This window comes from Opisthocomus hoazin, chromosome 9 (genome assembly GCF_030867145.1).
Source record: "Opisthocomus hoazin isolate bOpiHoa1 chromosome 9, bOpiHoa1.hap1, whole genome shotgun sequence".
Taxonomy (NCBI): domain Eukaryota; kingdom Metazoa; phylum Chordata; class Aves; order Opisthocomiformes; family Opisthocomidae; genus Opisthocomus; species Opisthocomus hoazin.
The window spans coordinates 585,995-641,863 of NC_134422.1; the positions used below are offsets into that span (position 1 = coordinate 585,995).

General features: G+C 40.0%; 1 protein-coding gene across 1 annotated transcript; it reads left to right on the top strand.

Moving 5' to 3' along the window:
- Positions 1-527: 527 nt before the first annotated feature.
- CCDC148 (coiled-coil domain containing 148) lies at positions 528-53,693 on the top strand. Its single transcript, XM_009932187.2, has 14 exons — positions 528-593; positions 3,368-3,489; positions 9,089-9,192; positions 9,818-9,900; positions 10,053-10,216; positions 10,471-10,566; positions 10,660-10,841; positions 18,374-18,512; positions 20,653-20,859; positions 38,073-38,213; positions 41,286-41,404; positions 47,613-47,730; positions 51,151-51,291; positions 53,257-53,693. The coding sequence occupies exons 1-14, from the start codon at positions 539-541 to the stop codon at positions 53,455-53,457; spliced, it is 1,872 nt and encodes a 623-aa protein (XP_009930489.2). The 5' UTR covers positions 528-538; the 3' UTR covers positions 53,458-53,693.
- The last annotated feature ends 2,176 nt before the right edge of the window (positions 53,694-55,869 follow it).

Genomic DNA, 55,869 nt, shown 5'->3' on the forward strand with positions numbered 1-55,869 from the left:
AGATGATGTGAATACTTGGTACATGGTGCCTGTTGTTGTTGCTCAACAGGAACTAAGCCACTGTTGCTGAGAGAGCTGACTTGGGTGGACAGGTGTTAACAGAGACTCTTAAAGGGGGTGTATTGGGGTCTGTGCATAAACCACAGTCTCTAAATACAAGGAGAGATCTCCTCAGGCTTAATTTCTAAAGCAAGGAACACCTCAAAAACTTGCCTTACATTTGGGTCAATAGGATTGTTGTATTATGAAAAAGCACAAAGCCAAGAATAGGTGATCTATGTGACAGCTTTACAGATTCATTAAGAAATAATATTTTGTTTTCTTTTTCTTAGCTGCTCAGTGATATGAGGCACATGAAATACTGCTTAAAATGAAAGGTGAACATGTGGAATTTTTGTCTAATTACTTTTTTAATGAGGTGTGTCCCCTCTCCTCAGGAAACAACGTGTGTTTTTTTGAATGTGTTTTTAGCTTGCTTCCACAATGTTGGCATTCTCAAAATACCTGTTTGTTTCTCAACAGATACAAAAAAATAAAAATGAGTGAACCGAACCATGGAACATTCTTTACAACTCATAGGATTAGTGATGTAGGTATGTGTGTGATTGTGTTCAAATCTAATTGTTTTATCACAATCTAGAATAAAAGTTCTTATGAAATGCTCTGCAATTAATAGCTGCATATGGAAGCCGCTATAGCATTCTGATAATAGAATCACAGGCTAGTTTGGGTTGGAAGGGACCTTACAGATCACCCAGTTCCACCCAAATTGTGCAAAAGCATTTTTAAATCTAAAAGTTTAATATTTTATATTTTTATTAATGTGTATATAAATGTGTATATATTTGTGAGTTTATACATGCATATAAAATATACAAAATTTATTTTCTTTGTAAAATACAAGACACATCTAATACATTACCTATTAAATACAAAGGTTGCATCCTATATGCCAAGACCCTGATTTTGGAGTTAATATCACGTGGATAGACTTCAGAAAATTCCTCAAAGTCCTCAATAGAAGAAGAAACAGATAAAGATTAATAGCAAGGATTCATAAGGTTCAGATATACAGGCTAAAGGAAAAAGCATATCGAAAGCAAAGATCAAATTAAATTATTTGGGGTTAACGGTTTGGAAGTTGAACCTGTCTTTCACTCCTCATTCTTTACTTAGGTGCGAGGGACATTAAGTTGGTGGAGATGAGTTACCTGAGGAAGTACCTCGGGTACCTACTTTCTCTTACATTAGTTCTGTATGTAGCTATGTATATTTGTGTTATATAAAACTTAGAGTGTAGAATGTTGCTAAATTGAACTTGGGACTTTCAGAGACAAGGCTAAGGTTTCCAAACGTTGCTTCAAGCTCTTTTTGTTCAGAAACCCAACATAGTAACAGCTTTTTTTTTAATCTAGGTACCACCAAATTTAACCTTTTTAAGTAAATGGATTCCCTCTGCTTATTCACTGCTCTGATACATTTTTCTGTGGTTAGAACAGATGAAGACAACCTGACCAAAGAAAAACAGTGCTTCTCCCTGTTGTGTTGCAGCGTTCCTTGTGTCCTCCATCTGTTCGTTCAGTGGGATGGTTCATTCGCCCTTCCTAGTTTTCTGCACTGTATTCGTTGTTGCTTCCTATACATCAGTATACACTTTTACGTTTTTCGTCCTGTTTTTCCATGCTTTTTGTTGTCAACCCTCTTCTCTAATTTTCTACTGTGAGAAAGGGTGCAAAAAAGATTACATGAATTTTTTCTTTGATCATGTCTCTTATCCTTACTACACTGTGCTGAGGAATAAAGCTGGCATAGAGAAAGCAGGGTTTCGGAAGCCAGTGGTGAGAGCGAGCTGTCAAACAGGGACAGCAAACTGTAATTTCATTGAGTACTTAAAGGAGATGACAATGCTGACAGGCCAAAGAAAATTGGTCAGCATATTGCAGTTGTGAGTGCCATACCCAGACAGGGGTCCTGGCCCTGGATAGCTATACCACAATTCAGAACAAGCACTGTGAGAGATCCACGCTAATGAAATGGTTTAGGAGTAACTTCCAGTTCTTGATCCAAAGGAGGAGTGGCAAAGCTACAAGCTGACTGTAGTGTGAGGACTTTGTCAGTGTGTGCGTTGACATGCATGTAGGGTGCATGGAGACCATGTCCAAAACCACTGATGCTAGGTGCTCACAGAGGACTCTGCAATGGGTGCTGCAGGGAGAGATTTAGATCGTTATCCCCTCAGGAAGATGACAGTGTCCCACCTTTGTTCTGACACTTGCCTGCATCACAGTATGCAATCCTGAGATTAACTGAGGATCTCTGATGCTGGAACATCACACTATCAGGCTTTTCAAAGATCATGAGATTCACAGGCGCTATACCAACGAGTTGTGCTTAATGACTTCTAGCAGTAGTTAATGTCACTAGTAGCACTAGCAACAGTTGCTGGTTCTTTTCTACTGACTGTGACAGGATACATCTGCTGACTTCCCTCCCAGGTGCTCCCAGGCCTTTGCTTGCAGGGAGCCTGAATTAGAAATGTTGTGGCACAGCCCTGAAGCTGCTGCCATGCCCTGCTGCTCATGTGTGTGGGCACTGATGTCGCTGCCCGGAAGGACTGCTGGCAGACCAGAAGTGGCTGTAAGCCTTTGGGAGCAGTGATGAAGGAGTAATAGACTTAGGAGGAGGAACTGAATGAGTAGCTTTGCAGAGGGTTTGGTAACTGAACTTTTGCTTCTTTGAACATGGAATGGTGTTCCAGAATCTCTGCTCGACACTATTGTAAGAAGTCTCAGACAGAAGGAAAAAAAATCTTGACGTGAAATCTTGCTAGCTTAGGGTTGAGAACTTTAAATTTGGATTGATGATAAAAGCCTGCAGATGAACAAAGCTACCTAAAGGCCTAAACACTGTGAGAAAGGAGATTATTTATACTAAGCTTATAGAAGGGATAAAATGGAAGAAATTAGTGGATCAAACTACTGAACATTTCTTGTGTAAGGTATATAGAGAATAATATATCTCTGCATGTCCTCTAGAATGCATATACTTATGTATTTTTGTATTAGACCTTACTAATATTCCAGTAAACCAAGTTTAAAGTGAATTATTCTTTAAGTTCACATATAAAAGAAACTTAAAATAAACTCTTTGTAAACAGACAAATGGGTAATGTTTCTTATATAACTTCTGCTAGCTTATGTTTGTTTCAAATTCTTACTCACCAGCTAACAATCTCTTTATTGTGGAAACTTTTAATATTTACAATATACTGTTTCTAATTGCTATCTATAATGCTTTCATTTTGTGACTCAAGTTTAAAATATATCAAGAATTTGAAATGACTGTATGTGTTTTATGTGATAACTAGAAAATCTGGTTGTTCCTGTGAGAAATGGTCTTTGCAGCCAGAAGTATAAACCTGTTGACTACAAACATCTATATGAACTTGCTGCGGTAGAAAAAATGGCATCTGCAAAAACTCAATTAAAGGTATTATTTTTATATTATATGTAACATGAATGATTTAAAAATTCAGTTATCATATTTCTTTTCACTGCCCCAAAGAATCTGAGAATGAATAGGGATAACAAATTGCTGTGACAGTGTTCAGCAAAAGAGGGCAAAAGATGAGAGTTATCACAGTTAGTGCTGTTGTGACTTGGACACATGGATGTCGGTGTGGAATTTCTTTGAATCAGAGATGTAAAATTCTGCTTCCCAAAAAGGCAGAAAAAGTTTGTATTCGAGTGCTTTGAGGAAATTAATTCAGACTCACTACATAAACTACTCAAAATACTGGGAGTAGTGAAGAACTTACAGGAATAAATGGGAAGGGGAGGTTGATCCAGAATAAAGAAAACTAAACAAAAAGATATGAAGTGAGGATTTCCAAAGTCAAGTTGAAGTAGATCTTGAAAGGAAAATTAAAAGGTTTTTGTAGCCATAAAATGTAAATGTAGAGCTTGACAGTTAGACAGATATAAATAGCTGCAGTATGGTGCAAATGGTAAATAAGAAGGTAGTCTGTTTAATACTAGTAAAGTTTAACAAAAGTTTTACCTCTACTTTTATTAAGAATGATGATTTATAATGTGTGGACAAAGCGGGGTCAATAGCAGAACTAAAGAAGAAACAGAAGTCAAGCTGGAAAGAAGACTAAGTACTATATTTTCTCTGTCCACTAATGCAATTTCACATACTTGTATTTTCTGTAAGTCTGACCTTAGAGACATTTAATAAACCTGTGTAACAGTGGATGGTACTGTACGAGTTGAAAATAGCAAAGCAATTTAGTATATTCGGAAAGGAGATACAGTTTTGGAAGCGTTTTTGGCAATGATACACCCGAATTCTTCAATAATGTGCAAGTTAATTAGAGTACAAGGTGAAGAGAAGAATTTGTAAACCCAAGAAAGAAAATGGAAAGTGGGGACCAGTCTCTAAATATGGGGGAGGACAGGGTGAACACTTGTAGCTCTCCAGACCGCCTCATTTCATCCTTTATGTTTGGCATATGCCAGACATTATGCCAGAGTTTCACCTTTGTAGAAGAAGGACCAAATATTAGAGAAAATGTAAAGAGTGAACTGGAAAGATACATAGCTCTGACACAGCTAATTGTAGAATACTGCATATGACCTTCATCACTATAGTACGTACACACCTCACCCCCTGAATAATAAAGGAAAAAACCTCGTAGAAAACTGAAAGGAGTTAAAATTTTTGAAGTAATTTGAGTAATGGTATTGATGATACTTACTGGTGTTAATACAAGTCTGTGTAACAGGTAAATGAAATTTGACAACTTGATACTAGAACTAACTGCAGATAAACCACTCATGTATGAATCTATTCCAATTTGCTTAGCTTTAGACTATCTTTAGGCACGCAAATGCAAGGATGCAGGCTGGCTTTCGTTTTTTTCTTCTGCCAAAAACCTATCCAGGTCTTTGGAGCGTCATCGTATTCTCTTTCTTATTCCTGTCCTTCAAAAATTTTCCCATCTTTATTTTAACCTAATACTAAAATCAATAATGTATATCATGGCTTTAAAAAAAAAAAAGACTTTCTAACAATGACATTCTATTCTTGCAAAGCTTTATTGGTTTTACACTTGCAGGAAAGAAAGTGTACTTTTTCCACAATGTCAAGGAAGGTTTTACTTTAAACACAGAGGATTCTAGCCTGCTGATCAAGGTGTCTCTTCTTTGGGTCACTGCTGATGAATTTTTTTAATTTTTTTTTTTAATATTTCGTGCCATTCTGGGGGAGTGGTTCTGATTGCTCCCAACATTACCTACAAACCTACAGGGAAAACTTGGAACACTTTTGTGAGCAAGCTCCTAAAACAGCAAACCCAAATCTGAGAAGACTGTGGCTCAGCTTAGCTCTCCTCCAGCTGTATGCTAAGTAGTTCGTTCCTGATTTTACAGTGGGCAGAAAATAACATTTTAATCTCAATGTGTTTGTCTTGAAGACAAATTCTTTGAAACCTACTTAGGAATGTAGGTGGATTTTTGGGGTGGGTTTTTTTTTTTTTTTTTCAAAGCCACAACAGAATTTGAGGTGTTGCACTCCTTGTTTTTAATGACACAGACGAGACATGGATGTTTTTACACTGGATTGTGCAGAACTACTTGTCTGTTGCCACTGGCTGGGGCAGGGCTGGAGGGTGAAGGTGGTTAGGAATAAACAAGTTTTGGTTTTAGCTGTGGATGTACAGTAACATTCCTTGAGTTTGTATTTTTGAGAGCTTCCCTTTAAAAATTGTGCTTTCTTTGAAGGAGATTGCATGTCAAACTGCCAGAAATGCGGGTGTCCAAGAAGTCTCCCACCTCTGGAGTATGCATTGCTGGCTCTGTATGCTCTCCTTTTGGAGTTGTGTGGAAATAGTGTAAAACGTTGATCCAGAAACACTGCAGAGTTATCACTTGTGAGAGTGGAATTGCTTTCAGTGTATAACTCTTTTCACTGTTGAGTGTTACATGACTAGAAAAAATAAAATTTCACAGAAAGAAGTGATTTCTGAAGAAATTGACAGTGATACACATTCTGCTGAAATGGTTCCTCTAGAGTGAGAAACAAAATAGAAGAGGAAGAAAAATTACCTATTTGAAATAGAGCCCTCTAGTAGTGATGTTATTTGAATGGTTTTTCAGAAAACTGGAAATCCAGCGTAAGGATAACACAATTTTGTATGCTTAACCTGTGCTGACATAGCAATTTATTGTCTCTCCAATCCTTGGACATTCCTCTGAACACTTGCAATTTTGTGGATGGCCTTTTGAGTGCAAGACTATGCTGAAGAGTATAGAAACTATGCAAAATGCAGTGACTAAAGTTTTCTTGTGTAGATGACTAAGGGACCTGATCATCTGATGTCTTTGGCATGTATAAAATATAATTCAGAGTCTTCATGCAGATGGGATTGCACAGTTCAAAGAGAAATTTGCTGAAGAAATGTGGGATTATGGTAAAGTTCTAAAATAAGAAAAAATCCTTTAAATTCATGTCTAAAACGTATTTAGAAGTTCTTTGAACAGAAGTTGTTAAATGAAATACATTGGTTAGCAACATAACCATATACTTTTTTGTTCTGATGCCGTTTCTTAAATCTTAGTAAATGGAATACATACAGTGCCAAGAAGCATAATTTATTAGTTCACAGTACTATTCTGAAGGCCTTGCAACAAAAAGGGGGTTGTTCATGCAGCTCCCCTGTTTGTATCTTGAATAAAAAAGGGTGACAGTGAATGAGAAAAAAACCACATAGTTTCTTTATAGTATTGCTTCCTTTAATGCATGTAAGTGTAATATATCAAAAGCACTAGCACCTATTTCTTCGTGGATCGGCAGTACAAGATTCTACTGAATTCATTCAAGCTTTAAACTAATTTTCCATCAGATGATGATCAGAAATCAGATGTCTTTTGGTATTTCACCTTTTCAAGTGTTTTCCAACTGAGTTGGTAATAAAATATATATGCTGAAAGCTCCACAGAGAGCAAAATGTGCTCCCACCTACTACTTTTTCTGTTGCCGATTCAGGCTATCCAAATCTTGAAGTGCTGGGTTACTCCTCCATTGAGGCAGAACCAGAGAAGCAAATGGTAAATCAGTTGTTGACCATCTAAGAAAGAAAAATACAGCATGTACAGAAAAAAGCTAATATTGCAGCAGTTATACATAAATGTCATTGCTGTCGCTGTAAAATAATTTCAAGAGCATATTAAACTTTATGTACAGATCTACTTCAGCTTTTGTTTCACTTTACTTTTAGAATTGATTCAAAGATGTATGTATTTGCAAATTACTTTAAATACAGTATTCTGAAGTTGGGTTTTAAACACCTAATGGTAATCAAGAGGAAGCTATAGGTAACTTTTTTTAACATGAAAAAGTATAAGCAATAAAAATAGGAGGCATTATCTTTGATTCAAAAACATTGTAACATACTGATTGAAAGCGTAAAATAGATGTTTTCAGGCTCTCCTATAGTACCGTCACATATGCAGCTTCCTATAAACACCTTGCTTTGCGTTCAGTCACAGAATCTCTCCATAGCACCTATTGCAACTTCTTACCCAAACAATACCACTAAAGGAGGTTTGCTGCAAAAGCACAATGGATAAACCACGTTCTAGTTGTGGTTCTTCCTTGTGTGGCCATCTAGAAACCAGATGTATTCAACTAGAGATAGTAAACTCAGATTCATTTGAGAGGTGTGAATGCTTCTAGTGTGAAAATATTAGGTGTTTTGTTTTAAAGTAAGATTTTAGCTTTGGTGGTGGGTGAATGAGAGGCTGTGATTCGAGAAGTGGTGGGATTCTTGCTTGCCTGTGCATGAGTGCTGCACAGAAATGTTCTGCTGGCATCCCTTGCCCAGCGGTGGAGGGGCCGGAGAACACACTGGTAGGGATTTGCTCTCCGTGTTCGTGTGAATACAGAGCGGGTCATGTGTGGGTTTGTCCAGCTTTCACCAGGCAGGAAAGCTGACTAAGCGTTTTAAGCAGATTACTTCCACCTGAGCCAAGTGGGAAACCAGCATTTTTGACTCAGAAGGTCATTTCTTTCGTGAAGGAGGTGTGTAGTGAGATGATCATTATTAATTTCTCCCTGTTACAAAGACAAGAGCTTCCAAATTTTTTTTTTCTTGTCTTGTTACCGTTCTCCAGTAGAATAATGCATCTGCATGAAGGAAGGTCTGGAGAGGGAAAAAAAAATGGGGGGAGGGAGTGTGTGAATTGGGGGAGGCTCTGGAATCCGAAGAGGCTTTGCAACTGGAAGAAGTTGGCTGGGGCAGGGATGAGGTCAGGCGTTATGGAGGAAGGCAGTGGCAAGGTGGCAAAAAGAGAGGGAGCAGGAAAGGAGCCAATTCTGAATTGACATGCTGCTTTGTCCTGAGTGTCCACCAAGAGGCCAGAAGACAGTCACCATGGCGGGAGGAGAAGAGCAAACGACTTGTCTCAGGGGCTTCTGGCAGCTGCAGGCTGCTTCTGATCCTTCTTTCTTCGTTGTGGGTTGACCAGAGTCATCTGGCTACCACTTCGTCAGCCATTCCCTGACAGCTTTTCCTCTAGATTAAGCAATAACTCCATCTATCTCAAAAGTATTTCTCTTTTGTTTGAAGTCTGAAGCAACGTTTTTGTGAAGACCTCAGGCAGTTTCAGAGCCTCTTTAATTGGATAGATTTAGAAAAAACATTCTTTCTTAAGTAATCGGTTCTCAAAATTCTTCTTCTTGAAAGCCACTCTCTCATTTTCCCACCTGTAAGAAAGTGTATTTTTCTTTTTCCTGCTTGTCTTCCCCCTTCACCTCCTGGGAAATAGGCATGGGAAAGAAAAGGAGAAGGGAAAGAAGAAAATGGACTGTGTTTTTTTCACTTTCTCCTCTTATTTAATTGTGATTTGAAATGGAGTAATTTTTTCGTGCAAACTGGTTACATTTGAACCTATTGTTCTTTAGAAAAACACAGTTTTTTAAAAAGCTTTTAGGTTGACCATTCTGTAGTTATAAGTTCCATGTGAAGGCGTTTGATAAAGCTATTGAAGAGATTCAAAATACTTAGAAGCTTTAATTTTTCCTGCAGATTAAAAAAACAGAGCAAGTTTCAAAAATTAACAAAGAGCAAATGCTGCTGAAACAGCATCGGCAAGTGTGGTGGCAAGAGCATAAAAGACTGAGTGAAAATAGGTAAGAGCTGAGGAATATTAGTTAGCCATTGTTAAAGAAATAATTCAGTAGACTGAGATTTTGGTGTGCATACTTGATTCAAGGGACATTCAGAGGATAAGATAAAAATACCTGAACTGAAGATAGTTTCTTATGCGGGACATGAGAGTTTGGTCGGCATTGAAAGGGCTCTGTAGACGTGAAGAGCACACGCAAGGGGAGGGGAGAACAGAGTGGCTGTTGTGCTGTGTGCACCTCGCCATGACGACCTCATAGCTGTGTAGCTGACCTACCAACATCTGAAGAGCCTGTCTCTGTAAGAGTATCAGAAGTTTTCAGATACTTTTTATTTCCTTCAGAGTCTGCCTCTGGATGTGAGTTAGGAGTTCACACTTGGAAGGGAATGCTAATATTGTACCTGTCTAGTAGCTTGTGGATTGTGTATGCAGCAGGGCAATGAAAGCATTTTTTGCTCAGAGGAGGCTGGCTTCCCTACCACCTTCATGTCCAAGTCCTGCACTTCATAGCTTCCCAGGCAAAAAAGCCCCCTTTTTACTTAATTATTACAGTATTTGAGGCTTATTGTTCTTGAATACTTAATGAATAAGAAACTAAAGCTTCTGTGAAACTCATTCATACCTTTCAGGCAAAAAGCAGAAGCAGAAATAAAGACTTTTCTTGATGAAGAAAGCCATAAGTACAACTTTTTTTTGGAAATGAGGGACTTGGGTAAGAATTTTTTATTCATTTCTTGTAGTCAAAATTATCCTTACTATTTGTTTGAGTTTTTAAATCCCTGTCTTGACAGGTTTAGATTTAGAAAGCATAGTGCTGTGTAATATTTTGTGTGTTTGAGAAAGCTTTCTTTCATCTGGATATAGAGCATAACTTATCAAAGGAGCGGGATACATACCAAACAAATACTGTAGTTCCTGTCTGGCAACTACAAGAGAATTTGAAATTCAGGCTGTCTGAAATGCAATGTTACCTCTCAGAAGAATCTTATGTGAGACCCAAGATCAATCCAGTTGAGATGTTACAGCAGGTTGGTATTTTAACTTTATTTTTACAATTTATCATCACCATATTTTTAGCATTTTCATTTATTTTTATGTAATACTTTGAGACTATAAATCACATTCAGAGTATCCTCTGTGCTTGCTGTGGTGTAAATCATCTTCACTAAAATCTGTAAAAGCATAGCAGTGTAGAACTGGAAATCAGGCTCTTTGTTTCTAAATAAGTGCTTTCATATTATAACAAGATAAAGTAGTAACAGTAACATATTTGATGAAATAGATCAAATTTGTGAAGAAGCAACAGAAGGCAATCTTGGAATTCCTTGTCCTTGAAAGTCTGGCTTTGGAAAGAGAGCTTGAAGACTATAAAACAAAAGTAAGTTTTTACTTGGAAGTTTAATTAGCAACTTTTGAAGAGAGAAAATATAATGCAGAGTAGTCTGCTGAGTAGCATTTTTTTTCATCACAGGCATTAGCGCATTCTTTTGAAGAGAAAAAAGGACTTTTCCTTGAAGTTCCTTCAGCACTACTGTCTTTGAAATGCCCCTACCCTGATTTGAAGACCTTAGTTATCAATGAATACCGAAAGCTTGCAAGTGGGTACTGGTCTAAGCTTCAAGAGATTGATCAACAGTTAGAAATCTTATGTAGGTAAAGACATCTGTTTCTGGATTTCTTTTGTGGAGTATAAAATAAATAACTGTAATGTATTTTGTGATCTATAGATCTCACAGTTCTGTTCCGGTTCTATTTTATGCAGAGCAGAGAATAGTTGACGCACTGCCCAGCTCTCTGGGGTTAAGTAGTCCGTAACTGTTTGCACAGCTGAGGGAATTGAGGCAGTCCTTTCAAAAGCGCTCATCTGAAATAATAAGTGAAATGTTTTGTGGATTAAAGAACCAACAATCTGCTGTGCATTGAATGTCCTCTTCACGTGCTTTTGTAGGAATAGAAATGATGCTTTCTGTATGGTAATTACTCTATGAAATTTATGCCAGATAAGTACAGTCTTTCTGAGAGATTTGGAATGTATTTATCTATAAACCAGATAAATATGTCCAATCTTTTCACAAATTTTGGATCCCTGCAGTAATTTTCATCATAAAGAAATGTAAAAGAATGTATGTAGCTCTAGAATAAGTGAAAGGAGAAGAGCTCCTTCTGTAAGCAAAAAAAGTTAAGAGAAAGAACATAAATATTCATAATGATCTAGAAATATAACATACCTATATATTGATAGTACAAAGCTTAGCTTTTCTGCTGAGGCAGGAGATACTGAGTTGCAGATATTGGACCAGCCTTGACTTCTTTTTGCTGTCTACTGATATTCCTCTGGCTTACAATGGCATCAGGTTTTAAGAAGACTGGGACTAGGAAGGTCAGTGGAATTTTTTTTGAAGCCTGGGCAGAAGAAACTGGGGAGAACAGGAAAGTCTCTAAGTTTCTTTGGTAAGAGAATCACATGCTGCTTCTAAATCTTCCCTCTTTTTCTATGTACATCTACAGTGCAGCACCTGAATCTTCTGCCACTGCTGCTGAAGTGTTTGGGGGTGCTGAAACACGTTTAAGATGTTGGATCCAGTAGAATCTACTGCTCTTTTGTATGAATTGTACTATGTAGGTGGTTCTTCTGTTACCTGAAAACATATAATATTACTGTAATGTCCTAGCTATTATAACAAGATGCTTATTAAAATTGTTCTGATCTTCCCCATATTTATAGCATTTATTAAGCAGCAAGTGGCAAATTTACAGCAGTTCCTTTGCTGATATGTTGTTACAGTTGCTCTTATGGAAGAAGTGTTGATAACTTCTATGAGAAAATCTATGACAAAGTGGGTTTAGTTAAATTTGTGTTAAAGTTTATGATCAACACAATTTTGGTGAAAATACATCGATTTAAATCTCTTGATCCACACAGTGTGTGTGCTACTGAATAATAGACAAACATCGATATAAACAGCAAACTATGAAAATGGCTGAAAAATCTACCTTGGTATTTTCATTGATCATATGCCAGGTTTGAATTTCGGTCTTGAGCTAGCCAATTTTGCACTGATAATTAAGTAACATCAAGACTTAAAGATAAAATACCATATTTGTAGAGGAAAGAAATTCAGTTGTACATATGCGAACATATGCAATGGTACTTTGAAGGAATTAAGTTATGATATCTGGATGGGAGCAAAGAAACGGAAAAAGTACCTGGAAAAAGTGCAGGTGGTAGTGGCAGCAATCTGCTGGTGGTATGTACGGGTAGGTTGAGTAGTACCCAGTTTGGATCAGTGTATGCCTGTATTGTTAGCTGGGAATGTGTGAAATCATAAATGAACCACAGCAATTATCTTAGGCATTTTATTCAAAGCTAGATCTTGGTCTTTTTTCATTTGCCTTCTGGTCTGCAGACCTTTAATGTGTTGCGCATTTATGTTTCTATGATTTTTATCCACAACAATGTTACAAATGTGTTTTCAGTTAAAAAAGCAAGACTTTGTTCTTGTAGAATTGCTTACTTCCAAGATCTGGGTTTTATAAAAGACACAACACTCTCTGTCACTTCTTATATTGACTAACTTGCATGAAAATATTTGACGAGTTTGCAAAGATACAGCCTTGTGATTTAAGCATTCTGTAATTCAGCAAGCTAACTTTGATCCAACTAACACATAATGCTGTCAAAAATTGAGTGATGGATTTTTGACGTTGGTATGTATTCACTGTACTCTACTGATTAATACTGCCTTAATGAAGCCTTTGCAGTTATTGTCATTGCTCTATACCTGAAGATACGTAACATTCTCCTGCAATACATTTTTTTTCTCATTTTTGTAATTTGAGAAGTTGCTCAGTAGAACAGTTTGATTGTATAACATGATAACTTAGTCACTTCATCTGAGGATTAGGTCTCTGTCGTTCTTCCTCTCTCTCATCACATGCTTGAAGGTATGGTAAAGAAACCTTAAGTTATACTAGTCTTCTGGAATTACACATCTCATTGTTTAACTGTCTGGAACAGAAAATTTGAAAAATATGCATAGAATTTCCAAAGAAGAAAAATCAGAACAAGATAATATTCTGGTATGCTATATTCTTTTTGTGCTTTTCAGTCCCACTAGAAGGCACATTGCCGTGTTTATTGCTTTTAGAAACTGAAATATAGAATTATGATATCTTATAATCTAAAACACAAATTTTTGTGTTTGGGCGATACCCAAGTCCCGAGTTACCCACAAATTGTGGACTTGGAACTGATGTGGTTTTTTTATAGCTGATGATTCTCTAAGCACTATTATATTTTTGCCACAATTTCCAAGGATGTGTAAATTATTTAAATAACTGAAGGATGAATGGAGTATTGCATATTCAGCACTGTATACTCTGCAGCATCCGTTCAAATGAATGGGATATGGGGACTCAGTCAAGTAAATTTAGTTCCTCTTTTCAGACCTATTACCAGGATGTTTCTGGTCCAGCAATCGGCCGTGACACCGTTAATAGTCAGGGAGGTTAACGTCTCACTTGGCGGTATTGTTGCAGTCTGTCTGCAGATTCGAGACGACAGCAGTGCATGAAGTATACATTGCTATTGCAAGGGATATGTGGGGATTATGGGATGGAGAGGGTAGTTTCCCTTCAAAGTTGTTTGTTTTCTTCAGAATGCGTAAAGCCAGGGATTAATGCTGGGTAAGTCTGTTTCAAAGGACGCAGCTGCCACAGGGTTGTTGAATAGAAGACAATTGCATGTTTCAGTTCTGAAACAAAGGTTGTACTATTTTCTAGCAGAGTAATAAATACAAGAAAAGCAAGCACTACGTTTAAAATATGGGTTGTGCATTCAGCCTTGTAGAGGCTTGTCAATATCTTGCACTGAAGAGACCTGATAGTAGCTTAAATATTAACGTAAGATGTGTTGGCACTTTTCAACTCATTTTAGATGCAATCTTTCTTTCTGGAATTTTACAGAAGTTTAAGTGAGGTGACATCCTGAATTCAATCAGGCAGGATATTTTTAAATTCTCCATGCATTTAATGGTTGCGAATACACTGGGCTGGATCATGCTGCCGTTTTTTTTTTTCCCCCAGCTATTTGTCTATGAACAGCTGATGAAATCTCAGCACAGCTGACAAATTTTGGCACAGCTGACAAACCAAGGCATTGGCAGTCAGTTTGTCCCTGCTAACAGTAAACTACTTGTAGCTCTGGCTATGGCTGGTTGCTTCCCAGAGTATCCTTCACAAACATTAAATTCTCCATCTTGAGAATTCCCAAGTAGTACAGAGATTTGTTGTTACCTGGCCATTTGAGGAGTGTACGAGTCGGAGGGAACCCTGAGAGATGTGTGAGATGCAGGAGGCAGAAACTGATGCAGCAGCTGGTGCATCTGCCCTGGTGTGCTGGAGCAGAGGAGATCGCCAGGCTGGGTTTTGGACCACAGGATCTGTGGGTTCCCCTGCTCTCAAGTTCACGGTGGAATGTTTCCTGGCCAAGATGTATCTTACTCTGCCTCACTCTTCTCGTAGTCAAAAGACCTCTATTTGCTCACAAACATGTAGGGTCAGAAATATCTAAGGTAGACTGTTACAAAAAGAAATCTCGGCTCTTAGAACTGTCTCATTACTGTCACTAAAATAACATGTTCAATTGGCACCATACCGAGGTGCACCAGGACTCACAGAGGAGGATTACTGATTTGTTTCAGAAATAACAAGAGGTAGGTCAAAATCCAACCCATAAACTAGTAAATACGCTTATAGGATGGCTGGTACTCCCTCTGAGTAAAGGCTAGCTGGGTGTTATGGTGGTTCTTCTGATAATCAAATAAATAAAATATTTGGGATGGAAAGACAAGAATGCTAGGTGTTATCGTAAGAAAAACAATATTTTTGTACTCGTTTAGTTCAGCATCAGTAGCAGCAGTTGCACTGAAAGAGATTTAAATCATAGCAAAGAATTATTAATTTCTTCAGTAAAGTTATTCTTCAGGAAGCCTATACCTGAGAATATAAAATTATGACACGGATTCTAAAATTAATAAATGAACTGATTTCATAGAAAAGCTCCCTTTAGAGAAACGGGAGGAGTTTTAAATAATTTCTGAGGATCAGTTACAAGATGTTTTTCTGTGGCAGTAAATGTTGCAGAAATAGCACGTCTTTCCAATGCCACCTCTATGTCAAAGCTCAGGGTCTCTGGAGAACTGTTTGCTGTTCCAGACCTGCAGCTTGAAGGTGACAAGAGATTACTGCAACCGTTCCCTCTTTGAAGGATTTCTTAGCCTCATTTCACTTTCTGGGGCACTATTTCTGCTTTAGACTTGGCGTATGAAAAAAACCTCAGCTCAGACATCTATATTCGCTGTCTGTCATGGGAAATTTAAGCAATCACCTATAAAGAAACACTTTCATTGCTATTCTGCTTTTGCTAATGTAATTTCACTTTTTATGTTGTCTCCAACATTTGCTCAGTAGCTGTCAGTCACTGCAAATAAAGTTTTTATGGGAGCTAGATCTTTTCTCTCCCCCATTTCCAAGCCACCTCCATTTCTTTTCATGATGGCTGGATTAGATAGCAAACAGCTGGGTCCTAGAAATAGTTTGTCAGATATTTCACACAGTTTATAACAGGAGAAAGGAAAATAGGTGGAAGGTATGAATAATGTGTACCTATCTCATGTAAGCTTGTAGAGGGAAAGCTGTCTTCTTCCACAACTTTATTAATTTTAGCCTAACAATGAGTCTCCAAATCAGGGTTATTATTGTGGTATTCCTAGCCCTAAAGCTGTATCTGTACGAGTGGTGGGGAGCTTTTCTCTATGAGCTTGTGCTGCTGTACTGTAATACATCCCCACGCAGCAAGTGTTTGAAGTCAGCTGGGAAGTCAGTGGGCTGCAAGATAAGGTATGGCTTGGGGATGCTTTCTGTGCCACTGGCGCTGGGAGTGCCGCCTGCGCGTTGGCGGGCTGGCGTCTTTGCCGGAGAAGTTAGGTTGCTGTTGAATTCTGGGTGTTATTGGCTACCTTTTGTGAATTATTCTAGAGCTGTCAACAAATGCAGATTGCGAACCTTTCTGTTGCGTGGAAAAGCAGACTGAAGTGTCAGTGTATGCTACCTGTGGACACTTCAGTCTTTTCTACAGTTCATTTTCTGTGTGTCGCTTTTGTTTTACTCCATTGATAAGCTACTCAAAAGCACTATCACAGAGGGCCAGCTAAGAATTAGTGCTTCGTATTTTCCTGCAAGAAACCTTTCATGACTTGAATCTCTCTGTATAGAATACAAAGGTTACCACTGCAGAGCGCTCTGTTTTGATGTTTGTAGTGCCTATGGCCGTGATAGTGTTATTGGAGTTTATTGAAGGAGATAGGATGTGATTTCTCCTTACCTGGCTATCTGCATTGTGATGCTGTCTGCATAAAAGACAAGTAACTTTTAACTTGTATTCACAGAAAAACAAAATACAGAAGTAGTACACATAGAGTGCGAGAAACAAGGTGTTCATTACTAGGGAATAGTAATTTTAATGTTTCCTCATATGTGGTTATCATTAAGTTGCCACCATTCTGATCCTGGAATAAGGATTCTGTGCTGAAAATGTTGTAGTAAGCCAGGAATCATTTTTGTTTCATGAAGGTCAGAGGATGAAGAATTGAAGCGGGGAGGAAAGAACCTCTGATCACTAGCTGTCTCCAGAAAGAGGGGTGAAGGTTAAATCCCTCTTAAGACCCATAGGAGTAAAAATGAAGCCTATTAGTCTGCCTGAAGAAAACTGTAAAATAAATGCCTTTAGGTAGGTGGAGATAAGCGGACTTCTGTCCAAATTTGTGCCAACTACACAGCAAAGCATGCAGCAGCAGGAAGTGCCAGTAGAGAGGGAAAAAGACAAAATGTATGTCATCAAGAGATTGGGTTCCCTTGATGGACAGGATAGTACTGCGAAAACAGTCTGTTGAAATGGGGTATTGTGTCTTTGCATTCTTGAGGTATGTCTGTAGGTGAAGCTTTCATTCTCTTAAAACTAACAGGTCTAGGATTTTTTTCTTGTTTCCTCCTTCAATGTCGCAGAACATTGTACAGTGGTGATAATACACTGATTTTACTGTACAGTGCTTTTTAAAGAAAATTTGTGTCAAACTGGATTACGTAGAATTTTTTTTAAGACTTGTGTTCACTGTTCTCCCTTTATAGATAACAGTAGATCATATAGTAAAATCTAGTTTATATTAATTACGTATCAGCATCTCACAAAACCCCCTCCTTTTTGAATACCTGATATTTCTGCCCATTTAAGGACACGTCGTTCAAACATCTTACTGAATGCAGTGCCATTAAATACCAAGACACCACTGCTGGCTCAGGAAGTCTGAGAGCTGCAAGCGGCTGGGGGCTGCAGGGATTTGGTGGGGGTAGAGTCATAGGATTGCCACCTTTTGATTTTCCCGAGGCTTTTAGTCACTTTTGAAAACAGGTCACTGGGATAGAGAGACCTTTTGGTCTGACTCAGTGTTGCTGCTCGTGCGTTAATGCTGACAGTAAAAGCCTGTTGTTAATCCCTTCCAGGCCAGGAGTTCAGAATGAAGGTAAAGTCTAATCTACTAAATCCAAACCTGTGGTACTCTGTTTTAGTTTTACGTCGCTTCTTGCTACTCTAATTTTCTGAAATACATGAATGCATGCTGATTACTGCACCTCCTATTTTGACAAATTGTGAATCATGTGCCTTGCTGATGTTTATGGCTGTCAAGTTTGGGTTTTTTTTTTAAACTAGTTTCTCATTTAGCTTGCGTGCAGGTATTATCACTTCATTGCAGTTTGCTCGTTTATTTAATGCTCAGTGGTAGAGACTGAACATCTTCATTTTTCACATTGCATTTTCTGTGTGGAGTGACTCCTTAATGTAACGTATTTGAGAAAGACAGTATCATTCTCAGATAAAAAGCCAGGTTAGAAAAGGAGCAATTCACTCGAATGATGGCACAATAAATGGTCACATTAGAAAGGCAATATAGGTTTGCTTTGTTTCATTAAAGTCAATCTAAATTTCTCAGCTCTGATCCAACATCCAATTAACAGGTTCGGGATTGTGAGCCCACTGAAAAGTTAGGCCTTTAAAAATAAGCTAGAGCCAAACTCCTCCTTTTCAAATGTGAAGTCATACTGGGGCTGATTGTTTTGCATTTCCATAGGAGCATGGAATGGAAGGAAGAAGATCAGTGGGTTTTTCAGACTGTAATCAATCAGTATCCAAGTGATCTTCAGTGGAGGAGGACTTTGTACCTCGATGTGCTGCAGAGATACCTTCCTCACAAATCTAGGCGTGATCTGGTCAGTGTTGTTTTAAATATTAGATCAAGTGTATAAACTCTTACATAAATCATGTAGTGAACACTTGTATTAAAGAATGTTTATCAAAGTTTTTTATTTAAAAATTTCCTAATTATAAATTTTATTCTGCACAGTGAAGAAGGAATGTCCCTGTCTTCAAAAAGCATGAACTTGAAAACTTACTACCTCTTCAAGATAAATACTGTGGAGATTTTATAGTTCCACACGCTTACAGCCAAATTCACAAAATTAGTTTGTTACCATTGCTTTTGCTGTACAATTTTATAGTTATGTCATGCTATTCTGCTTCTTTTGGTATTTATTTTTGTATGATGATGTATAGCGTTGTTGCACTGTCTAGGAATACTTATTTTAATTGGTCTGTGGCACATATATAGCAGGAAGAGTGGAAAGTCATCTCCTGCTCTCAGGGAGAGGCTATTTTTATATGCATAATGCCTTTCAAATTGATTGCTGATTCCTCTTACACTCCACAGTGAATAAGCACATAGCAGCTAATAAAGAAACCCGTTTCAAGGCCAGGGCACTTCAGGATGTCATAAGTAAAGTAGGAGTCTTTTTTTTTTATCTCCATGTGTATTTTTAGAGCATCTACTTCCTTGTGTTTGAGGAGTGCCTTGTGCAAAAGGAGTGACAGTGAAGTGATACTGACAATGAGCATAGTTTCACCAAAGATAAAGTTCTTGTGGATTTCGGAACTTTTGCCTGTGAGAACCAGGCCAAATAGTTCTGTGCTTTGTACAATGTAGGCGTGTTTTAAGCATAGCCATTACTAATGGGTCTTCCTAAGTCTTTGAAGGTTCATTTAAAATTTAAAAATTCTAAATTTAAAAATCATATTTCTGCATTGAATTGGTATCTCTTAGTGTGTATATTAGTATGACAAATACAGAAATGTTAAAACAGTACTAAGAATCAGTTCTTAAAACATTTGTGTTACACTAGAATACTGAACTTGGAGCCTTCCATGCCTTCTTCCCTCTGAAGAAGAATGGATCAGTGGGCAAGCCGAGAGTGCTCATTCCAGTAGCAGCTCATCGAAGATGTCTGTTTTTAGAAGTGCATACTCTCCATCTTATTCCTTGTGTATGAGTGTTGGCTTTAGGTGCTTGCTAGCGAGGCTCACCTGAGTTTGTGGCAGCAGCAATGGCAATGTGAACTTCTGATGTGGTGGCCTGTGTGCATTTGACCAAAGAGAAGCTCCCAAGGTAGTGGTACCACTTTATCTTCATCCCGCTGTAAGCTGATAGGGATGTCTCTGAGCTAGGCGCCAGATGCATCACCATGCTCCTTTCCCCTGCCAAAAGCCTGGAAATTAGCAGCAGGAATGGTCATCTTGACACTTGTGAGCAGATAGCCATCCCTAGAATCTCATTCATCCCTGTAAGTTGTATTTTTTGGGTGTAAGACAGATCCAAGACTCTACTACTTCAGTCTGTGCAGCCTTTCCTGTTACTACTTCAGTAAAAGTCTTGAAGCTTGAATGTCCTCAGGAACCTCACTGAATAAGACCAAGGAAGGTATACTTAAGATTAAACACTCACAGTTTTTATTAGGTGGAGACATTGGTGGTGGCAGTATGCTGCTTGGCAAGCTAAAATTTATTTCCAAGTTTCCTGCTGGGAAAGAAAAAGTGAAGCTAATTCTTATCTATACTGCATTTGTACAATTGCTTTAGTTGGTGTTCTGTTTCCCTGTAGATCATAGTTTGCTACGAAGCGCCGCATCTAGCTAAAAGTGCTCAATATCTCTGAAGATGTATTGAAAGGACTTACTTGCGTGTTATGTACTTTAGGGCAGGAAAGAACCATTTCACTTAATTTATTCATATTGCAAAAGCATTGTTTGGAAAAGAGCAGTGGGACATCAGGATATTGAAGTGCCGTGTGGTACAGGCAAACAGGGAAAAGCTGGAGTGGTATCACTGTCTGCTGACACTGGGAGACTGCAACGTCCCTGGCATTGTGACAGAATACTTTTGGGCCCAAAATGGTGGATGCCACAGGAATATTGGTGATGTAATAATTAAATCAATTATATTCAGGGCTTGTAAAAATGCCTAGAATTATTTTATTAATGCATAGTTTTTACACCTTTCTGAAATGCTTTACTCTTGTAGGTTGTTCATGAGAAAGCTTGGGATCGTTACCATTTCATCAGGAGTCAGCGCAGAGTCTTGATGTTAAATTGGGCTCAAGCTAGGAAAGCCTTTTTACTGAAGGCAGGGATGACGATTGCTGAAGCCTCTGCTGCTCATGAGACAGAAGTAGTGTTGGCTAATACCAGACAAAAGCAACAGGAGATTTGTGCTGATCTGAAAGCAAAGGTAGGTTCAGTTATAAATCTACCACATGCCAATCTGTTGTTTACTGATTAATTCAAAATGAAGTTCCAGCGTTTAGGTGAAGAAAAGCTAACTGAAACTAATTGTCATAATCCTGTTTTTGCTGGCCTGATTGAATTGGTTTTGGCAGTTGGGGGGGAAAAAGGCAAGCTATAATCTGTTGGCGGAGATCAGTATGTTTGTGAAGCTTTACCTGCAAATGCTTCTGAAGATGCTCTGTTTCATTAAGAGTAAGGATCCTTGTCAGTGATTCAACCAGCTCTTGAACTTAGTTTGTCTTTTTTTGATTAAGAGTTTGATTACCTAGCACACTCTAGGCCTTACTAGGAGTTTCATACTGTGAGTATAATCTCTGTATAAACTGTGCTGACATTTATTTTGATGAATTTTGAGCACCATCGATGAGTTTGAACTGTGTTTCGGTATTTGAAGAACAAGATTTGTTCTGCAGTTTACAAGATGAGAGACTGTAAGCAAGCTACAGGAGTAAAGATCTGGCATCATATTCCTTGGGTTCCTTTATGACACTGGCAAATCACAAAATATTTATGTTTGTTTCTTCCTCAACAAAGTGGAATTGATATCTGTACTGTCTGAGGCTTAGTTCATAATTGCTTTTAACTCTAGAATCCTCAGAAGTAGAAGTGAAACATTCCATTCATCATCACTGCCACCAGTTTTTTAGATTAATGCTACTCTGTTTTCAGAGAAATAATGAATATCTGTCTTCCCTTCTGTTTATTTTTAAGAATGCTTTCTAAGACCTGAAAAAATAGATCCTGTAACTTGTTTGCCCTTTTTGTGGAGGCTTTGCAGTATTCTGAAAGGTGATTTACTGTATTAAAAGGTGAAAAAAAAGATGAAAATCCCTGGGGTGTTTTTGGTAAGAGAACAGAATAAAATGGGAGGAGCCTGGACACAAGAGGAGAGTGTTATGGTGTTGATGCCTAAGGTGTTTGTAAGCAGAATCACATTTCTGGGCATGAAAGGCATGTTAAGTTTTGTTTTAACTGCTCTTTGGTTTTCCACTTGTGCAGACATTAACATCTGAAAGCATACGTGGTGTATTATTCTCACTTTAGCAACACAATCTCCGTTGAACCCTTGCTTTTCAGCGAAATACTGAATACTTGATTTTGATTTTCTACAAGTAGGAAAACATGATAAAACCTGTACTATGATGAAGATTTTTTTTTTAATGTTGTTGCTAATTTTTCACTATTGTGATTATGCAAAAAACCTTCTGCCTGCTGCTCCTGGAGCCGTCTGTCGTGGGAAGGTTTGAATCTGAACACTGTAGGGTTAGGAACTATCTGGACTTGCCCGTGTGGGGAGTGCCCTGCTTTAACTCCTTTGGCAGGCTGTCCTGGGGCTGGGGGGAGCAAGGGGCAGTGCTCTGCAGCTGGGGGGGAGAGGGCTTGGGGTTTTTACCTAGGCCTCCCTTTCTGGAATTGCTGTGTCTCTTGTCTGCACAATTAGAGGTGGACGGGCCATTTCTTCCAGAACTGTGAATTTATGAGTTGGTCTTTTTTTTACCCTTTTTTCTTCTTTGTTTTTTCTTCCCCACAAAGAGTAACAAGCAAGTATTGGAGTGCTTACGTTGTCTCCATGTAGCTTAAGATTCTCACTGATGTATTGAACACTGTCTGAAAGTTTTTGGGATTCTGACCTCCTGTCTCCCGTAATGTGGAACCGTTTGAAACTTAAACATGTTAGGCCTACACTCTTCAAGGGCTGCTTTCAAAGGTGGCTTTGTTAAAATGTTGAACATTTGAACAAAAACAATTCACCTGTTTCCCAGAAGATAGGAATGAAAAAGGTACCTTTTTGTTAAAGGAGGATATCATTGTGACCTTGTTTTGATCAGCTCTACAGCTGAAAAGGCTAGAGGACGGAAGTTGAAATCGGGCAAGGAGCTCGCTGATTTTCCAAGAAATAATTCTGAACTTCCATGGTTTTTGTCTGGATTTGATAGGTGTATGTATTTAAAAACTCATACTTTACCCAGTTATAGTTCGTTTTACAGACTTGTCTTTCTACACTTCTGAAGTGTGCAACTAGAGAACGTCATACTGTGGAAAGCGTTGCTGGCAGCTATCCGGTAAAAAGTAGGTCTCAGTCCAGTGAGGGAATTTACGCGGATAAAAACCCATCCTGATGAGGATCCATAAGATGGGGTAAAAAGCGAACCTAAGTGAATGAGTGTAGAGCTGGAAATCAGGGATTAGGGCTGTTCTCCCACTTTTTTGGCTATTAATTGACTTAATTTTTTGCATTTCAGTAAGTTTAGCATGAGGAAATCTTACTCATATCACTTTGCTGGAGGGAAAATGTAGTTGCTGTAATGATTTGGCTGTATAGTAAACTCTAGGTATGCTTGTGAAGAGTTTGTATCCTGAATGTGAGAGATACAGATCTCCTTCATTACCCCAGCAGGCTTCAGACACAGTCACAGCATTTATATTCCTATTTACACCAGCTGTAAAACGAAGTTGGCACACACAGAGTGTAAGATATGTAAGCAGTTCTAGAAATGCAAAGGATCATTAGATCCACTTTGCAGACGGAATATGCAGAAATACATTAAAATCAAAATGGATTGTTTAAGCAGCTGTTAATGATAGAGTGGGAGAAGACTAGGCTCTGAATATGACACCTTTCATTTAACTTCCACTCAGTAAACCGTTTAGCCTGGTTTACTTCTTTGGTTTAAAAGGGATATCTTTTTGTAAATTTTGGAGTCTTTGAGTTTATGGGGGTTTTCAAAAGAGTGTTTCTTTCTCTGTGTGTGTGTGTATCAATTTGTTCCTAATTGTAGTATAGATTGAGCAATGCAAGAGAGAAAGAAAATATTCACATGACAGGCTATGCATTTTTTTGTTACTGTAATAGCCACATGATATGACCTAACTTGTATACAGTTCTTTTCATCTGTCAGCAACAAACCAAAGGTGTAACAAACAGACTAAGGAACGCATTGTTTAAAGCTGTTATAAATGCACTAGAAGCAACTTGTGCCATCAGTGAGACTCTAGGCCTTGTGACTGACAAGAGGTGATAACAATTAAGAAGTAAAGCAGCAGAGAAATTAAATTAATCTTCATAGCAGTTTTTACTTGGGGGAAGAAATGACTTTCAAATTCTTATTCAGTGTTCCGTCTCGCAGAAGATCAATGTGTGTCCTTAACAGAAATCAGAGTCTCTAAGGAGGAATTTTGAAACAACTCAAGAAGCTCAGGTGACAAAAATCACAAGGGCCGTACGGTAGACATCTGAATGAAATAGTGTGAAATGGATAACACTAGTGAGGATATACTGTACATTCTTAAAGAGGAAGTGCTTCTGGTACATATCTCTAGCACCCCTGCTTGCTGTGGGAAAACAGAACAAAAGCGTGGCAGGGGTTACACTTTCAATGAGCGATCAATAATCATTTGTGTTTGGTATGCTTTTTATATCTGTATGGATTTAACCACTTTCAGGGTTCTGTAGCAGATGCTGTGTAAAAAAAGATTTTCTATGTCAAGTTCCTCTTTCTAAACAACATAGAGAAGCAAATTGTTCTATGTCACAAGGTAGTTAAGTAATGAAGTGAAAGCGAGCAATCTTTTAAGAGTAGGGTGCTGCTTAACAGTTGATGTTTGAAGGATTGAAGTATTTGCTGGAATACATTTAGAAATTCGGTCAAGGCATCTGCATGCATTCAAAACATTATTTTTCTATTGAATTTATCTTAAAATATTTATAATCCAGTACTTTCCTTCCTCATATAAAACAATTTTAAAAGGACACTCAAGGGAAGACCTACAACAGTAGACAAAAGGACAGCTGAGTCTCCTGTGTCTGGATGCATAGGGTGGGCTTCTTCTTCCTTAGCATAAAGCTGTGTGCCTGCCTTGCTTTAAATCTTGTCTCTTTCCGTTTTTGTGTTCCAGGAATAATCCCCATTCCAGTACTAAAATCTCTTGCAACACATTGTGACTTTTGGGAGAGCAACTCTTTCTTTACTTATCCTGGCAGAAACTAAGACAAGTCAATTTCAAAAGGAAAAGATTTAGGTGGCATTAAATGTGGTATTGCGAATCATATAAAGCCTGTTGCAGATTGCCTTCCTTCTCCCTTCCTATATAATGAGAAGAAAGGATGTGTCAGTAAACCCAGGGGAAAAAAGTTGTATCTCCCTATTCAGCATATAGTCAAGTCACTTATTTGAGTGATTTGACTGACGTAAGAGATCACCATTGAAATATTACAATTGAATGTTAAAAAAAAGAGGTCTGGATAGATATCAATACTTTGAGTGTAATCTGATCATTTTGCAGGGAACTTTTAAAAAAATAAATATTTAAATATCTCCAAAATGGATATGAGCAAAAATGTAAGATTTTAAAATTCACCAAAGATGAGCCAATTCTGATGCAGTAGTATGTTTTTAATCCAGAGCTAATATGCCTGGATTTATTAGTGTGAGGTCAGCACAGCATTGATGAACTGCGTGGCTTTTGGGTCAGATGAAGCTCATACGCAGTAAGCTTGAAGCACAGGCAGAGATTGTCTCTGCAATTTTTCCTTGGTTTTCCTTTCACTTCTCCTTTTTTCCCCTGTTTTCCTATACCACGTGTGTTCTGTCGCATGATGTTGTTATTTCTGAACCTATCATCCTCTCTGAAATCTTCTCACAATATGTATTACCGATATTTTGTCGGAGGACATGGCAGATCTAAGGGTTTACCATCGCAAATGTTTTTTCTTACCTCCTCATGCAGTTCACAGCTCGTTGTTAGGGTGATGCAACTGTAAGGCCACAATAAAAAGGTGGAAATGTTCTTCCTTCTTCTTTCAATAGGCACACAACAGAAGCAGTTGATAAACCAATTTATGAAGTGCGTAAAAAGCAGACATTCTCTGCATTTTAAGCTACAAATGAAAAAAAATTGTCCTTTTTGTGAATTAAGAAAAAGTCATTAGCAGAATGCAAAGATAAATAATCAGATGCTCATTATATTATCCAGATCCTTACATTGTATTTCAGAGCAGTTTAGTAAATACTAATCAGAGAGAAATAGAAGTTCAGACTTTAGGTATTGGCTGTCTCATAAATTGTGTTTGTAGTGTAATTTATAACCACACGTTCTTTCCAATTCCAGTGATGTAGTTATGTCGTTAGTTACACAGCTTTTTTTAACGTGCTTTCAGCCCCAGGGAACTAAAACTGGTCCTGCATTGGATCACAAGTTTTATAGGTACCAATCCTAGACCTAGTGGCTGAGTTTCTGAACTGAAAGCAATGTATCTTTTTATTCTTCAGGTTATGACTGAGGTTATGCTCAAATGCTTTTCTCTCCTACCCCCTTTTCAGACTTAAATGCTTTCCTCACTGAGGAAAATGTCCACGGTTCTGTTAATGATCAAAACAGTAACTTTTAACCATTTTCTGATTCTCAAATTTTTTCTAGAGGTGGATATGGATTTCTTTTTATGTAGCAAAGTTAATCCTAGTGCCGGTAGCCTTGCTTTGCTCCATTATTTCTTGCAGATGTCTTAGAGGTAGCCTGTGGAGCACAAGCTGCTCAAGAGTAACAGTCAAAAATCTACTAGGGATGTGAACTTCCATTGTTTTACTAATTGCAGCCAGAATGAGTTTATCTTCTGAAGTAAACAAATTTTTAAGTGTATTATTTCTTAATTATCCCATTGCCAAATGCTCTAATACTGGACTTCTCGTAGGTCTTGTGGAAGTCAGTCAGAAGCAGAATGCTGTTACCTTGTACCATTTGGTGTTTGGTCGTTTGAGACCCTGTGGAGTCTGGGCATGATTCCACGTGCTGCTCAGAAGTTTTCAGTGTAGAGGAATCGCTGGTCTAGAGAAGGAGGAACAGGTTTCTACAGCTGAAAGTTATTGGAGACTTAACCATGAGCCAGCAGTGTGCCCTGGTTGCCAAGCAGGCCAGTGGGATCCTGGGGTGCATTAAGAAGTGTGTGGCCAGCAGGTTGAGGGAGGTTCTCCTCCCCCTCTGCTCTGCCCTGGTGAGGCCCCATCAGGAGTACTGTGTCCGGTTCTGGGCTCCCCAGTTCAAGAAAGATGAGCAGCTACTGGATAGAGTCCAGCGCAGGGCTACAAGGATGGTGAGGGGACTGGAGCATCTCTCCTCGAGGAGAGGCTGAGGGAGCTGGGCTTGTTCAGCCTGAAGAAGGCTGAGAGGGGACCTTATAAATGCTTATAAATATCTGCAGGGTGGGTGTCAGGAGGACGGGTCCAGACTCTTTCCAGTGGTGCCCAGCAACAGGACAAGGGGCATAAAGTGAAGCAGAGGAAGTTCCGTCTGAACATGAGGAAGAACTTCTTCCCTCTGAGGGTGACAGAGCCCAGGGAGGTTGTGGAGTCTCCTTCTCTGGAGATATTCCAGACCCGCCTGGACAGGGTCCTGTGCAGCCTGCTCTGGGTGACCCTGTTTTGGCAGGGGGGTTGGACCAGATGACCCACAGAGGTCCCTTCCAACCCTGACCATTCTGCGATTCTTCTGCGATTCTTCTGCTAATACCACAACAGTTTATGTTGTTGACGTACCTGTTGATATCAATACCTGTTAATGTCCTGAGGAACTTCATGTGTTAACTGTGTGGTCTTGGGAGGGGCTACACTCTTTATAAACATAATACAGCCGAGTTCTTCACCATGGCAGTAGAGCTAAGTCTTGTCCCCAAGAAAAGTGGGTGTCATTTCTCGCTGCTGGACTGCCAAGTGACCTGCTGTTTCAGAGCATTTGCTGCCCCATAACCCCTGTTGCTCGGGGTGGGGGGGTGTTAGGTTTTTGTATTTAGGCTTAGGTGTTAGCATGGATTTGGAAGCTGATGGCCAGCAGAAGTGCAAGCATTGTGCCATAGAGCACAGAGAGCAGGGTGCCTGGCCGGCGTGTTGCTTACCTGCTGCAGGAGACGGGAAGTCATCACTGCAGCTCTCTGGGCTCCTACCACCAGCACATGGTGGTCAGAAGCAATGATTCTTGCAGTGTTGCAAGTGGAGCAATGATTCTTGCAATTCAGCAATGATTCTTGCTGAATATTTGAACTCAATTGTGATGTTTAATATGGAGCCTCCTGAACTCTCTTCCACAGTAAACTAGTAATTGACACATTTTCTATTTCAAATGTTCATGTCAGTTTATAACGTTACTAACACACAAGAAAAGGAAAACAATAGGTATGATGTTTATAAAAAAGGACTTTTTAGGACTTCCCAAGTTTAAAAAACATTGGCTTTTTCACATTGTTTTGACAAACTCCCCCGTCTGTAATATTTTAGACTCCAGAGAACTGTTCTTAATGTACATTTTAGTTTTTTCCCTTTTATAAGCTCTAGTACTCACACCCTGAGGCACCTGTCTCTTTGTCTTTCCATTTAGGAATATATACATACACTTTCTATTCTCATTTTATCTTGAAGAATAACACTTAATATTTTATATTTTCAGTGTGTGGTGAGTTTGATTAGTGCAAGTTGTTTTTTCACTTTCAGTTGATACAATTATACATCAGTAGCAGGTCTACTATATCCCAGTTTCCTTTGAGATGTCAGCTTTGTCAGGGCGAAATTTGCCTGTGGCTTCCAAAGTCTTGGCGAAGAAGTCATTCACTGGGAATCTAAAAATGCAGGAGATGCCCACTGCGCAAGTGTTTGAGTAGTCGAGGTAGGGTTTCTAAAGAGAAATTTTGTGTGAATGCAAGTAAGTTTGAAAACACATTTTTTTAAATGAAATGCATAATTTTTTAGTAGTCAATGAATAGACATTTTTGTATAATTACTGACTTAAAATTGGTTTAGTTTTGTAACACGGACTTCTATTGTCCTGTTCCATTTATAAAATATTTGTCTGAGGGGTTGATCAAAATATTTAAGTCTAAGGGATTGACTATCCCATTGACCCAAGTGATATTTGTGCTTAACTTCTGATAACCTTAATAGAAATTATCTGGGTAAATCATTGTTCTTCTGTGGGAGACTAGGTCTTTAGTTTTTTATTTTCCTCTACATTTCCTTCCCCTCTTTCTTAAAATTCTTTCCTTTTTCCACCTTGGAATGGGAGTTGTTCAGGCAAGAGACAGATCAGCATGCACTACTCTTATCTGACATATTAATGACTAAGCTATATTGCAGGTGGAGAGGCTACACTGCTGGTAATGAAAGTAACCTTTTAATGAGTTTTCCATGTTAATCTTCTAGTGATCTCAGCTTGACTGTGCTCTTTGGCCAGTTCTATAGTAGGTAAAAAGTAATGACCGTCTCTTGTGTGGGGAAATAAGAAGTTTGCCAAATTCAATAAATCATCTTCATTGATTGGATGATGTGTCCATGAAGAACTGAACTGAGAAGAATATCCTTACTGAAGATCTAATGTTGCAATGTTGTAATTCCTTTAGTCCATAGCTTTTCATCACTTAATCACCTTTTACATCTGTTTTGCTTAATTCTGTTTTTCAGCACACACTAGAAATGCATAGCTCTAAAATGGCTGTAAACAGAATTCCTCAGGTCACCAGCTTGTTCTGAGGCTACAGTCCTTATCTTAAAAATGTGAAGGAAAAATGTCATGATTGATATGGTTTGAATCCAAACATGCAATTAAGAGGCATTTTGTTTCCCTCTGTGCCTTGTGGCTTCCATCTGGGAAAATAGAGGTATCTCTGATTTACCATAAATAAGATAAATGAGATCATGATAAATGATTCAGTGAGAAGCAGGGCAGAAAAGCTGGGCAGAGAAGATGGCAGTGACGCAATGAAGTTGGGAAGGAGGGTAGGAAAGGAGAGGAGCTAGTCCTGGCAGTAGAAGTAGATCAGTCTGGTTATCTGAACTGCGGGCATTTCTTGCTGTGCTTTCGGACTCGGATTCCAAGCTTCCTGTTTCTGTTGAGCTTCATATAAGTGCAGTGTGAGTAGCTGTGGGAAAGCCTTAGATGACCTAGGAGACCATAGCCTGAATAATCCCATGGAAAGGGAGCGGATGCAGGTTCCCATGCAATGTGGCACTCATCCTTTCTAGAACTTACTTCGTTGTTCTGAATGAGGACTTGGGCTCTATCTGGACAAGCCAAAATGCTGCTGAACTGGTTCTCTGTTTTCAAGGGTACCTTCAGTAGCCTAACATGGAGCTTTGCCACACAGTAGTACAAGTATTGCTACTTGTACTGATTTTTGGCACAGATGACGTGCACAGCGTAACACCGAGCTCAGGTAGTCTGTGCTGCCCCGACTGTGATAGATGAAATAACACTTCATGGCTATAACTTGCTGGGATTTCCTACCCGCTTTGCAGAGTGACCAGTGAGAACTGTGGGATAAATGTATGTAAATGCATTCTGCAGTTCCTTGTTTTATGCTTAGGATTTTTTTTATATTGAATTCCTTTAAACAGTACTCGAATCTCTAGCTGTCTTGTCATCACATTCTGACATTTGACCATGCAGCCCTGGTCGCTGCAGCTGCTATTGCCTGTAGTTGCATGGTGACGCCACCATGGAAATGCTCATTCTTTCCCCAGTGCTGGAACAGCATTCTGTTGCATGCTTTCTCAACTTACTCCTGCAAATTTTGCGGTACCTTTTTTGCTATATAGCATCTTCATTTGATTTATTCTTTTTGAGGAGACCCTCTAAATTCTTTTTTTCCCCAGGTATTCTTAGAATCAGTTGTGAACAGTTTGAAGACGAAAAAAACCTGCAAACCATTATAAAAATAAGGAAAGAGGTGCAGAAATGTTTCAGAGGTTAATGAAGCTCTGGGAGATTCTGAAAGTGTATCAGGATTGGGTCATTTTATAAGGTTGAAAGAGTGAGCTAGAGAGAATCAGGGTGAGGGTATCGGAGGATTTTCTTTTTTATGCCTTTAGTTACGACAAACAGTACTGTCTTTATCACACAATTATTGGAATGCTTGCTTGGAATTTGAATTTTAGCAGCTTAATATATCTGTGTAGCACAGTGTAGCCTGTGAGAATACTCATCTGGAGCTCTGTGTAGGCATTTTGTGACACTGTTCCTCCTGGTCATTTTCTGTCCTTTCGATTTGTAATGTATTTTTGCCTCAGTTTGCAAAGGCTGGATTTGCTCCTTGCGTGGCCTTTGCCGTGCAGACCTCCTCTACGCCAATCAGTTGTCCTCTGTTCCTATTTACCTAGCTATGCAGTTTAGCTGCTAGAAGGAGCTTGATGCTGACTCTCTTATGTCACCCTAGGCAGCTTCAGGATCTGTTTATAATGTAAGTCAGTGCTGCGTAAAGAGAAAACCTTACATGGTGCTGTGTTACCGTGTGCCAGTGTAATGGGAGTTCCCAAGGAAAGTCTCTCAAAAATTGTTTTGTCATTAAAAGAGATGTATCTGTAGCATTAAGTACATGGTAAATGCATTATTACTATTCAGATGTTAGAGTGAAAGAAAGAATTTATTACTTTAATTAGTTTGTAGTGTACTTTACATTATTGTAATACGCAATATTGAAATAGTAAACTGAAAATGGGTATGTACACATTCTGTTCAGTGCAGCAATTTAGTAATTCACTTGGCAAAAGCTCCTCTAATAATACATGAACTGTGAAATGTACTTGAAATGCTGGTTGTAATTAAAAACTTTCAGAACTTAATGTTGGCAGTGCTTGTACTGCTAAAACGTAAGATGCTTTGTGAAACAGGCACTTGGGGATCCAGCTTTCAGTGTGTTTTCAATATTAGTTTAACTACTAGGACTTCTTCAATATTTAAACAGAACATTGACTGTTGACACAGTAAACTCTACCCTTGTGATTTTGCACTCATAGGAATGAAAGAATGCAATCAAGAACACATTAATTTTTTTATGCATTCTGTGGTCCCAGATTACTGCCTTAGTGAATCAGACTTGCTGTTCGGGGGGGAGGGGGGGGGTTGTTATTCATACCTGCACGATACTACCTCTGGAGGAAAAACCTGATGAATACAGTGGGTTTTCTTGGAAAGTTTAAATTGTATGAATGCTGGCAATTCAGCATCAGGTAGTCACTTTTAAACAGCAAAATATTAGAAGTATGGAAATGCACGTCACAGATTCCTCAACTATTGTGCTCCATTTCACTGCCTTCCCCTTGTTGCTGCTGTTTCTTTTGCAGCAGTGCCCAGAGGCTCTCAGATAGGATTGGGTTCCCACGGTGCCATGTGTTGTACAAACTCATGCTAAATTGCAGTTTGCAAGGTAAATCATAGAATGGCAGACTGGTTTGGGTTAGACAGGACCTTACAGATCACCCAGTTCCACCCCCCTGCCCTGGGCAGGGACCCCTTCCACCAGCCCAGGCTGCTCCAAGCCCCGTCCAACCTGGCCTTGAACCCTGCCAGGGAGGGGGCAGCCACAGCTTCTCTGGGCAGCCTGGGCCAGGGCCTCACCACCCCCATGGGGAAGAATTCCTTCCTTGGATCTGATCTAAATCTCCCCCCTTATAGTTTGAAGCCATCACCCCTTGTCCTGTCACCCCATGCCCTTATCACCAGCCCCTCTCCAGCTCTCTCGCAGCCCCTCCAGGCACTGGCAGCTGCTCTAAGGTCTCCCCGCAGCCTTCTCTTCCCCAGGCTGAGCAGCTCCAGCTCTCCCAGCCTTTCCTCCCAGCAGAGGGGTTCCAGCTCTTGGATCATTGCTGGGGCCTCCTCTGGCCCCGCTCCCACAGCTCCAGGACAGTGTCTAATGCATTGCTCAAGTCCAGCTAGACGACATCAGCTGCTCTTCCCTTATCCACCAAGGCTGTAACCCCTTTGTGGAAGGCCACCAAATTTGTCAGGCGCAATTTGCCCTTACTGAAGCCATGCTGGCTGTCACCAGTCACCTCCTCATTTTCCATGTGCCTTGGCACAGTTGCCAGGAGGATCTGCTCCATGACCTTGCCGGGCACAGAGGTGAGACTGATTGGTCTGTAGATCCCTGGGTCTTCCTTTTCACCCCTTCCTAAGAATGGGGGTTACATTTCCCCTTTTCCAGTCAGTGGGAACTTCACCAAACTGCGATGACTCTTTTTTTCTTGCACAGTTTTACTGTTATCTCATTTCAGTTCAGAAAATCTCAATGATGTTATTGCAGGAGTTTAAAGTTGCTTTGAATGCTTCTGCAGTTTATTCTAGCTCCTGTCTGAGTAGACTTTTAGCACGTTTCATTCTTTTTTTGTTTGTTAGATTTTAAAGCTTAATGTGTATGTTTTTGCTTCAGTCTGTTTCGAAAGTGAGGTAGAAATGATTGTGTGTTCTTCCACATTGATTTTCAAAACATTCCTTTTAAAGTTTTAGTGTAGCAAGTGAAGGGTAACTTAAACAATTTAGCATTTTATTTTAGATTCTTAAACTGCTAAAATGCATAAGCAAACTGCTGTCAAAATTGCTAAATAAAAATTTCTGTTTAGACAAAGACCTTGTAACAGAAGTTTCACAGTGTGGGGCATGTTTCATTCAGGTATTACAGCTAAGCTCCAGAAGATAGTGTCTTAGGAAAACTGGTATCTTCCCTCTAGAAGTCTCTTAGGTGCTAGTGTGGTCATCTCATGTAATCCTTGTTCTATTTTTATTATTGTTCCATATTTCTGTTTAGATGGATGGTTTGAAATTGTAATTGGCCATTTTCATTTGGAGTGATACAGATTCTGCTGACACTTCCCCTGGAGCTTACTTGCTTTAGGATGTGGAGCTGCTATAGATTTCTTTGCCCATTTGATGGTATTCTTCTTGTATGGCTTAGAACCAATCGGTTTGTCATTCCCTCTGCATGAGACAGGCCCAAACCCACTGGCTTCCTCTGCAGAATCCGTCTAATGAACCTCTGCTATGAGCAATTTTTTGCCAAAGTCCTCGTTTATCTATTCTCATTCTTGCCAAGCTAAGCAAGCTGTTCAGACCCTGTCTAGTGCTGAATTCGTTATCAGTGTCAGAACTATAGAAAACCCTGAAATAAAGGTCTAAACACATCTTGTGCCTTATGCTTGGCTGTTCCTCACCTGCAGTGGCCCTCTCCAGAACTTGGGAGAGTTCAGACAACTCTCCCGAGAGCGTGTTGGATCCTCTTACCTTCTTCTTTGCTGCCGTTTTGGTAGTGCCCCTACACTGAACTACATCACAAGAATTTTTGCTTTGCATATTCCTCAAGAAAATGCATTTCTGTTATGTCTAAAAACATAGCTAAGTGCCTGATTATTTTTCTTGGCACTTGCTTAAATCTTACAGCATCTGCTTGTCTACATGATCTTTTTAACTTATGGACAAACTCACAGAAATAAGATCTCAGATTCTAGGAGAGAAAGACTTGAGTCACAGAACTGAGTATGGGAACTGGTGTGGGAAAATGATATGAAGACTGAACTGTAGAGAAAATGCGTTCCTCTCTACAGTAAAGTAATTCTTTGACATTAAAAAAAAAAGATGGTGAACAGCAGAGAAGAGATTCCCATGTGAATGTCTGGACACTAGAAGAGAGCACTCTCCTGCTTCTTGATGATTTTCAGCTGGAACAGCTACAGTGTCAGGGAATGAGAAGACCCTGGTTCAAGCTGGTCTAGAAATGAGGATGTTCTTTTTAATTTTGAGGACAGCTGGATACAGGTCCTGGCCTCAAAAAGTGTTTCATTATTTCTTTCTTACTGAACCGAGTCCAGCAAAAGAACATTAAGATGAAGGGTCTGGAGCACCTCTCCTACGAGGAAAGGCAGAGACAGCTGGGACTGCTCAGCCTGGAGAAGAGTAGGCTCGGGAGGATCTCGTCAATGTGTATGGATACTGGGGGGCAGGGTGCGGAGAGGACGGAGCCAGGCTCTTTTCAGAGGTGCCCAGTGACAGGACAAGAAGCAAGGGTTGCAAACTGAAACACTTGAAATTCCATTCTATCCATCACTCTTCAACTGAGAGGGGGGACGAATGCTAGAGCATGTTGGCCAGAGATGTTGTGGAGCCTCCACCCTTTGGAGATACTTAAACCTTGATTCGATGTGGTCCTAGGTAACCAGCTGTAGCTGGCCCTGCGTGAGAAGGGGATTGGCCTAGATGGTCTTGAAAGGTGCCTTCCAACCTCAGCTGCTTTGATTCTGTTTTCTGCAGCCTCGAATCATTTTAACCATAAACATGACTTCATGTTCCTTTTTACAGAATAAGGAATTGAATGTGGTTCTCCCACAGTCTGGGTAAGAGGGCTCAAGGTATTTGTGCTGTGGTATAATTGAGCAACCTGGTCTAGTGGTAGGTGTCCCTGCCCATGGCAGGGGGTTGGAATTAGGTGAGCTTTAAGGTCCCTTCCAACCCAAACCACTCTATTGAGTGAATTTGATTCTATGGTATGGCAGTCTTGATTAATCAAGTCACTAAATAAAAATTTGGAAACTATTTGAAACATACTTCTTGAATTCATTAATGTATTTGGGATGACTGATATCATGGTATTACTGGGGGGGAAACCTTCTACTTAGCAAAAATTTTTGCCCAGTACTTCTTCTAATTAACTGTTTTGAGGAAATTAAATGATTCATGTGCAGTATATATTCAAGTGGGACCAGTCATATTTAGTTCTCTTTTCTGAAAAAATGAAGTGAATCAGTGCAGATGCTTAGAGCTATTTACAGAATCACGGAATAGTAGGGGTTGGAAGGGACCTCTGTGGGTCATCTAGTCCAACCCTCCTGCCAAAGCAGGGTCACCTACAGCAGGCTGCACAGGACCTTGTCCAGGCGGGTCTGGAATATCTCCAGAGAAGGAGACTCCACATTTATTTAGATTACAGTACTTATGTCTAAGGGTTATTTACGTTAACATATCACTTCTGACTAACAGAAGACTGGAGGGTGGGCAGAGAACAGGTCTTCGATGTGTCCCACAAGTGCTCAGAATGTTCTTACAGAAACTTAACCTACCTGTGACTGGCAGGTTAAAGGATTTGGGAGGAGGGTGTGTGCGCCTTCTTTCTTTTTAGGAATGAAAGGATCGTTTTACCACTGGCAAAGCAGCTCTACCAAATATGTCCTTCATTAATTATTTGTATTGTTATTATTATATACATGAGATCCTGTTAAGGGAACATTTTCAAAATTCTGAAGAGAAACATATATGAATATATATGACATCTGTGCTAAGGAACATTGTAGTCGCATTTTAAATTTTACTTTCTATACTGTACAAGTTTGAATTCCAGTTTGAAATAATTTGCTAAGAATAGCTAGAAGAAAAATAGCTGTTTCTGTGCTGTCTGCCATTACATTACTGCATACTCGAATACATGTGGACAAGTGCGGTTTGTGTGTATGTATCCGCATTCATCCTTCTTGCATATTTTCAACATTCATGCCCAGCTGAAGTTTCCATGGGCATGTTTATGTTCCCTCCTTGCAAACCGTCCCACTGCATGTTTTGACATTCATTCAGTGCCATTAACTTGCTGGGACAGATGAACTTACCCCTGTTTCTACCCCACCGCCCCGTAAAATAATTACTAGTGTTGTCTGGATAAGGTGGAGAGGGAGGGAAGTAGAGAGCTTTGGGTTTTCAGGATCTTGTGCCTTTTTTTCTTCTAGCTGCCTACATTTTGCTAGTGTCAAGGATAATTTTTGACTTGGGCCTTTCTTCTCTTCCTGTAAAACATATAATTGGTGGAGGTGGCTGTTTCCTGGACATGTTTTTCTGAGAAAGGAGATTTCAGAATATGAAACACATTTATGAAACATCTCCATTGAGAAATAAAAAAAAAAAAAAGGAAGCTAAATCATTATTCTTAACTTTGGGGATGGAGTTGAAGCCTGGAAGAGCTGTATGTGCTCTGAGAGAACAACAGTGTAAATGAAAGTTGCTTGAATAACCCCCAAACTCAGTAGTTTTTATTAAAATGTGAGAACACCAGGTAGTGCTTATGCTTGGGTATGGTAGCAAACTGCATTGAACTTTTAAAGTAACTGTTGGTTAGTCTGTGTACGCATGGCATTCGTTAGAGGCAGAGTACCTCTTTAACAAGCTATCTTTAAGTCTTTTACTAAAGAGAGAGTTTAGTTTTACAACCACTGTGAAACTTCATGTTATTTTCGTGTTATTACTTTGCCTGTACATGAAAAGTTACAGCAGTGTTCAGTCTATTGAGGCACTTTGCAAAGAACGAAATATCTTAGTATTAAAGTCCTTAGTATAAAAACCCAGACGAAAAATGGCTGAAATGCCTGTTCCTTTGAGGAATACAGAATTCTGTTAGCACTTGACAAATCTGTTGCAAAAAGAGCTGGCAAGCCAACAAAAAGGAGACGTGGTTAATCCTGTTGAAACCAGCATGAACAGATGAGCACACGACTGCTCTTGACAGCACCAAGGTAAACAGGGGATCCACGCTGGCTGAGAGCAGTGCTCGAGAACACTGCAAATCAGTCACTGCCCATCACCGGCTCCTGAGGACATCTTGTCTCGTGTAACCAACACAGCGTGTAAGGAGAACGTCAAGAACGGGTTTTTGGAATGTTGAGCTAAGCAATCCATGCCGTCCCCGACGCGTGTTGTTAAGAAGCATGGCAGGCCCCATGAGGAGAGGTGCCATGGAACTGGTCCCTGCCGTGCTTCCCTGCACGCCTGACCAGGGCCAGCCGGCTGAGGAGCTGCTGTCTGTCTGTCTGTCTGCTGGAGAGTGGGATGCCGGGGGTGCGAGACCGTTACAGGCACCGGCCACAACCCTTGAACGGGTGGCAGGGATCCTGGGCTCGTTTTGCATGGCTTGAAAGCTGACGAAAGGTGAAGCCTGTGTTACTGGAGACTGTTGATTTCTAAGGTCCTGGTTGGAAGCGAGGTGCTGTTACAGAAATGCCTGAGTTGAAGGATGCGAGGGGACTCTGGTCTGTTAGCGTTGGTCTCCGTTTGTTCATAGATTCAGTAAAAAATTTACACATTATTGAAAGTCTGAGATCTTAAACTCCCTTCCAGCACTGATGTTACTGAGATGGTTTTGGTAATTTTGCCTAAAATCTTTTCCTATGTGATTTTATTGCATATTATGCCACTCTGTTGTGAATTGCATGTTACCATGCAGAAAGGTGGTGCTTACTAGATGATTACGTATTGCTGATGACAAATCTTAGTCTGTAAATGGATGACATAGGTTTCCTTCCCATTCTCAGTTTGGCAGGATCACAGTGTTCCACAAGTCTGCTGCAGGACTGTCTTTTCAACTGTTTCTTCCAGGTTCTACAGTGGAAAGCACAGCAGGAAGAGGCCGCTAAGCTGGAAGCTGCTGTAGCTGCCAGAAGAAAAGAAAAGAAAGATGAGAAAGAAAGGCTACAGAAAGAACAGGAAATGATTCGTAGAGCTCAGGAGAAAGAGAAAGTATGAGAAAGTTTTGTACATTTTTGCATTTGTTAATGTGTACACTTCCCTTTAAAATGTTTAACTGATCTCACTACCATGTATTCTTGTAAAGTATTAAGTATTAGTATAGAAATGAGCAAATGGTTAGTTGAGCCTTGCTGCTCTCCCTTTTAGCTTTAAAGCTGCCTGCTCTTACACACCAGTTAGATCATTTGATGACATTTTTAAGAAGAAAAATAAAAGGTGTACACCAGTAAGTGTATGTGACTACCTCCATTCACAAAACATCAGTGCAGAGGCACTACTGGGTTCCTGCTGCTTACAAATTTGTGCTTTGTAGCAGTGTGGCAAAGACTATGAAAGCTTCCAGTGCTGCAGTTAAGTATGCTGCAATGCAGCAAATGAGCCTTAGGGTATGTTGTCTGCAGGATAGCGCACTGCACTTTGCCGCACAAGGACCTTAGATGTGGGCCTGAAGCACTATGGCAAGGTTAACCATTTCAGGAGATCAGAAGTCGGTGTGACGTTATTCTGAGTACTTATGTGGTGACTACATCGGAAATGGCTTTGATGCGTAAGTCTAAACTTCAACTTCATAGAAAATCAGAAATCGCCATAGCGCATGTAATGGTTTTAGAAAATCAAGCAGTGCCACGTATGTATTTGTGTTGACCTTTTTATTTAAATGGTATGACAAAAATCCAGGAGGATGTTTTATTAGATCTTTACCTGGTTTTCTGATTATTTTTTACACTGAAATCTGGCATGCTTAGAGTCCAACTCACCAGCGGTGTATTTGGTAAGACTGCGTAATTATTTCTGGAAAAAATCAGTTGGAGAATGTCATAGATTCGTATTGCTTTGTCTTTCAAATGCTGATGAGTAAATAGTCTCTTTTGCAAACAGGGTCACTAAAAGCTGGGCTCTTATGACATGTCAGTTAGAAGCAGAGTTAGGAAAACTGAAGCAGAGTTAGGGCTGAACTGTTCCGAATATTTTCATGATGCGTATGAAGACTGTAGTGACATCAGTAGGTGTCCCACTACAGAAGGCTTGTGCACAAGAAGGCTGAAAACAAAATCTTTATATATGTTATCATATTTTCTCCTTAGATTTTGCCTTCTTGTCTTTATTTATCTGCCACATTTCTGTGTAATGTATCTTACAGAGAGCAAACATTTACTGATGGGACTACAACATGGCCAGTCGGACATTGCAGAATTTGACGGATTCTCATGTTGGTAGAGGTGTCTACTGCAGTGGTATTCCTTCCAAAGGAGAAAAAAACCCCAAACAAAAAAAAAAACCAAACACAAAACTATCCATATTTACAGCAATTTGATTAAGTTGTTACTAAACCAATTTACACCACTTCCTAAAAGCAGAAAAGAAATTATGGCACAGCAGCAGAAGTGACATGCGGGCAGGTGAGACTGACTGCCTTAGCAGAGGAATGAAAGCAAAGTCCTACACTACTTGCAAGTTCCCTGTCTATTTTTATAGCTCTCAAATACCTTTTTCTTGCTTTGTCCGAAGAAATATGTCTTTGTGCCATGTCAAACAGGTCCAGAGCAGAAGCTCTTGTGGCTTACTGCATTTCTGGTGGTAGTTTGGATAGCCGTTAAATTTGGTTATACCAACAATTCTGCAAAGAAGTGCTTGACTGAAAGTGCTGCCTGGAGGAAAGAAGCTGCAGCTGCCGAAGCCTTCTTGTCTCCAGATAGACACTGTCATCTCCTCATTATTTCTCACTGCTGCAAGTCCCCAGAGCCAACATTTGAAAAGCTGCCTAATTTCAGATTTTGATTTTATTTTGTTAGCGGGTTCATTCTTCTCGGTCATGACTGTGTTTGCATATTGCATATATTGAGTTTCTTCTCCAGCTGAAGAAGTCTCTGCTTACACTGATCACCAGCTTTTATTATTTTTCTGCAGTTTATCTTAAAGATGAAATACACATTCTTGGCAGAGTACAATCTTTCTGGTAAACAGTGCTAAATCGTAGAGTTAGCAAAATTGCAACTAATTGTCCGAAAGTCAGTTTTGACCTTGTTGCTCTCTACAACTAGCTGAAAGGAGTTTGTAGTGAGGTGGGTGTTGGTCTCTTCTCCCAAGTAACTAGCAATAGGATGAGAGGCAATGGCCTCAAGTTGCGTGAGGGGAAGTTTAGATTGGATATTGGGAAAAATTTCTTCCCTGAAAGGGTTATGAAGCATTGGAACAGGCTGCCCAGGGAAGTGGTGGAGTCACCGTCCTTGGAGGTATTTAAGACATAGCATTTAGGGACATGGTTTAGTGGTGGACTTGGCAGTGTTGGGTTTACAGTTGGATTCAATGATCTTGAGGGTCTTTTCCAATCTAAACAATTCTATGATTTGTAACATGTCATGGCAAGGTGTGAATTATAAACTTGCTGCAAATTCCACCAGTTGTCTTTGAAGAGCTGCCCTGGTTTTAGGAAGGGAATCCTGTAGAATTTATTCAAGTGAAGAATTCAGAGTTTTACTTCAGCACTATTTACTTTAAATCCCAGTTCCTCATTTTGCATCCAAAAACCTCTGATTTCCAGATAAGCTTCCCTACTGAGGTTTCACAGCCTTGCTTGAGGCCTTTCTTTCTCACGTAGCTTTGGAAAACCTTCATACTTACATGAGGACCACTCATATGCTGCTTCCTCAGTGGGTTCTACGCCTCAGCCACAATGAACCGGGCTGGCGTGGATCCCGCTGTTTGAGCTAACCTAGGACATTTTTCACGTGAGGAACATTCACTCACAGGAGTGAAGGTTTTGATGGCAGAGTAGGAAAGCAAGGAGCAAATGAATGTGGTAGTCTGTAGTTTGCAGAAGAAAATTATATTCAAATTAGTGTCTGCAGTCTAATTTTACTATTTCTCTTCTGGTGGTTCCACACCCTCCTGTTCTCCTAGTACATCTTTTGTTAGCCCATACTGCTCTAAAGCACAAATTTTGTTCTAAAAAGATCAAAATTGAATTTTCTTTAACTTAATGCTTTTCTTACTTTATTTGTTCTCACTACCTTGGCTTGTGAATGATTGTTATTTTGTTCACCGTATGTGTTCAAACTCTAGGTGAAAAAGTACTGGGCTGAGAAACAGCTCAAGTGGCGAGAACAGGAAGAGAAAGATCTACAACGTCTGGAGGAGTTAAGAAAATTAATGGCTGAACAAGCAGTTAAAGACAGAGAAAGGTGAAAGAAATTAAAAGTGAATAGGGTATCAATAGGAACTTCTTATAATCTAATTTGCTTTGACCTCCCAACTTTCTAAATTAGAATAAATTGAGATAATTTTTTTTTCTTCCTCTTTGGCAGTTACCCCAGTCTATACACCAAGGTTGCATCACGATTGTATGCTGGATGCAATTTATTTGTTAGTTTGAATTAATTTATGTACATCAAAGTTTTAGACCTTTGTAAGTGCTAAACCGTTGTGGTCGTGGTAGGGTACACACATTAAAATCAGCTCCCTCCGCGAGTGTTTAGTTGTAGCTGGCTAATAAGGACTTCTACATTCCTGCTTTGCAAAACTATTTATAATCAGGTTTGTTTTGTTTGAGTGGCAAGAGGAGCACATTAAGCACTTCACATCCTCAAATATATTATTATTCTTTCAGAGGGTCTTAAATTGTGCATCTAGTTGTAGACGCTCTTCACCCATTTGATGTAATTTAGGACTACAGCCTGTTAACATTTGAATCCTTGCCAAGTCTGCACTGCAGAATATGACTTTTAACAACCTGTTGAAGAAATACTTGGTTTCACCAAGGAATTCCTCTGTCACAGAGGAGCATAAAAAACCTTGTATGTAGTCTGGTTATAACTGTTCTCAAATCACAGTCTTACTTTTTTTACGTAGAGGGAGCCACCAAATTGTGTGGACCAGAAATGTAGTTAAAATAGGGTTAAAGTACCATGGGCATTAGAATATTAAACTTGGTCTTAAGCTTTGTGTGGAAAACACTCCTTTGATCTTATTTCGTTATGATACCTTGCTGACAGCTGAATTTAAATGTCTATATCATTATGCTATAAACATATCTATACCTTTCTTTAAACATACAGGCAATCATTTTGGCTCATAGCAAAAGAACCACACACACTTGAATTACTGAGTTTTCAGCAGAACTGATCAGGGGAAAATGCCTTTTAAACCTGTGTACTGCACTATGCCATACAGATGGTGAATGTTCTTCTCTTATGCTAAAAATGTTGCAGAATAAAGTATAAGGAAATGGCAGAGTTCATTGAGGAATCCAGGAAGGAAATAATCACACCTTCAGGCTATTATGAATCAACAGTCAGTAAATGCTTAGCATTATGTTTCCCAGAATCGATGTACCGTACAAAAGAAAACAGTTTAAAGAAGAATGCTTACTGTTTGTGGAGATTAATAATTCTTTGAAATTACTTAATGCTTGTTATCTTCAAAGCCTTCAGAAACATTAATCAAAGGGCAGAGAGTTGTTACTGTTATTAGGTACTGTTGTGCTACAAGTATGGTAAAAGTATGCATTGTACTGAGCTAAGGTGGACACACTGGTGTAATGATTTCACAGTGCAGAGCTGCAGTCCTGTAGAAATGAGTAGTATTCTTACATGTTCCACCAGCTGCAACACATAAATTGGTTTAGAGTCTTTGCAGAACTGATTGAGAGATGGCACAGGCCAGTACCACAGTTCTGATCTGGCACATCTTCAGGCTTTATTGGGGAAGGAGAAGATTTTTGGGTTGTGAGCTGACTGTTCCAAGTGCAAGATAGGGCCTGGGTAGTGCATCGAGTTTCTAATAAGTACAAGAAGATATTAAAAAATGGTCTCCTGTTATCCTGAATTGCTTTTAAAATTAATTTAAAATTAAGTAATCAGGTTTATAAAAAAGAAATTTATTATCACAGAGTCACTGTTGTGCTCTGTTTATTCAGGTCTCACTTTGTAATTGCAAGATGCTGAATAGCCAGAGCTATGACCAAATCAAAGAACGGGATTAAAGGCACCTGAAAGTGGATGTAGAATTTCAAGTGACTAAGTCCAAATGTGCTTTCTACAACTCCTCTGCTTAGTGGCTATCTGACAGTGGAGACATTTAACTGATGGGGCATTTCATTTTTTGACCTGAAGTTCCTAGGTAGCTGCAGTTTTATGTTGCGTGTCTTAGAACTGTTGTCTTCAGAGCAGCTGGCTACCCAGCACTTGCCTAAACCCCAGTGGGTTTAAGTTTATCTAAGTTCCCATAGATGTTGATGAAGTAAAAGATAGCGGGAGTAAGGAGTTCAACACAAAATCCCACTAAGCAGTGCTATCTGCATTCAGAAACATGGGAGAGGGGAAGAGGATTGTGCTGTGATTTCTACTCCAAACACAATCTCTAATTTTTTTTCCTCAACAGTCATTTCATACAAAATTTGTAAAACAATGTTTAAAAAAAAAATCATGGGGACTGAGCTAAGAACCTAGGTCTGCCCAGATCCTGTCAAATGCCCCAACAAGTAAACAAAAATCATACTCCTTTCTTGCTTTCTTCTGCTCCCATTCATTTGGTATTGTTTGCTGATAATAGCGGTGCAGCTATGAAAGCAGGGGTGGAGGTACCCTTACCTAGACTATGGTATATTCTCGCTGGTTGTGATGCTTGCTGATAATGCAGAAAATGCAGATTTGAACTCCTTCGGGCTAAGAACTTGAGACTAAAACTGTCTAGACAAGAGCTCCAATTACTGGTGTATGTGTATATATATGTGTGTGAGTGTGGTCTGGGCTGGCCACATGTGAAAAGGAAGGCAGACAGTTCTGATCCTTTTTTAAGTAAAAATGAGAGGTTTAGTAGATTACAGCTCCAGAGAGAGAGAGATGCTCCAGAAACACAGCAGGTACTAGATGAATGCTGTGCGTTCTCCTTACTGGCATTCAGCAGGACTTCACCCCATTAAGCTGAGGTAGCTGGTGGGATGACTTTGGGGGTAAGAAGTTGGTGCTGGCAAGATACATTTGCATGTGGCCCATTGAAAGCAGAGCTGTAAGCATGGATGTACATCTGCTGCAGCTGGTCCTTGGTACGCATGTAGGACTGCACATTCAGCCTTTCGAAATGTCTCAGGTCTGCATGCCTGTGTCTGCAGGACACCAAATTGTAAGCTCCCTTTTAACGTGGTGTCGAGAACTACAAGCTGCCTTTAAGTCTTACTGTGCTTCAAGAATTAGCATCCAAAAGGGCAGATGTTTGTCTGTTACTAACAGTCCGCTTCTTCCTTTTTTAATCTTTGCAGTGAATTTCAGTCGGGTCCCTTAGGCTGGAATGGATTGAGCACACATAATATATTCTAAGAGAACATTCTGCCCCCCCCCCCCAATAGATTTTGCATTAATGTTGTAGGATGAGAACTGGCGTGGAATTGTGCAAATATTTTCACTCACTACCTATGAGAAATAGATTGGCACAGTCCTGTTCTCCAGCGAGGCAGTGAGTGGGAAACAGTTACAAGCATTTTAACCCAGCACCTGTACTGCTGCCAGTCCTGGCCCTGAATTTAAAGGGCAGAGGTGGACGAGTCGGGATGAAAGGATGGCTCCTGGCAAGAATTTATCTAACAGTCAGAAACAGAACGATGGCACCTGCTTGCCATGCAGCTCTGTTTATCATGTGCCAGAGGTGAAGGTGCTTATGCATTGCGTCTCTGCCTTTCCTTGGGCTCTTCGCAGCGGTTCCCTGGCTGTGAATGTGTGCAGATAGCCTTCCCTCTCTCCCCTCCTGCCCCACCTCAAGGGTTTCCCCTTCCCGAAGCTCAGCTCTCGCCAACTCCCCCGAAACCCACCCACCCTCCCTAGTAGGTGCTCCATGTTGAAGGGACGCAGAACAGAAAGATGCCAGAAGAAGTATGGACAACTAATTGGGTATTAAAGCCGTTGATAAAGCTGGACAAATGGGAGGCTGTTGGTGGAGTCGGTGCTTACAGCAGGTTTGCTTCCAGCTTGTGCTGTTCCACTGAGAAACATTGCTAGAGCTGAGGGCTGCTCAGGCTGCGCACCTCGACGTAGCCACAGCGCTTCGCCTGCAGTTGCCCTGTAAATTAGGAAAGGATCTGGCCCATCAGTTTTGTCATGGGAACCGGTGGCTACTTCTGAAATGTTCAAATTAGTGTGTAAAGCACTTTCTATCCCGGCTGCCTCGTGCCCTGGTGACATTGTGCATCAATTCAGCCCATCACAGGTGGCAACCCAAGCAGACCTTCTTAGCCACTAAGATAATGCTTTCTGCTGTTTATATGAGATTTATTCAGCTGGCAATGGCAGACAGGGTAAGTTGTGATACAGGGCAAAAAGATCCAGCTATGTTTTTTAAAGTTTCGCTAAAGCTTTCATAATAGACTTAGTAGTTCATTATTTCCTATCGAATATTTATGAGACAGTGTCTGAGAGCAGGGCTTTAGTGAAATTATGCTTATCAAAAATTACCTAAGTGTCTACCCACAGTACTTCAGAAAGGTAGCTTTACTGAAACTAATCAGCTAAGCTCCTTTTTCAGCTGATGATTTATTAAAGTTGTTACCTACTGTGGTACTTAAAGTAAAAATTGAGTATTGACTTTTTAATTTTAAGCTTTTCTGTAGAATTAAGTTCACTTTGAAGAAATAATAGCTAAAATATTACTTAAGCATAATAGAGTGAAAGACAATTAACAACTTTATTTGCATGTGGACACTGTGAAATCAAAGCTCAAATAAACATTTAAAGCCAAGCACAGAAGTATTGGAAGAATGTTACAGGTTAGAAACACAACGTAGGGTTGAATATGTATTTGCAAGGTTCTCTGCCTTCCCGGAGTGTAGATTTCACAGCTCTGCCGTTGCCCTCTGACAGTGAAACCTAATCTTTCTTTGTTGATCCTTGCCTTGGTCTCTGCAGCGTGAGCAAGATGATGATCTCCTTAAGATAACATAGCCATGAAAACATGAACATTCTGCGGAGCAGCAAGTGCTGCGTCGGGATGCCGAGCCCTTGCTCGGTGCGGGTCTGCCTGTCGGTCCGTTTGGCAGTCAGCTGCAGTCGCTTACACCAATTCACACGGGGTATGGAAATACCACGCAAGGTTTCTGTTTAGCAATGCTTTACATTCCTATCTACATGAAGACTTCTGCAGCAGAGACAAAGTATCATAGTAGTCAGCTCAAGCAGAGTGAAAGGTTTTCAATATGATATCATTTTTGACATTTTTCAGAGAAAATATGACCATCTGCTTTTTATTAAAATTTCTTCATATAGAAAGATGATTAGGCTTTCTCCCTGGAACAAAATTACCTCTGAAGATTCCTATTGTAAGCACTCATCTGCCTAAATTACAACGGCTGCAGTAAGAGACTGAAAACCTCTCTGGGGCATCCTCAGGCAGCTTTGTACCACTCTCTTGGGACAAATTTGTTTGTCCTGATAATTGTTATTGGATTATTGATGCAGTGGTTTTTTTAGCTACCAACGTAACTGTACATTTAGTTCTGATTTTTGCAGTTTAGAGTACAAGTTACGTATTCCTTTGAGCTTACTAAAATTTTGAGGGTAAGAAAATAAAAATACATGTTTTATTGTAGTTGAAGCAGCTCTTTCTTCTCCATTTCTCTAAAGGCAATTTAAAATTTGAAGGGCAAAAGAAGGCTAATTCTCTGAATGCAAAGCATAGCAATGGCAACTCCCATATAAAGACTAGAAGTGGCATACTAAAGAATACCCTGCAGCTACATAAGAAACAGGTTGGCAGTGGAGTGAGGGTTATTGGGAAGTGTGGTCGTGGTAGTAGTACTGGGGCTATAAAAACACGTCATGAAAAGTTGAACAGCAAAAATAATACTGTAGGTAAAGTTTCAGGATTATTTGTGCTAACCTCCAGTTTTTTCCTTTTGAAGAATGATGTAATTCTCAAGTTTTCTTGCTTCTTCCAGTAACAAGATTGGGAGTGATGTGTTCCCTTCAAAGGAAGGGGTTATAGGAAAGAGTTCTGCCATACACAGATGTCGGAGAACATTTCTGCTTGGCAAGGAAAATGAGGGGGAAAAAAGAGTAACAGGGCTATATAAAGCATGCTAGAGAAAATCCGCATACTAGAAATGACATCTGAAAGGTTAACCAAGTAGTTAAAAAAAAAAAAAAAGCAACAACAAACCAAAAACAAATTAAAAAATAAAACTCCCCGAACCCAGCTTCCCCAAAAACCCCAAACCAAAAAACTCCAACAAAAATAACACATTCAAATGAAAAAGCATTTTTTGCATTTTCAGGTGTTTTGATGAACCACTGTATGAACACTAGGTAGATATAGAAAGGATCAGACTAGTTTTCAAACTGAAATATCATAACAGAAATCTAAAATTATGCTTGACCCATGTTTTTTTGTGTTGGTGTTGCGTTGCAGGGTAAAGTTCAGACAAGCATTGCTAGAAAGGCGGTTGCTGAAGAAACAGGAACTGGCCCTCCAAGAAGCCCGTGAAGAGGAGGAAAAAGAGAAACGCCTTGAAGCACTCCGACAGCAGGTCGCTTTATTTCCTGTATACGGTATTTCCATCTGCAGTAATGATACAAACGCATGCTGTTGTATTACATGACAGATCAGAAGAACAATCTATCAAAAGCAAATAAATGAAGAAGTTAAAATGCACTTTTGGTCTGACTTCAGCAGTAATTCTGTCATGTCATAAATCCTACATGCTTTGTAACTCTGACAACAGAACATTATGATGTTAAATTGCACTTCAGAAGCTGTTGATACCTGAAAATAGATAGATACTGTTTTTTCTGGGTTGGATATGATTTCCCTTTTCTCTGATTTTTTTTGTTTTTTTTCATAATCTTAAGTCTGCCTTAAGTTTTAGGCAAGATATATGAGCAATTTAAATTCTTTTTAAATTCTGAAAACTTACAGACCTTGGACAACTTTTCTTCAGAGAGAGATTTAACTCTCTGTGAAACTTTTTCACATTATTTTAAAATGGAATGTTTGTCATAGTAAAGGTAGTGTTATTTTTTTTTCTGCTGCTGCTGACTTTTGAGGGAATAGTTTTACCTTCATTCCAAAGATTAAAATGAAAAATCTGGAGTTCACATTCTTTACACTCTAGGAAAGCAACCAAAGGAAAATAACGGAGGGAGAAAAGATACTCTTCAAACCCTTTTGATTTCAGATAATTTAAACAGCACTAATGCCGTTTGGGCATACCCATGGTTAAAAATACGGTATTCGATGCAGCCTTGACCTCACCTTCAGCATGTGCTCTGGCTTCAGGATTAACCATCCCAGTACAGTGTGCATGCCAGTGAAATTCTTCCTTAGTCCCTCGTGGACTGTTTGTGGCCTTACAAGTGCTTTCATTTCAGCATTTGGGTATACAAAGTCAAAAAAGAAAAATATAACAAAGGTCAAATAGTCCAAGCTGCCTTCTGTGGGAGAGCTGAGCATAACAGGAATAAATAAACCTAAGGGATCATTGTTCTGTTATTTCAGTCCTTTTTTAAACTGTTGAACTCAAGCTTACTTTCAGTCAATAATGCTTTATTTTTAATAATCTGATTCAATTAAATATTTTTCAGTGTTGACAGTGTTATTTTAGGTTGTCAATGCATTTTTAATAATAACTCTATTACGTCTTTTATAAGTTACTGGATGAATTGCATTTTCTTCTGCATCAGGTTTTAGAATCATAGAATAGTTTAGGTTGGAAAAGAACTTTAAGATCATCAAGTCCAACCATTAACCTAGCACTGCCAAGTCCACCACTAAGCCATAGAATCATAGAATGGTTTGGGTTGGAAAGGACCTTAGAGGGGCCCAAAACTGCACACAGTACTCGAGGTGCAGCCTCACCAGTGCCGAGCACAGGGGCACGATCACTGTCTGAGTCCTGCTGGCCACACTATTCCTGATACAAGCCAGGATGCTGTTGGCCTTCTTGGCCACCCGGGCACACTGCTGGCTCATATTCAGCTGCCAGTTGACCAGCACCCTCAGGTCCTTTTCCGCCAGGCAGCTCTCCAGCCACTCCTCCCCAGGTCTGTAGTGTTGCATGGGGTTGTTGTGACCAAAGTGCAGGACCCGGCACTTGGCCCTGTTGTTGAACCTCATACAGCTGGCCTCGGCCCATCAATCCAGCCTGTCCAGATCCCTCTGCAGAGCCTTCCTACCCTCAAGCAGATCGACACTCCCACCCAACTTGGTGTCGTCTGCAAACGTATCGAGGGTGCACTCGATCCCCTTGTCCAGATCATTGATAAATATATGAAACAGAACTGGCCCCAGTACTAAGCCCTGGGGAACACCACTCGTGACCGGCTGCCAGCTGGATTTAACTCCATTCACCACAACTCTCTGGGCTCGGCCATCCCACCAGTTTTTTACCCATTGAACAGTACGGCTGTCCAAGCCATGAGCAGCCAGTTTCTCCAGGAGAATGCTGTGGGAAATGGTGTCAAAGGCTTTGCCACAGTCTAGGTAAGCAACATCCACAGCCCTTCCCTCACCCACTAAATGAGTCACCTTGTCATAGAAGGAGAGCAGGTCAGTCAAGCAGGACCTGCCTTTCAAAATCCATGCTGGCTGGGCCGGATCACCTGGTTGGTTGGTTTTCAAGAGGCTGGTTGAGGGTCAGGATCTGTTGATCTCTTCTGACTGACCCAATTCTCTTACCAAAGTAAAAAATGCTTCTAGAATGCCCTTTGACCAAGGTGGTAGAGCTCCCACTTCATTGCGTTTTTCTAACTGATATTTGTTCTCTGTTTCACACTAATGAAATACTGCTTCATAAAATACGCCCCTTGGTTGTATGCAGGGAGAAAAAAAAAAAGATCTTTACTAAAGTCATCTAGTCTTATATCTTGACAGCCTGTAAATACAAAGATGACATTTTATTAGAGATGGAAAAAAAAATTACCATACACAATTTTAAATATTTTTTCTGGTTTTAGCCATTCAGATGGTGTCCTGTCCTTGGATTATTCTACTCGTGCATCTTTCTGTATTTTCCAAAGTAGTATTAGCCTATATCTGAACATTTTAACACAAAGAAAATAAGCAATGAAAAAGTTTGACTCTTGCACAGTATAGCGTCTGAGGCAATCTTTGATATTGATCTAGCCACAGGAAATTAAACAGTTCAAACAGACGCACTTAAGAAAAAAAATAGAGGTACGTTGTTTGTGGCATATCACTCAATGTTGTTCCCCATGACTCTGTAAAATTGTGAAATACCAATCTGAACAGCTTCGTTTCCAGCGAAAGATAAATAAGTAGTTTTGGACTTCCAGGAACTGTGGGTATTGCTAAATTACGAGTCTGCTGGTTCCTTTTGGTTACAGCTCATGTCAATCTCTGCTAGAGAGCCGAGGAGGCTATTGCTTCTCTCTTGTGGCATCCCTGCTGCGCCGAGGCCTCCTTCGCGGCCAGCACCACGTACTGCTCTTACGGTGCACAGATTTGGGAAGCGCTGTAGCGTCAGCTTGTTTCCTACCACGGGTATGACGAGGCAGCAGCATAAGCTCTCTCTTCATGGAAATGCTGTCCAACTTTCCAATTGATGTTTTCAAGGGCTGACGACTGGCATTCACAACATGCAGGTTAATTTCGTATTAAGCCTACCCACATAGCAGGCAATTCCCCACTTTACAGTGGTTCTTGGCACGCACAGTGCTGTATCAAGTCCAACCAATTAAATTGTCTTCATTGGGAGGCAGGAAAAAGATCTCCCTGATTATTATTCTCTGTCAAAGTGGTTTTAGTCTGGATTCAAGTTTTAAGCGTTACAACTCTTATATATGGATACAAGGTGGCTTAAGGCAACTTTTGAAATTTTTAAACCATGTAAATGATTGTGTTCTCAAAGCGTGTGTTATTGATAATAACCTTTTCTCGTCCTAGGTGTATGCAGATAGAGTAATTCTTGTGTTCATATCATGTATTTTAGGTTGCCATTGTTGCAAAATTAGATCCAGCTAGAATAGTGGCTGATACTGTGGCATCTAAAGCTCGGATGGGCATTGGAACCAAAGAAGAGTTTGATCTTCAGAAGCCACTGTTCAAGTTGCATACATACAGCGAACAGCAGGTAACTGTCTGTAATCATACTTTGTAGTTTATTGTGTGCACATCTATCTTAATAGTGATATATGATAGTAATATTAATAATATATCTTGTATAGCAATATGAACAGTAGAATATAGAATATAATGTGTGTAAAAATGAAAACATAAGGAGTAATAGGTGGGGTAATCTCTCTGACCCAAGGTAAGTGCTGGAGGAGCACAACAAGAGTGTACCACAAAGGACCATTAGGTCCAGCGTGGGCCTCCTGGGCTCTCCCTGAACAGCATCTCCCATTGCCACCACTGGAGGGAGGATACTGGGCCGAATGGGGCAGTTCCTGTGCTTGCTATGCGTTTTGACTGATCTGTTTGCTATTTTTTCATTTCAAAACTCAGCCCTTTTACATTTTTATGCATTTGTTTAAGAGTGCCTCCTTTTCACCTGCTCCAGTTAGTGTTGTACTAAGTACTGGAAGTGAATTGACTCCGCATAAAAGTACTCCTGATTGTATACAAAAGAGCTGTGTCACCGGTAACTTAATGATGGGGTATGCTTTTTTCTTGGAAGATTATGCACAGCACAAATCTCTTCATAAGGTGAAAATCAGTACCTCGACTATCTTTACACTGCTGCTGGATTGAAGATCAGTTAGCATGTGATGTGCAGGGGCTAAAGGAGAAGAAACCAGTGAGGTGCAAATGAAGCAGGAAACGGCAGTAACTCTACTCCTGTTTTCAGGTCACTCAGATTGCCGAGGACAGTGCTAGCTCGATTTCAAATGGAACTGAGCAACACAAGGGAGGATTTTTTGATTCCCTTACTGTTCCCCATCTGCTCAGTCTATGCATTTGAAATTATTCCTACTCTGGAATTTGAAAATTACATTTACAGAAAGAGAAGTGCTGTCATATAACTCTGTGGCATAAAAGCTTTCTTTTAGCACTGAATAAGCTGAAATTTAATGATGTCTGTAACTAAGCTTGTCCAGCACTTCCCATTTTAAGACATTTTAAAGCTGCTCAGTTTGGTAAAGGAGAGATGTGGTACAAGAGATGTAGTTTTTGCTTGGCTGTTTAAATTTATCCCAATCTGACCGATGTATGAGTGTCTGAAACGCCGTAGCTTTAGCAGTGCTCTGAAGACGTGTATTTAGGATTGATACCTGAATTCTCGGGATATTCTTCCTGCTTCAACTCCGGACGGGTTTTGGTACTGCTCAGACTGCAGTCCGTGACTCCTGCCACGCACGCGAGCGTGCTCCACCCCAGAGCTGCAGGGGCTGTGGGTAACGTTCCCCAGTGCGAGTCTTCCCGGCAGCTCCGGGTGCTGGGGCAGGTGACGCCAGAACTGCAGGCCATGTGGCACTCTCTTGTGCTTGCAGTGCTCCCACACTGTATCCTATGGAAGAAGGATTTGAAAGGGGATTACAAAATTTTGTCAAATAGCCTTCTGACAAATTTTAGAAGTAATTTCCTGGGCATTAATTGTTGTTATGTGAAATGGAAGCGGTACTGCCATAGAGTCACAGGGCAGCTCTGTGAGAAAAATCGTAAATGAGTTGGAAGCACTCACGTTCCACAGAAACAAACAGGAAGGGATTAAAAGTGTTGTGCTGAAAGCAGGGCTGTATTGATGGGGAACAGGAGAAAAGTCAACAACTCTCCAGCGAGTAGGCTGGATTAAAAGTCCCTCGGTTTCTCATTTACCCTTTGAGTTTTGCTGAGGAATGACAACCAGGGCTCTTTGTTAAAATAGTTTGCGATCGTTAATATTAAAAAGAATAATACCAAGATATGTGCAGTGAAGTAAGGCTTACTCACTGTAGAGTTTCTCTGCTTTTGAAGGCTTTATTTTTGTGAGCATAATTTTCTGTCTTTTAAAACTTTTTAAATGCATCCATTCACAGATAACCTGTAAGATACACTGTGTGTATGAGGTAAGTATTGTTTTGTTTCTGTTTCTCATTGCTGTGGTTTATTTTAACAGATTATTTCTGACCCTAGACTTCGTGTTGAGCTAGCTCTTCGAGAAGCTGGACTTCATAAAACACTTTATGCAAAAGAGATTTTACCAAAAATTCCTCCACTGAGGCTTCCAAGAAGAGATATGGAATCTACAGCTTTTAAAATGCAGCGCGCCTCTGCTGTCAGGAGTAGAGAAGCTTCAGGGGTATTGTCTGGCCTATAATGTGAAAACTTTAAATAAATTTGCCTTAGACTGTGTGACAGAACTACTTAGTTATCAGTGTGTGCAGTCATTCAAAATAACAACGTGCCTTTCTCATGCAGTGCTTACACCATTTTGCGCCTGCCTTGGTGAAGGTTTGGTGGAGGTTTGGTGGGTGTAGGCTGTTATTGTATAATTTCTCATGTCCCTTTCTACCGGGAGATGGGAAACCTGGACATGGAAGACTCCTACCGACATTACAGGCCAGTCTGATATATAGCATCTTGAGTAGGAACTCTGTTTTTCAGTAGTCAGCATAAATCAAATGCAGAACAGTCACTTTAGATTATATTATCATACATGAATACATCCCACAACCTTCATTCCAGGTTTCGTGAGAATTTGATTCTTTTAATTATAAAATCTTCGTTATCATGAATGTTTGTGTTACTCCTTGATCATTATAAAAGGAAACTTAGCCTTTGTCTATATTTAGAAACCAATTTGCTGCATCATATTTACTGCAAAGCAGTCATGCAATTTCATATTGCAGATTAGTCTTTCAGTATAAATTATAAATCAGAAATAACATTTCAGCTCTGGGATCTTTATTTTGGAGCTGGAACTACTGAATATGATTCTATTAAATGAAAGGCAAATTGATGTCATTTCACTTTGTAACCGATTATGTTTTCAAGCCTTACATAAGATGTGTGTAAAGTGTATGTAAACAAGTCACAATTAGCAGCTTAACAAAAAATTTCTAAGGACGATGAATATCAGAAAGATCTGAACATCCATAGTTGTGTAACTAGATAATTACAGGGACTTTGTTAATGTAATACTGTAATGCCTTATAGGTGTTGATGGATCACATGCTTGCAATGCTTTGTGACACAGTGATTCCTCGCTGTCGACGTGAGAAGTGGAGGGTCAGGGTGGATGAGAGCACCGAATGTTGTGCCATCGGAGATGAGCAAAGTTAAATGTCCACACCTTCAACTGCTAGTGGCACTGGCAAAGCCTGGTAGCGTGAGCCCCATCCGGGCAGGTGTCCCAGCACCCGGGGAGGGAGGCTTGCTCTGGCCTGGGCATGCAGGGCTGCCGGCAGCAGCAGGGGCTCGAGGAGGGATGCCAGGGAGGCAGGGGAAGAGCTGGTGCGACAGCTGCCTGGGAGCGAGCAAGGTTTAAGACAAGGAGCAGTGTAACCTGAGTACCGAAGCTGAGTTATTTTAAAGGGGGGAGAAATGCTACAGAGACTGCCCAAAAGCTGTGGGAGCTGTATGTCTTCTGGATTTAGCTTTTGCGTGCTTGTGCTAAAATTACAATTCTGTGTATATCTGTGCACTTTATTTTGGTATCTCGTTTAGGGTAGGTCATTATTTTTAAAACACGCTTGGCCAGCCTCACAGCTCCTTGGAGGTTCCTGCAGGGGAGGCCAGCACTGCTTTTCTTCTCTTTTGGAGACCGGTTTGGCTGCTAGATTGCTTGCCAGAAACGGAAGATCCCAAACTTAAGGCAGCTGATTTTTTTTCTTGCCTTTAGAAGTAGATCTACAAGGTAGTTTCCGTGGTGCAAAATCTTTCCAGATTACAGTTGTCTTGTCATCTTTTATAAATACCAAGACACTTCTGAAACAAAGGAAGTTTAAATGAAGCAGACACTTGTTTTTGAAATAGAGGGCACTGACTTCTAGGCAGTGTCTTGTGATTGTCTTCACGTCTGGTGTTTCTCAGGGAACAGACTGAGTAGAAGCCCGCTTGCAGCAGTGAGTCTGTGCCACCTCACTGCAGCCACAAACTGGGGCTCGTTACTGATACGGTGAGGCCAGAACGAGGATGCTTAGAGGGATTTCCATGTGACAGTGGAGCGCGGAAAATGTGCAGGTCAGTGAAAATGGCTCCAGGTAAGTTACTCAGGACAGCCTCTTGTGAGGAGAGCTGGTGCAGACCACCTCGGCCGCTCTCCCTGGCCTGGCCAAGTGCCTTCCTTCCGTGCTCCTGCGGGAAGGAGGCGGATGTTTCACCTTACTTCATCATCCTCACCTCAGCACGGTTCACGAGAGAGGATCAAAACCCTTCAGGCAATGGAGATGCATACAAGGACATTTATTTTCATGGTAAATGCTTTCTACACTTTTTTAAAAAATGAAATTTTGCAAGTTATTGTTGTACAAAGATGTATGAAATGACTTGCACATAAAAACAGTAAGTTAGAAAATATTAATGGGAAATGGACTTCTCAACCAGCTTCTCTTGCAGCCCTCCTTTGTTGTTTTTGACTCGATGAGGGTAATAGTTTGAAATTCAGCTATCCTTTATGCCAGTGTGTGAAGTGTATGCAGTTAGACTAACAGTCTAGGTTTTTAAAGCTTGAGAGAAACTTCTTTGTGAAAATTAAGTTGTTCAGTTTCAAGATACACTGCTTATCTGT

Bases quoted from the DNA above. Each gene is read 5' to 3' on its own strand.
- CCDC148 (XM_009932187.2), top strand. From the start codon at position 539: ATGAGTGAACCGAACCATGGAACATTCTTTACAACTCATAGGATTAGT. The intron at 3,490-9,088 runs GTATTATTTTTA...TTTTTCCTGCAG, and splicing joins CTGCAAAAACTCAATTAAAG to ATTAAAAAAACAGAGCAAGT. The intron at 18,513-20,652 runs GTCAGTGTTGTT...TTACTCTTGTAG, and splicing joins ACAAATCTAGGCGTGATCTG to GTTGTTCATGAGAAAGCTTG.